Below are 62,376 nucleotides of genomic sequence, written 5' to 3'. Positions count from 1 at the left end.
GTGAGTGGACAATCATAAAATGCTAAATGGCAGTTAATCTTTTTACAAGCACTTACATAATTAAGTTTCCTTTAAATGAGAAATATACTCAAACCAGGCATGGAGGCACACACCTTTAATCTCAGCACTCAGGAGGCAGAGGCAGGCAGATCACTGAGTTCATGGCCAGCCTGGTCTACAAAGCAAGTTCTAAGACAACCAGGGCTACATAAAGAAACCCTGTCTCAAAAAAAGAGAGAGAAATTAATTAAAAATCAAACTGGTCCCTCCATCATTAATATACTTAGAGTCTAGTAGAGTAGGAAAAAAAGGACAATCAGAGGACAGTATGAGTCATAAGATTATTTGAAAATGTATAAAAGGAATGTGAATCATGTGGCTAGAAAAATTAAGAAACCCTTTCTAAAAGTCGAGGAGATATTAAGACAAAAGCAATAATGCAAGAAAGGTGTGTTAGCCCCATTTGCCATTTATCCCCCGCAGCAGTCAGTAGTCAGGAATGAGCAGGAGAGGCTCTCACCAAACCTGCCAGTCCCAGGGCTCCACCCACAGAAGCATCTTAAGATGTCATGGGAAAGAGCTACAGGAAAGTAGGAAAAGCTATGGGGTTTTGAGTACTTGTATGTCTCCCTGTGCATCCTCCCTTGTCATTTGAGTAGGGATACAGAGCAAGGGGATTACTTTATTCAACTCCTTTTGCATGGATGTTGAAGCAATGAATGATCCCCTCACCCTTCTACAGTATTATCTGCAATCCACCAGGCCAATGCCTTCAGCAGTGCATGGTTTGGCAGAAAGACACAGATAATGTACACATGGCAATGTAAGTTAAGTGTTATGATGGAAGCCCAGAGTACTGGGGAAGAAGAAGAAGGGCTCCCAGTGAGAGCAGAAGTTGGGAAGCATCTTTGCTTTTGTAAAGAGAATGATTCTGTTGTATTAGAGACCATTCCCAAGAGACATGAGTAATACAAAGCCAGGGCTGGAATATAGACAAGGGGCTGTTTTTGGAAGTGAGTGAGTAGTTCTATGTACTATAGAGGAGAATTCTGGGAAAGAGGAAACCTGGAACATAACTTAATGGCTTCTAAAGAGAAGGGTTTTGCACAGGGATATAGCTCAGAGTAGGACATTTGCCTAACATGTACGAGGCCCTGGTTTAGCCTTCTGCACTATTAAAAACAAACAAACAAACAAAAAACTAAGCTCGGTGGTGGTGGCACACACGTTTAATCCCAGCACTTGAGAGGCAGGCAGATCTCTGTGAGTTCAAGGCGAGCCTGGTCTACAGAACTAGTTCCAGGAAAACCAAGGTGGGACGAGTTCAGGGAGAAGCATGGCAGCACCACAGTTTCTTTACTCACAAGTTGATGTAATCCTGCACCTGCTCTTCATCCATTTACATTCATTAGTTTCTATGTGACAAATGGTAATCTGGATACAGAGGAGAATAATTATGACACACTTTTTCTCCAGGAAGTCACAGTCTGGTAGAAGGGACAAGCCACAATAAGGCATAGTACCAATAACAGTTCATATCCGCTCCAAGAACAAGCAAGTGATGATTATACTCAGAGGTATAGAAATGGCTTTAAGGAGTAAATCATCTGTGCCATTTTTGAGGAACCTTTACCTTGCTAGGATGAAGTTAGAAGCTTTCCAGTCTGGTATGGAGATATGTATAGAATCATGTAATCACATATGTAATCACAACATCCAGAAGACTGGAACAGGAAGATCATGTGTTAGAGGCTAGTACAGACTACATAGTAAGAACTTGTCTTATAAGAATAAAAGGTCAGCTGGGCATGGTGGAACTTGCCTATAATCCCAGCACTTGGGAGGCAGAGGCAGGTGGGGGTCTAGTATATATAGTAAATTTGATGAGTGCATTCCAGAGTATCAGAGAGAAAAGCTGAAATAAACCTAAAGTCCTAAGTCATTGAGACTATACTGATGACATTTGTATGGGAGTCTGGGAAAGTATCAGCAGGATGCAGATAACCAGAGGGTTCTGGGAGGTAAGGAAGGAGATCAGTTGTTAGCCCTCTCATTGACCAGGGAAGAAAAATCAGAAGGAACAGAGTTGGAGTGGATTCCATAAAACCTTAGAAATCAGTATGGGTGACTCCTCAGTTCTGGTTTCCCAAGACTGGGGAGTCAAGGCAGAAAGAGACTTGAAGAAGGAAGGTGAAACGCCCATTCTGGAATATGTTCACTGTTACTGTAGTGGTGTTCTGCCACTGCTTCAAGCATCCTCCTGGACTGCCAGATTTTTTATATCTATACCTAAACCAAACTTTTTAAATTGACAGATGCCATTGTGTCATTTTATTGTGTATAATGGTGGCCACCCTGCTTCTATGAGATAAGTGATTTATATTCCATTTGAGTGAGATCATGCAGTATCTTCTGTCTGCCTTACCTTCTGCATGCTTCCTCCAGCCTGAGCAGTATGTAGGTCCTTAAACTTGCCAAGTTGTGTCAGACATCTTTGGCCTCAAACTGGAATGCCTTTATTTTGTCTTGCTGCTTTTCTTTCCAGCCTCACTCAGATGTGCTGTCTGTGAAAAAGCCTTCCTGACACTCCACCCCACCACCGGGCAGACTCAAACTTGACTGTAATGATTTGCAGGGGTGGCACCTCCTGTGATTTCCAAGCACACAGCAAGTGGCATCCCTGTGTCCATTGTGTCAGGCCTAGACAGGAAGGAGGACATCAGCCAGTGCTTGTCAAATGAACAAATCAATGAGGACATCTGGCAAAGGGTTGGAAATTAAAAACAATAATAAAATAAAAAGCACCAAAGACAAATATGAACACACTGTACCTGCCATTGATTCTCTTGCCTCAGCTCTAATGTTCATCTATCCTGGGCCCTGCTATTGGCTGGGTTATATGTTTGGAATTGATTGGAACAGGAGAAAGAACACAGAAACCTAGGGAGAAAGGCTGGTAAATATTTTGGGACTGAAACAATACCTCTAGCCACCAATGGCTCAAGTTAAGGGGAACCTGGCCGTCACATCTGGTTCATATTTCTAAACTTCTGGGTGCTATTTTCTACCAACCATGCAATTTTTTTTGCCTGACTTCTATTTTTTTTAAATTAAGAAATTTTCCATGCATCCTACATGTCAGTCACCAATTCCCCTGTCCTCTCTCCTCCAACCCCCCAGCTCACCCCACCCCACCCCACCATTCCCATATCCTTCAAGGCAAGGTCTCACATGGGGAGTCAGCAGAGCCTGGTACTTTCAGTTGAGGCAGGTCAAAGCCCCTCCTCCCTGCACCAAGGCTGCACAAAGTGTCTCACCATAGGCACTAGGCTCCAAAAGCCAGCTCATGCACTAGGGACATGTCCCAGTCCCACTGCCTGCGGGCCCCCCAAATAGTTCAAGGTAATCAACTGTCTCACTTATTCAGAGGGCCTAGTCCAGTACCATGGGGGCTCCTCAGCTATTGGTCCGCAGTTTATGCATCACTGGCAATTTTCAGAAGTCACTTAGACCATCTTTCAGTACCAATCCCAAATGAGCCCCTTATACGAAGAAAGAAAACTGTGTCATGATCCTTGAAAAATGAGGTAGAGTACTTACCTCCCACGAATGCTTGTACTCTGCATTCAACAGATAGAGGCTGAAGGATCAGTAGTTCAAGCTAATCCCTGGCTACACAATAAATTCAAGGACAGCCCAGGATATGAGATCTTGCTGAGATGGGGGTGGAAAAAAAGTGGGAAGATCAATCAATCTATCTTTGTATCTGGAACCCTTCTGGCTACAATTTTGAGCACATATTTTCTCTAAAATGAGAATGCAATGCTGCACTTGTGAAGCTAAATGATGTATGTATGATTATGCATGATTATGTATGATGCTTTTGGTTAATCAAAGCAACTGGCAGAAGGAGTCAAGGATGTCTTGGCAAAGATCTTGGGAACTCACCAGCATGTCGACTTTACCTTTTACCCCCAATTTCTCTCTCACATACTGCTGCTGGCCAGTGATTGAAATCTTATCACTTGAAATTTACCCCTTCACTTTTTTTCCCCCCAAGACAGGCTTTCTCTGTATAGCTTTGTGCCCTTCCTGGAGCTCACTCTGTAGCCCTGGCCTCGAACTCACAGAGATCTACATGGCTTTGCCTCTTGAGTGCTTGGATTAAAGGTGTGCACCACCACTGCCCGGCGTCCCCTTCACTTTAAACAGAATGATGGCTTCTCATGGTTATGTGATCTGCCTCAATGTATCACCTCTTGCAGGCCTTAACAGCATCTTTGAAACAGAAGATAGACACCAGGTAAAATCTGTAGTGATGCCCCAAATACTAGTGGGCAAAATAGTGGGCAAAAATAAATTCAGGGAAACCAGTTTGTCTGCAAAGACAAAAGAGTTCTGTCTTAACACAGTCAGTTCAAAACTGTTTCCTTGGCAATAGATGCTGTTCTGGATGGTTACTTATTTTAGCTCAGAGAAAGGCCTAGATTTTGGAAACTAGCTATTTCAGCAGAAATATATCTTACCTAGTAGTTGACAGAAGTAAAGAAGGTATTACTACAGTAAAGAGTGATAAATAATGCATACTTTTATTTCCAGGAGATGCCGAACTTATCATAGCTTTATGACAGGGCACCTCACAATTTTTTTTAAAAAGTACATAGATACAAAGCTGGTGTAACTAACTTAGTGATTTATTTATTATTCTCTTTTCATAGTCCTGACTCAAAAGTAACTTTAAGGACTAAGAATTTTGGTGATTACATAAGCCAAGTAAAGTAAAAGCACTCTTTAAACAGCAAACATCATTCCTCCTTCTGGAGCAGTGAGTGTGTCATATCACACTAGTATGTGCCAGAACTATAGCAGGATGAAAGTCTGTTCACATCCTGACCAGCACTCTACAAAGTTAGACATCTGGAGATCAAGCAGACCTCAATATTTTTTTCTTGGAGACAGGGTTTCGTTATGTAGCTGAGGCTGGCCTGGAACTTTTAATCTCCATGCCTCACTCTCTAAATCCTGGAATCATAGGTATATACCACAGTGCCTGGTGTCACTGAGACATTAATTTGCATTCTTCCTTTTCTGTTTGTTTCCCTTTTACTTCTTTCTCTGGCCTTATTGATTCAGCTAAGCCTTCAAGAATGATATTGAGTAGCTGTAGGTTTGTCATACATAATCTTTATTATGTTGGCATGTTCATTTTATTTTTAATGTCTTCAGAGTGTTATGCTCAAGAGCTGATGAACTTTATCTAAGGCCTTTATTCTGTGTTACAGGTCTGGTGTGAATGGCTCTATAGGCTTTGGTGTTTAATATTTGGTCCCCAGATGGTTCTGTTTTGGCAAAGTGTGGGTCCTAACTGGAAGAAGTAAATTAGTGGTGTGGGGGCAGGCCTTGAGTGTGGTCAAATCTACTTCTGGCTCCGTCTGCTTGTTTCCTGACCCACTGAGATGTGAATAACAAGTTATGCCATATGCTTCAACAGCTAAGGACAGGGCTGTCCTACCATACCTTCCCTGCCATCATGGATCATATATCCTTAGAACTTCTCAGAGCTTTGGGGTTTTGTATTTTATATTTGAGACTTTGTCCATAATTGTGAGTTGTACTCATAGAGGCATAGTTTGACATGGTTTATGCTCTCAGTGGAACTGGAATTCCTAAAATGTCCTTCAAAGTTCCTACACTGCTTCTAAAACTCACCATTACTTCCTCTAGTATGCATTTTTAAAACCATGATCAAAACATTTAAAGCCCTTTAAGGATATCTCCCAAATCTACATTGATTTTGGTCTGTTCCTATATTCTGAATTTTCTTAACTATTGGTCAACATTTTACAGCTTTTTCCCAAGTCTAGGCATTTCTAATTACATGGTGAACATCTTGGGTCACATGTTATAGGCATTTCTTAGGTAAAGTCAGAGACATTGAATCTCTTATTTTACAGTTTAATATTCTTTTAGATTTCTTCTTTTTATTGCTATTATCATTAGATAATCTGCAACAGGGTTTGTTATGTTGAACAGACCGATCTAAAATTTGCCATGAAGCACAGGGTGGCCTTGATCATCCTGTCTCAGCCTCCTGAATATTGGCAGTACAGGCAGTGTTACCATGCCCAGCTTGTTCAAGTGTTTATTTTCCACCTATGATTTGGCCTATAACTTCAAAAAGCAGTAACACATTGATTTAAAAATGCATGGTCTTAGGCAAAAAGTTCCAAATGATATGAGAGTGATAGAGAAAATTAAAAATAAACTACAATAGTAATGGAAGAAATGAATTCTGGCCAGGAAGACTAATAGGCTTCCAGAGGAGGCAGTGGATGGGACAGGAACACTCTAGCAGCTAATTCCAGCAGACATATTTATGCATTTGTTCTTGGATGCTTTAGCAGTTCATGAGAGTAGAGGTTGGGGGAAATGTTAATATTTTATAAAGTCTTCTACTTAAAGTGTGACCTGCAGACAAGCTGCACTGGGATGTCTCTGGTGTTTATCACAAAGGCAGACTCTTAGGACCCAGACTAGGTATACTGATCCAGAAAGACAATCTCAATAAGACCTACAGGTATTTCAAAATTCAAATAGTAGGTACTTAAGTCTTTACTGGAATTAGCAATTTGTGATCTCTCATTCTGGGTTCCTAAGCAATCATACATGCTATAGACACATCCCACAGACAACTGAGTGTCTTAATACTAGATATTTTCTCCTTTATGATCATTAGTGACCTTCTGCATTAGTTATTCCCATTCTGCAGATAAGGGAATTGATGGTGAATATGGTTAAACAGGTGGCCTAAGATCACAAAGGAAGCAGTCGATCTCTAGAATTTGAGCTGGATGTGGCTGATTCTGAAGCCTGAAACATTCTTTTCATTATATCACCTGGCCTATCTCTCACCTGTGATTCAGGAGAAGCAAGTGGTAATTATAGGTCTATCCCTCATTAGTTCAGTGGTCTGAGCTACTTCACTCTATCTTTATAGAACTTAGCTTTCATCTTTAAGTTGGTAGAGGACAAACTAGTAAATGTTCACTTATGACTTGAGTGTTGGCAGCCTCTCTTGTGTGTGGTGGTGACTTAGGAAAACAGCAGCAGAGTGTCATGGTGTAGAAAAAATTACAGAACAGAGACAGTCAGAGTCTACCCTCCTCCTGCTATATATTAATTGCATGCCTCTGTTTTTTCACAATAAGACGGAGGTAAGTCACCTACATTGGCTGTCTCTCAGTTATTTTACTGGTTCAAGTGACATCATAAAATCATTTCCACATGTAAGAATTGTTATATTAATACTTTTGTTTGAATGTATGTGTCTTAATGACTTTTTTTCTGTGAAGAGACACCATGGCCAAGGCAACTCTTATAAAAGAAAGAATTTAATTGGGGACTTGCTTACAGTTTTAGAGGGTTAGTCCATGACCATCATGGTGGGAAGCAGATAGGCATGATGCTGGAACAGTAGCTGAGAGCTTTACATCCTGATTCACAGATAGCTGGCAGAGAAAGAGGCTGGACATTGCATTGGCTTTTGATGAGACACCTCCTTCAATGAAGCCAAACCTCCTAATCCTTCCTAAACAGTTCCACTAACTGGGGACCAGGCATTAAAATTTATGAACCTATGGGGACCATTTTCATTTAAACTACCACAGTATATATGTGTGTGCATGTGCAGGTAAGTGTATGCACATGTATGGAGGTCAGAGAATAACTCTTGGAAGTTGGTTCTGCTCTGCTACCTTGTGGGATTTAGGGATTGAAGTGACTCTACCTACCGAACCATCTTGCTGTCCTTTGCCTTAGTTTTAAAAACAGGGATTATACATTACTAAATTAATTTAGAAACATGATTTGTAATCTGGATATGGTTACAATTGAGAATTTATTTTGGCAAAGCTCTGTGCTTGATCCTTCTAACAATGAGAACAAAGCTAATAAAAATTAGTATAGGTCCTACACCTAGAATGGGTCCTAGAATGTTCTAAGATGATGGATACATCTTCCATCCCTGCTGTCTAGTCACGGCCACATGTCACACAAGAGTAATGGGCACTTGATGTATAGCTGGCTGTGACTACATCTAGAGTCACTGTGGCAATATACCTCTTACGTTGTTGTATATTAGGGTGTTTCTAGGAAGGTGAAACTGAAGAGGGAGACTCAACCTGTGTTTAAGGGGAACTTTTCTGTGGGCTGGAGTCCTGGAGTCAATCAAACAGAGAGAGTAGGCTAAGCATCAGTCTTTATCTCTACATCCTGATTTGGATGCAATAAAACCAGCTGCTACATGCTCTTGTCACTGTGAGCCAGAACAGGCCCTTCCTCCTGTAAGTTGCTTCTTATCAGGTAGGAGAAAAGTAATTAATACAGACATAACAGAGCAATTGAATTTTAAAATGTATCTCATTTGGATAATTTAAGGTTACATGGACATGTCTGAGTGGTAGTTGTTATAAGGAACAGCGCCACCTAGAGCTGAGAGTCACTCAGCAGGGTTAAGGTTTTCTAGCTGAACTCCTAAAGCCAGCAAGAAATTGATTGTTATGGTGTAGTTCTGAAACTTTATCCTCTAACGTATCTTCTTGGAGACAGGGTTTCTTTGTGTAACCTCTGGCTATTCTGGAACTTGCTCTCTAGACCAGGCTGGCTTTAAACGCTCAGAGGTCCTCCTGCCTCTGCCTCCTGAGTGCTGGGATTAAAGGTGTGCACCACCACCACCTGACTTCACTAATGCTTCTTTTCCCCAAAGCAAACATATTTTTTTTAAAAAAATAACATGATTGCTAATAATGAGATTAATAATTTAGCTGGAATTCAATGATGACTTTGTAGCAACATGGGTTAAAAATTATGAAGGTTACACAAACAATAAAATGTTCTGTTATTTATGTGTTTCTTTGCCTAAAAAAGTAAAAATTTTTACTCCCTTATCTTTAAAACTGAAATTCAGGAACTGAAAATAGAACCAGAGTGATCACATTCCCCCATGGAGGCCATGGCTGTCTCATACCTCGCATTTTCTGTCCTTTGGCTTATGCACTGGTGCAAGTAGAGATACTCCTGAGGTGCACTGGTGGACAAGGCAGACTGGATGTGACTTGACACAGGGGGCTCAAATGTGAACAAAGTGGGCTGGCTGGAGTGTGAAGGGACAGAGGACTTCCTTTCTCGGAGCAGCTGCTGACTAGAGCCGCTGAACTCAACTGGAGAAGACTGGGGACCATGACTGGCTGAAGAAAGGTTTCTCAGGGAGTCTGTGAAAAGAAGAAAGAGCTCTGTGAGTGAAATAAGGGAGCAAGGTGGTAGTGGTGCACGCCTTTAATTCCAGCACTTGGGAGGCAGAGGCAGGCAGACCTCTGTGAGTTCACGGACAGTCAGAGCTACACAAAGAAACACTTTCAAAAAAACTGAAAATAAAACAACAACAACAACAATAAAATTGAACAAACAATTGAAACAAGGAAAGGAAAGTGTCCTTATCCTAAAGACAATGGTCAGAGGAAGAGAAAAAGTATTCTGATAAGAGACAGCATGTGGCTGCTACATTTTCTCCTTCCTACACTCACTCCATCTTGCCAAAGAGACAGGTTGGGCTGCCTGAATATCTTGGCTGAATGGGAGATGAATTACACCTCTGAATTGTTTAGGAGTAGCCTGAAGGCCAGGCTGTTGTGACCCAGTCCTGGTCTACCCCAGAGCAGGTTTACCTATTCACCTCCAGGAGAGTGATGCTGCCATCAAAAAGATTAGACTCTGGATGGGCGAGTACTATGCTTCCTTCCTGTTGGTGGCTTCTGTGGGGAGCAGATGAAGTCTGGAGTGAATGTATATTGTTGACATGGACCCCAATGACTGACCCATAAGAATGGCAAAACCTTCTTCAGGTGAGGCTCAGAGGCATGGCAAAGCTTTCCTGTGGTCTAAGTAACAGTGTTTATGGATAAGTAACCAGTGTGTGCAAAACTGGCCAATGTGTGAAAAAACTCACAACCTCAGCTTCCTCCTCCTCAATGACTGTACCCTAAGACTGCTTCCCTACAGAGACCTCCTACCTATACAAGCTAACTTCACCTCCTGTGTTGTACATAGTAAATAGGGCTGTGTTTCTGGTTTGTAGGTGTCCATCAGAATGAGCACAACCCACCAGATTCCAGCTTTCTGTAGGTCTAGTTGGCCTGGAACTCGTTATGTGATAGGTTAGTTTCTAACTCACAGAGATCTGCCTGCCTCAGACTCCTGAGTTGTATGTCACCATGTCTGTCTGTCTGGCTAGCCTTTCTGCATTCTCGTGTCACCCCAGGCAAGGTTTCTAGGACCAAGCTGTGGAGGACGTAACAGTTCCTGCTGTTATTACCCCCTTGAAACTTCTGGCTTTGCTAAATGAGACATTGCTTACCTAAGACTTGCTGAGTAAGGTCCAGAACTGTGCCTTTCTGCAATAATGAGAAAAGCACAACTGAATGCCATGCTGTCCCTTTAGACTAGACCCCTGCTCATCCTGGTGCTCTTCCATGTCTTCCAAGGACAGCTTTGTTCTCTGTTCCCCAATTTTCTCTTTCCACTGGTCCATCTTTGTTTCTTCTTATCTCAAACTCTCCTCTGTTATGTTAGAAAGGAAGTGAGGTATATAGGACAGATAAAGGCCTAGAGTACTACACCCAAGCATTATTCATTGGGCTGGCTCTTTAAGCTTAGTTCAGTTTCCAAAGTCTGACCTACTTCCTGCTTTCTCTCCACACATAAGCAAAGCAGATGGAAGCATCTTCAGTCTGTGAGCACAGCACCTCTTTTGTGGTTCTTTGTTTCCCCTTATGCTGCTCCTTCATCCTGGGTTTCATCTCTACACTTCTAGCAAGCTTATATGAAGACTTCCTATGTAGATGCTATATTCCCACAAAACCCTCCTGAATGCTTATTTTCTTTCTGGGTGCTGCCAGGTTTCAGCTCATGCTTTCTTTAGATCTGTGGTCACTCTGCTTTCTTGTTCTTGGTTTCTGAGGTTTGTTGGTGTGTCAGTGAGGTTATTGCTTATACAGTCCCAGCACTTACCTAACAAAAGTCCTATATAGAAGGTTTTCATTCTATGATTATATAAGAAAAACATTTGGTATTTAAAAATTCCAACAAACTAATGTTCTTAAGAAATAAAGGTATAAAGATATAAATAAATTCAGGTGATATGTTAGGTAGGGAGGAATATTTTGGGGATGATGCCTTTCTAGAGTTATTCAAATTCTATCAGAAGAGACAGGTTTTTTAGCTACTCTTCATTTACTGACTGACCTATTTCAGGCTGTACCATCCAAATGGCCCAAGGCAGGATCACCAGCTCATTAATGCTCTACAGTGCTAATTACTCTCTAGTCACTCTGAATACTGGAAAGGGCATCTTCTGTCAGGGCAGAAAAAAGAAAGCCAAGGAGCCTCTGGGGAAAACTGCTCCACAACAGCTGTATTGATCTCCAAAATGAATTCCTATAACAGGTCTCATAGTGACCAGGATGTTTGTTAACAGAATCAATGCACTTATTATTCCATTAGATTTGCAAAATGAACTCTCTAATGGTGGATGGGAGGAGGTTTATACAGTGTACATATTTACATGCAGCCACTCACATAATCACATAAGATGTAAAACTTAAGAAGAAACAGCCCAAATTGCCCACTAACTAATGAGTGGCTAAATAAAATGCGACAGTCCACACAGTTGACAATTAGACACACAAATGAATGGAATACACACTATTTTGATGAACCTTCAAAACAATATTCTTTGTAGAGGACTCTAGTTGTAAAAGATTAAAACAAGACAGTATAATTTATGTGCAATGTTTGGAACAGACAAATCCACAGACAGAGAAAGCAGGTACAATAAACGCTTAAGACTGAGCATGGGGTAGGGGTGGGGGGCAGTCAAAAGGGAGAGTGCCTGCTAATGACCATGAGGTTGCTTTTGGAACAATGAAATATTCCTAAAATTAAGGCTGGGGAGATAGCTGCACATCCATATAAATACACTAAAACCCACTGAACTGTATATTTAGTAGGTGAATTTAATAGTATGTGAAAGAAATCTCATTAAAGATTTAAACATACAGTTTGATAATTTTTCAACAAGCTAAATACACCTATCCCCTCTAAAAAGTTAAATCTATATGACTCAGCAGTCCCACATGTAGGTATATGTCCTAGAGAAGTATAAAATTGTGTCTATAAAATGAACTTGTACAGAAATATGTTCAGGTCAGTGAGTAAAGATGCTCATTGCCAGTCCCGGAAACCTGGATTTCAATGCCAGGATCAAGCTTTACCCACTAAGCTATCATACTAACCCAAAATCAGAAACTAGATTGGTCAATCATAACTAGGTTGGTCAAGGATATATAATGAGACCCTGTCTCAAAAAAACAAACAAAAAAAATAATGCCAGTCATGGTGGCATACTCCTTTAATCCCGGCACTAAGGAGCAGAACGCAGAAAAATCATGGTATGTTTGATGCCATCCTGGTCTACACAGCAAGTTCAAGCCCAGTCAGGATTGCACAGTGAGAATCTGCCTCAAAATAAAACATAAAGCTCATCTGACCTTTATTTTTCCTTATTTCCTTTCTGAAGTGAAAACTGAACACTTTGTAAACAGTCTTCACTAGAGTGTTATATACTTGAGTAAGAGACATTCCCCTCTTTTATATTTTCATCATCCCATATCCGCTCCTTTACCCGCTTCACCCCATAATTAGAGCAGGGCAATATGACTTGGGGACCCCAGTGAGTTGGAAAATCCTTTCTACACAGTGCCCCTCATGTCTGGACAGGAGCCCGTTCACCCAGACCCCAAGTCTGGCTCTGCCATCATCTGACTGAGATCATGCCCGGTTTGGAGATTTAGTTCCTGGCTTCAGAATTGGGAGGATAGTACTTGGATTGTAATCCCTACGTTATGGGGCTGTTTTCAGAGTCAAGGTCAGAGTGTAAAAGCAGATCATGCACATACATAAAGTGTTATTAAGATTTGTTTTTATTGCCTGGAAAATTTGAAAGAGAAGAAAATACGGTACAAATAAAGGAAAACATTAGACAATGTATATGGCTGGGATGTTTTAGGTATGAGATGGACATGCTGTTGCAGTGTTGTGTCCTGGGTGGTTAGGAAGGTCAGTAACACAGCAAGAAGAAAAGGGAGGTTTCCAGACTCCTGGCCTGGCTTCTATCTCTAAGTCTAGATGAAAGATAATGGCTGCAAATGTCTGAGTCAATTTGTTTTCTTCTAAGCAGGGTTTTATTTTTTCCTTTTCTTCCTGACTTCCTTTTAGGGATCTACAAAATCACTCCTCTTCTTTTCCACAACCACCCCTGGGAGGGCTGCCCAACAGGCAAGTACTCCTCCTACCTCCTTACAAAACTGCAGTGTAGGAAAGCTCAGAGGGATAGTGTAAGAGCTCTGCCCAGGCCATGCCAGCCATCAACAGGCTAGTGATAACAGAAGCAGGAAAGGAGAGTTGTCAGGGTTTTCTGGAAAAGATGATTTGCCATATAATGACCAGTTCTCTTATCTGAGTGCCCTTTTATCTATATCCCTTCTTTCCAAATAATCTGCATCCCTAAAAGTCTCAGTGGGTCTCAGAATCTAGACGCAGGGAGACCAAAATACTGGAGCCTAGGCTTGACCCAAAGCTTAGGCTCTCTAACTCTGAGCTCTGTGGCTTGGACATAGAAGGGTTACAGATCACTCTATAGAAAGCATTTAGCACAGTACTCATCCCTTCTTACTGTGAGACCTTGAGAGCACCAAGAAGGACAAGTTGGATCCACAGGTAGCAAGATGACAACTGCCATTATTCTAGTCAGCTACCCTAGATGCTACACGGGGAACTAACAAGAACAGAGAGAGTAACAGTGCCCAAAAGTTACAGCTACTATTTACTAAGCACTTACCAAGCATTTCTGGTTACCCAGTGAGGAAGTGCTCTTTCTGCTTTTTGTAGAGTACATGAGTTTGGTTCTCAGCACCACATTGGGCAGCTTACAACTACACATAATTCCAATTCCAGGGTGATTTGACATCTCTGGCTTCTTTAAGCACCTGTAGTCATATACCTACACACACGTCCAAGCTACAGAGCTCAGAAAGTTAAACGAAGGAACAAATACTTTCAAGCCTTCTCTTTGTAACACCAGAATTGTAAACTGAAAGCCATCCGTGTTCTGACTGGCTCCTCACAACAAGCACTCACAACTAATTCCCAAGCAACATGTAACAGAAAGAACACTGGAAGAGACTCTAAAGACGTGGATCCAAGTTCTAAAATCACTTCCCTTTTGTTCAGGGCAAAACTTTGAATATCTTTATATGCCTGATTTCCCTCACTGTCATGTCAAATGCCAAGGAGGCTCTGCAGAATTCTTTGAAGGATTCAGTGAGAGGAAATGCAGGCATCAGCATATTTGTTTTATATTGTTTTGTGCTCTGCTGAGGATCAAACCCAGAGCCTAATACATGCTAGTTGAGTGCTCTACCACTCAACTATAGCACCCATTCAATAAAAAGCAATTATTTAATTCTCAATAAATTGTTGTTGGTTTTTATTCCAAGAAGTGGGATGGTAGAGGTGAACTTCTAAAGGTCTAACAAGAGAAAATGGTTGATGAAAGAGTTTTGAAAACAGAACTGTAGAGAATCCTAAGTGGTGAGTATTCCTATTTAAAGCTAACTAGAAAACCAGATGGGTAGAGAACGAAAAAGATTCAGAACCACTGACAAGTATGAAGGACAAGGCTGGATGGGCAGTTCCCAGTCATTTGAACTCAGAACCACAGGCTTGAAATTATTTACAAAGGCATAATTCTCAGAGCCTTTAGATACATACTATAATTAAGAAAGCAATTCCTAACTATAAGAGCAAATAAGTATAAGGGCTCCACTGAATAACCTTATTAAGTGGCAAACAGAAGGTTCTCTGGAGTCCAATTCTTCATTTACCACTGCTATTCTTCCCCAAATCTTTCATTTACAGTTCAAGGAATGGTGGCCCACAGAAGGGAAATTACATGTCCAAGGCTCTACATTGAGATCAGAAATGAACCGTGGAATTAGAATTCAAATCTCTTGGTTTCAAAGAAAGTTGTATCACTATGAATGAGGTGGTATTCTCCATAGTGTGTGTATCTATAAGAAATCATAAGATCTGACCACCAGAACACTGGCTTGCTGGAGGGTTGTTTTGGTCAAAGTTGTGCAGTAAATAAACATCTGTTAGATCAAACTTAAAGACTACTATAAATAATTCTCCAAGTTCAAAAATACGTTTTCTAGTGTTTATAATCACCACAAAGCAGAAGAAGTTGAAAGAGGTGGCAGAGATTGACAGAAACATGAGATCCCAGGAGACCTTTCTGTGACTACAATTCTCTAAGTGCCTCTATGGAAAAATATTAGAAAGAACATCTCAGTGCTTAGGACAGCCAAGTTAGAACATCCTGACCTTGGTGCATATGATTCCGAGGTATATATTAGCAGGAATTGATTCTGTAAAATGCACAGGGGAAAGGCAGAGAGTGGCTGTAGCTTAGTGCTGTGGCACTTGTTTACATATCCTTAGAGAACTCTTTGCCCCACATTACTCTCCCCTCTTAGAGACATAAATGCCTTGCATCAGATCTCTGTTTGGAATTATTCAGGCCTTTCTTCTCATCTTTCACAGTACTTAGTTTCGGTGTATACGTAAGTTGGAAATTCACAAATCTGCCATAAAACAAGACTACAAGCATTAAAAATCAGGCTCTAGGTCATTGTTTCTCGGACAATGCTTAGCACAGTGTTCCAGGCATAGCAAAACCTTGGAGTTGGGTAAGAAATCAGTTGTCAGAATTTTTTCCTCCCTTGATCAGCAGAATGAAAGAGCAGCCCTAGGTCCCAAATTCACACTGTTTTCCCTGTGTGAAGTGTTCTGGGCTGTGTATGTTTCTGGTTTTGGACAGTAAGTTTTATTTAACTAGGCACTGTCCTGCTTATTTGAGAGTGGTTGTGTTAACAAGCTTTGCTCTCACCTGACCAAGCACACTTACCTACCTTTCTCCTGTTCCTTTCTTGGGGGATTGGATTGGTTAGGGGTCCCTGTTGGAAGGTAGTTCCCTCAAAGTGTTCCCTTATACTTGAAATAAAACTGTTTTGGGGGGTTGGGTGGGGGGAGGAGTACTGGGCATGGAACCCAAGGCCATGTGTGTTTGCAACCACTAGAATGAAACACTTATCATTTTTGGGAGTCATGAGCATTTACTGTAGGCACTATACTAGAAATCGCAGGCCAGTCTCACAGGGTGGATCTTATCCATGATTTATAAGCTCACACCACAGAAGCAAAGAGCTCACTTATATTCACAGGAGTCCTATCAGCCTCCCCCTAAGGAAGTCTGGGAACCCATTAGTATTCCTGGGGGGAATCAATCTATCCATTGGGTACCATAAATTTTAGGGATGCATTTTGAACCTTGAAAACTTCCCACAAAAATATAAAAAACCATTAGCAATACTTAAAGCTAATCAACTTTGTAAGGGAGAGTTTTTGCTCCTTTCACAGGGACTGTCACTAAGACAGTGTGGCAACTGGTGTTAACTCCAGTGTCAGACAGAACTGTGGGAGCTCACTGAGAATCCTTAGCAGTGGGATAACTGAACAATAGCTTAAGCTGATCAGTTTGGATGTGGGATTGGGAGTCTAAGAGCTCTACTTTCCCTAGGGAACTAGGAAGCATGCAAAAGCATCTAAATGGAAACTCTGGCTTCAGGAGAGGCTGTGTGATGTTGGAGAACGTACTTGAGATTTGGAGACTGAATCTTGGTGTGCTTTCTATGAAACTGAGTGAGCCTAAACTTAATTTGTAAAGTTTGTAAAGACTACTAAAGTTTTCTAGAAAGAAACACCCATAGTCCCTGCACATAGGTGCTCTAAAATCTCTCTCAGTATCTCATTTGTAGGAGGAATCTGGTATGGAAGGAGATCTTGAACTTCTTGTTCCCAAACTTTCAATGCCTGACTAGACAGGACCTGTCCCAGGGTGTAAATGTAGTCCACTGGCCTTTGTGCGACAAGTCAAGGACTTCAGGCACGCGAGCTTGGTAGGATTGAGTTTGCAGCTGGCAGCTCCTCCTTAGCCACTGCCTCTATTTTGCAGCCACAGTCGTTGTCTGCTGCTACTGCTCTAGCCTCCCACTCACCCCACAATCCTTCTCTTCATGTTCTATCATCTCTACTTTTTTCCCACTAGTATCCAAAAAAGGAGAGCTATAATTTTAATATGACCAGGAGGGCAAACACATTAATATCATAGGTACTACAAAGGCCTGTCATAGCTTGTGCAATGCTAGTTCCATTACCCTGTTAGATATGAGGCAGCGAGAAGAGATGAGAGGCACATGCTATATGAATCACAAAGAACTGCAGAGATATCCAGCAGAATTAAAAGCACAACTATTTTCATACTACTAATCAAACCACAGCAAAGAGGCCTTTCCTCCCACCAGACTTAGCCAGGTTTCCAGTCAGTCCTTATTATCAGGTCTTATTCACCAAAGCACATTTACTCATTTTGTTTTTCATTGTCTCTTTCTCTCTCTCTCTCTCTCTCTCTCTCTCTCTCTCTCTCTCTCTCTCTCTCTCTGTTTTTTGAGACAGGGTTTCTCTGTGTACCTTTGCACCTTTCCTGGAACTCGCTTTGTAGACCACGATGGCCTCGAACTCACAGACATCCTCCTGACTCTGCCTCCCGAGTGCTGGGATTAAAGGCGTGCACCACCACCCCCCAGCTCATTTACAGGTTTGGACTCTACATGTCCTGATCACTTCTGATGCCACAATGTGGTGCCATAAAAACATGCTTTTGAGCTGGCATAGTGGCACATGCCTTTAATCCCAGAACACAAGCAAATCTCTTGAGCCTGGTCTATATACTGTGTCCCCACCTAGCCAGAGATGTACAGCGAGACCCTAGCTCCTAATGTGGGCAGCACAGCTGATGGACAATCTGGCTAGCCAGTCTTCTGTATCTTTTCCTCCCATGTTCACATGGAAGCTACCCTTGTGAACTGTTCTCATCATACCAACATAGGCCTATTTCTATGAGACATGGGAATTGTTTAACAGAAACCTTTGGCTGGAGAACCTGCACTGACTGGCTGAGGTTATCTTAGCCCTACATTGAAGCCTAGTCCTTTTTCTTGCCTTCTCTTCCTTACAGGTGTGAGGCCAGCAATCTATTCTTCAGTGTTACCAGCTTCCTCTTGCTCTCTTCCTCACAGTAATTCATCTAGTAATCTTTCAGGATATCTAAACTTTTATAAACACTGAGTGGACAAAATAGTGTTTGATGACCAAATGATTGCTTCTTATCTACCCATGGCCAAGTTTCCCAGCTAGACACCCAACTGTGTTGATACTAACACAGACTCTAGAAGGTATGAAGACATCTGTCCTGAGGCTGAAGAAACTGAAGCTACTGCTTAGGTCAAAGACAAAAGCTGGATCAAGTTGAAATTACAGGTCTCTAGAATTCTCTGGGATGTCTTGAAGGAATAAAGGGAGATTAGTCCTCAATAAAGAACGGAGATAATAGCCAGGCAGGGGTGGGGCATGCCTTTAATCTCAGCACTCAGGAGGCAGAGACAGGAGGATCTCTGAGAGTTTGAGGCCAACCTGGTCTACAGAGCTAGTTCCAAGACAGCCAAGGCTACACAAAGAAACCCTGTCTCAAAAAAACAAAACAAAAGGAATGGAGATAGTGATAACTTTCTTCCAAGTCTCCGTCTGTCTGCTGAAGCTTCCAGATGGGCACTGTGACATTTGAGTCAAGGAACTGTGTCCAGAATTTAATGGGATCTGATTTCCTCTTCTGGTACCCAGGCATACATGCAAACAGAGCACTCACACCTAAAAAAAAGACATAAATAAATAAAATAAAAAATAATATTAATAGCACAGGTTCTAGGGCCAAATAATTGGGATGTGAATTTCAGCTCCTTTGTTTTCAGTTGTGTGAACTAGAGAAAATTATTTTACTTCTCTGTGCCTCTCTCTGTTTCCTTATTTGTAATATGGGAGTGACAGTAATAAAAATTATCTAATTTAAGAATTGTAAGAATTATAATCTGGAAGATGCTTAGAACACTGCCTGTTATACAGTAAACCCTAGCAATTTGTTGTTTTCACTGTTAGTAGTAATGCATTTAAAGAGACACTTGCCTAGAATGGGGAAAGCTCTGGGTTTGATCCCAAGGACTGCTAAAACATAAAAATCTTGGTCTCTGAACAAGTATAATGCACTTCAAATCAAGAATGTTAGTAGTCTTTATTTGTTAAACAAACTAATCATATACAACAAAAATTGTCTTAAGTTTGAACAAAAGAGAGACAAGAGTTATTTAGGCTACTATAGATTTCAAAAGTAGCATGATATTCAAAGGGCTGTCGTGAGCTAGGCTGATGGTAAGCACTTGTAGCCCTAGATTCTTGGAATATGCTGAGGTAGGATTACTTGAGCCCAGGAGTTTGGAGACCAGCCTGGGCAACATAGTAAGACCCTCTCTCAAAAACAAAGACAAAATAACTTCAAAACAACAAAGAAACCAGAATAAAATCACATGAACAGCAGCAACAACAAAAACCCACTAAAGGTATATGAAGACCATAGAGAAAGACAGCAGAAATGTACTAGCCATACATACAACAGATATTTAATATGTGATTATTGTGTATTAATATTATCTATACTCCATTTTAAGGAGGTTCTTAGTCTTCATAATAATCTTGCAAAGAGTTTTTTTTTTTATTTTACTGATGAAGCTCAAAATTGAGGCACAGAAGTAAACCAACTTAAATGACATGTTAAGACTGAACCTACCAATATGATTCTATGATACTGTGTATGAAGTAGGCTTTCTAAGGGCTGGGGATATAGTTCAGAGGTAGAGTACTTGCCTAGCATACAACAGTATCTTGGGTTTGATACTCAGAACCATAAAAAATCTATATTATTGCATATATGCATATACAATATCTCCTGTTTCTTAGATGGGGTCCTCCTGTATAGCACAGGCTGGCCTAAAACTAGGATCTTCCTGTGCCACCATGTGTAGCTTACACACAGGTATTTGAAAATGTAGCATGCTGTCACAATCAACATTATTTGTAACACTGACTGAAAGGAAGACCCCTGCTTTTTCATACTAGTCTTGCTAGTCAGCAGCATGATCTTGAACAAACCTGCCCCCCATCTTGTGATCTCTGGATGTGCTCTCATTTGAAGAGTCAGAACTAAGCACTCTCTTAGGACCTTTCAGGATCTCCTACTCCAGAAATCTCACATCCTATCCTATTTATTCCTTTTTGTCTTGGCTAGTTGTTCTGGATAATGGGTTTAACCAATTACGCATGAAGAATTATGTTCATTGTACTCATCCAGAAAAGGGGTGAGGAGGTGGCAAATAAGAAAACAGTAAAGACTTGGTACATATATCAAATAAATTAAGGTTTTCTCTTCTTTTTTTAAAAAAATTCTACTTACATACCATTGTTTCAATATTTAGAATTTCAGTTATTTTGGTCTCACTCCTATGAATAACGTTAGAATTTCTTTTTTAAAAATGTGTATATGGGTGTTGCCTGCATATTTGTATGTGTACCACACACATGCCTGGTGCCTATGGAGATCAGAAGATTACATCAGATGCCCTGGAACTGGAGTCACAGACAGTTGTGTGCTACCATGTGGGTTTTGGGAATTGAACCCAGGTCCTCTGGAAGAATAGCAAGTGCTCTTGATTGTTGAGCCACCTCTCCAGTCCTGAAGTTAGAAATTTTAATGCTCCTTTCCTATTCCAATAGTACATTTCTCAAAACAATGTTCAGAAATGAGTTAGAAGTGTTAAAACAAAGTAGGGTATACAACAATTTTCAAAGTTATAGCCAAACACTGAAGCTAAATAATTTAAGTGAACTGTATCACAATATCTATTTCTACTAGTGGCCACATGGGGCTTGATATTGAATCTTAATTCAGAAACACAATTTGAAAAATGGAATTTTCACATTTTATATTAACCTAATTAAAAAAGATATAATTTGGCACAGAGTTAGCCATTGTTCAATTAATAGTATGTAATCTTGCTAAAAATGAGGCAGAGCCATGAAGTAGAGTCCAAGCCAAGTGTGGACTATAATCCCAGCACTTGAAAAGCTGAGGCAGTCAATCTGAGTTCAAGAGCAGCCTCAGGTACGTGCTTCTCAAACCCAAACAAAGAAATGGTTTACAAAGGAAGTTTGGCTGAGAGAATAAAGAAGCAGGTACTCCATGGTACAGGCTGAATGGGTAAACAGAACAGAGACTGAGGTATCACTTAAAGCTGTGGGCTGCAGAGTCCGAAATGAAGAGGAAACATGTGTGGAGAAGCAGAAGCAGATTTTCTTCAGAAATTCAGGTGCTCAGACCACTAGAAACTCAGACATACTCCAGTGGGCAGTGAGTCTGTGGGCAATTACTGAATGTCTGTGAAGACTGACCTGTGAGTAGAACTAAATTAAAAACAGGACAGGTCCATCTTAGGTGAGACTGAAGACTGCAAAAAGGTTAAAGGGCAAAGAAAAATAAGACAAATATCTCAGAGCTGATCTTAACTAGAACAGAGGACTAGGGTCAGAACTCAGCCAAGGGGACAAGGGATCCCCAAGAGTATGGATATCATGCTGGAGTGGTGTGTGTGTGTGCACTGAACTCGATAGTGATGTTCAGCAGCCTGGGCATGAGTGTAAAAGCAGAGGTGGGGACTGGGTCGTCTTGACACTTAGCAGCATCTTTAAAGCACTGCTTCTGAATGCTTCCATTCTACTGATGAGTTTAGGCACAGCCTCTGTTTTTTCATCTGTGTGCTTTTAGAAATGGCCATTTAAAAATGGATAATGGAAATACCCATCTTCCAGAAATCATAAGGCCTTGGATATCCGGAAGTTTACAGAAGAAAGAAAGAATCTATTGGTACCAATCTACACAGGGTAAAATCTCACTGCCTAACATCTATATCTCTGTCAACCTAGAAAAGTTGTGGTTCCAATTCAAATATAAACCAAGCTGGCTTTGTAGATGGAGTTGGCTCACTTCTTCTCTAAACCCAAGCATATTGATTTAAAAAAAAAAAGTTTGAGAGATTCTTCAGTCTCATATCAGAAGAGCCCTACGGTGTGAGACAGAAGGAAACCAATAAAAAGGGACCATTGTCTTCAAGATTCAAGTTCTCTCCATGCTTACTCTTGATTTCTCAGAATCCCTTCTTACATGTCATGTTATCTTTAAATCCAAACTTTCCATTTTGATAAAAAAAAAAATAAGTTTTTCCAATAGCAATCTCTGAAGTCTCCAAAAGCAAAATGGGGCCCCAACAACAACTCTACCCAATCCAGAATGATGCCATGGTAATCATCATCATACTACACTTCTTGCCAGAATTTCAGACAATCTTACTCATTACTCTGAGGCTTGTTGTGGAAACTACAGTTAGTCTAACTGAGATTTAACTATCTGAGCTTTCTCATAGTGCCCAACAGAGATTCCATCACCCCTTAAGCAGCAGGAAGAAATTCTAAAAAAATGACGCCACTTCTCCCTAAGGTTTCATATTTCTCAGGGTTATGGATGATGGTTATAAGGTTGGGGGTGGAAAAAATATTAAACTCAGTATTCTCCTTAAGAAAAGAAAATGAGTCTCAAAAAAGAAGGGAAAAGAAGAAATGGAATGGATAGGTATAAGATATTATGGTAGATTATTGTATATACTAGTAAAAAATTTAGTAAAATAGCAGCTTTAGATAATTTGCATTGTAATTTGCACTGTTATGGATTCTTATACATTGGTACAAATGTAAACTATTTTTATATTCCTGTTTAAGATAATTTGTATACTAACATAAATACAGAACTGTATTTGTTATAGTGTACATATATTTCTACTCTTATTTATAATATTTGTATATTGATACAAATGTAAATTTATATCTGTCATACTGTATGTATGTTCTACTTCTGTTTATGATGTTCTATATATTGATATAAATATTTAAGATTATTGTCATATTGCATATCGCACTATAAATTACTACCTCTGTTATAAATATCTGGTGTATTGTCACAATTTTGAAGTCATCGTCCTTTACTGTACATTTGCTTATAGACTGTTTACAGGAAGCCTTAGTCCTTAGGTTATTTTTGTAAATAAGACTTATAGATTTATAGTCACCTATGCTTGTCAATTCTTTAGTTAGGTTATCCAGATTTACAGATACATAGATCAAATGGACAGGTAATCTTCAAACACTTCATAGACTTAGAGAATATGGCATTTTAAATAACTTAGAATTCTGTTGACATGAGACACAATTAGTCATGGCAGCACCAATTTGATCCCGAGAGAACAATGGGCTTCTAAGACATTTCCATTTGGAAGTTTGTCTTCTTGGCACACAATGGCCTATTGGGCAAAGAACTGCCCTTGCCTCAACTGCTGACAATACAAGTGCTGTCCTTCTGGACAAGCAGGACACAAGAAAAAGTGACTTCTGAACTCTGCCAAGACAGGGTAAGATGTTCTTTCAGAATTCCTGCTTCTGAAAATAGCTGTCAGATACTCTAGGCCTGTAGCCAATTTGAATGCACCAACAATACTGAGAAACATTAGGTGACTGTCCAGGCTGCCAGCTGTCTCTGTCTACTCTTACAAGATTCCTAAAAGTTGCTTGCATCCATCTTCCACTTCTCAGGTACCATTATATTCCTTCTCAGGTCTTTGATGGGATTGAAGACTAACAGTTATAGTTACAACTTAGTGTATGTATGTGTATATATATATATATATATATATATATATATCTTAGAAAGATAGAATATATCAAGTATTTGATTCAAGTTCTTAAGGAAAGGACACCTCTTATAATGATCTTTGTAACATGCCATTTACCTACACTCTAGACCTCTGGATTTTAGTATGTGTCTCTTGCTTCGCATTGGTTGTAGTTCCATCTTATCTAGGTCATTATCCCTCATTATTCCTGGACAATATTTGATAACCATCCTTTGTATATAGTCTTGCATTAGGTTAGAACCTTCTTATTTAGACAAAAGGGGGATGTAGTGGGTAGCCATTCCAGCTTTGATCTGGAAGTTCCAACCGCCATTGAGGCTTTGGTAACTGTCACGTGAACAATGCAGGTCCAAGAGAGGACCCTGAAGACCTGAAATCTGGATGTGTGGGCTCTCTTGGTTCCTGGACCCTGGACGCTGGAGGTACACCAAGCAGAGTTCTCCAGAGAACACCACTGGACTGTGCTACACCTTTTCTAGACCCTGCAACCTAACTATCCCTTCACTAGTAAGTTAACCCACAAAATAAACCTCCCTTTTTAACTACGTGTAGTTGCCTTAATAATTTCACCAATACCAAATCCTAAGAATAACTATCTATAACTAGATGTTTAATCAGACTCAAGATTTTCAAAGATCCAAGATGGCAGCTTAATACAGACACCACTTACCACCAAATACAAAAATCTAGTTCTATGTCTCATCCAAAATTAAAGTTAGATAGAACTTTGGAATCTACTATGGCAATTTAACAATCATTATTGCCTTCCCTCATTATGGAGAATCAGAAGTCCTCCCTGAATAACAACAAAAAGGAGGTGTGGGAGCAGGGAATTTTAAGTTATAGTTGGGAGCTATCCCAAGCTGCTGGGGCTGAGAATTTGGGACCAGACTGGTCCTACCTCTCAGTCTGTGGGTTTTGGCAGGTAACACTAGACTTATTCTATGCTGCCTGGCTAGAGGGTGAGGGGAAGTGTCTCATATAAATAGACAGAGCAGGAAGAAGGATCAAGGCATAGAATGGAGAAAGTGGTCATGTTTTTCCCAGTCACCTTTTCCTCCTCCAGAGTCTGGACATCTCTGAAGGTCAGGGCTGGGGCCTGTTCCAGGACAATGCAGTAAGTTCTATGAAGATTTATGGAGTTTATTTTCAATGAAAGACTTGTTCTTCGAGTAACTAGACCCAGTTGTAAACAAAAAAAAATAAGTGAAAGACTTACAAAGGAGATGTGATACTTCAGAACTACTTAGAACAACACTTAAAAAAAAAGAAGACAGGGATTTCAACCTGGCTGGAAACTGGTCCAGATGTTTATTTTCCTCATTATCTGAGTGGAAAAAAGGGTGGGTGATTGAGACAGCAGCCTACACATCTGGGCTGGGGCCTGGGTCAGTCTCCACCCTGCTCTTTGCTTTGCTCAACAGCTGGTTGCAGTCTGGGGAGATGCTGCTTCTCACCTCCCACACTGGCTCTCAGCTTCCAAGAAGTGTCCCAAGAGAAGCTAGGAGTCTGAGCTCAGAGAAACACCCCCCAAAAGGTGGTGGTGGTGGTGGTGGGGAACAGGGCAGAAAAGACCTCCCAGGGATAAGGGAAGGAAAGACGTCTTCCTTCCCCACCCTATTCCACTCCCAACTCTCTGCTCTCCCACCCACTTTCAGCATGGGGTGGTGGGGGAGGACAAGGTTGTGAGAAGGCATCTGTGTGGACAGCAGCTCTCCCACAGCTCTTGCTGCTGTCCAGCAGGAACAGGGGTTCTAGAGAAGAACGAGCTGTTTGAAGACCCCTTAGTTTGAAGACATTCTTCTACAGGATGCTAAATATTTTTCCCAAAGCATTCCTGTGAGTGTTGTCTGACCCCAGATGGAATCCTAGACTTGAAATATTCTGCTGGGTAGTTGGGAAACTCAAGGAATACTAGAGGTTTAAATATTTACACAACATTTTGGGGACAACCTCATCTATTTTGTAGTAGAAGAAAGGTGGGGAAGAGATAAAAAGTAGCTAGAATGCTGGGGATTTCATTCCATGGAACTAGGCTAACTACTGCCACAAAACTCTTGCCAAGAAGTAAAGAAGGGAAAAGCTAATTCTGTGGAGAGGATATGGGAGAGGCTTTGGCTTCATTTCAAAATCTTTACCAGTTACAGAATGGGGCTTTGGTTAGCTAAACTCCATGAGCTCAAATTCATTTATAGTGGCTTTCTGGCTACTCTGAGGCAGCACGTTAGTCTGCTAATTTAGCTGTCAGAGGCCACTGTCAATGTATAATAGCACTTTACCAGCAAAGTAATCAGCTCCCAGTGACTTATAAATGTCCTGCTGCTCCTCTTTCTGGATGCCTGTTTTGTGACTTAAAAGAAGCTATGCCAGACCTGTCTGTGAAGAGTTTAGAAATGAGAAGGAGTTAGCAAACATGGCCTGAGGATGCATAAAATCACTGGAGCTCAGCCCCAGCACCTCCGCTTTCAGGCCAGGCCATTTAGTGTTCTGAAAGCGCCTCGTCCCCACTCCTGCAATAGGAATAATGCCAACTGCCCCTGTCTATCTGGCTTTGTCTCAAATGAGACTATAGAAGAGTTTGCTGACAGGAATGCTCTCTAAAAATGGTAGATATTTAAGTAACTCTGTTTATCTTGTTCTACAGATATAAAAAACATCTTTAATGTATTATCATTGTCCTCACTATATGGGAAGCAGTGCTTGGCAGCTACTGTTGCTACACGTTTTCCTGATGTTTCTTATATCTGGCGTAACCTTCCCAACAATCCGGTGATGCATCATTTCCATTTTCCAGATGATAAAACCTTAAGAGGTAAAGTTATGTATTTGATGTCAAATAGCAAATAAACAGAAGCCCTGGGTTCCAGCACAGCTGACCTGCCAGATTCCATAGTGGTTCTGTGGGCAACAACTGAGATGTACGTGAAGGAGGAAGGGGACACAGGAAGGCAGTCCTCAGCTTTCAGGATTCAAAGGGGAGAGCAGTGAAAGCTTTCTTTCCTAACATTGGCTGACTCCTCAGCACAAGAATAATTCATCAAAGCTTTCTGCTGAAAGCTGGTTCTTTTTGTATGTGGTACATCTGGTCGGGGACAGCTGCCCACGACTGGCAACCAATGTGAGGATCCAGACTAGTCTACTAGTAAACAAAGCTCAGAGTAGTTATCTGCTTCCTTATGTTAGTTTTGAAGGTAATATTGATTCCTAGAGGGAGGGAGGGTTTTAATTTTGTATATATACACAAAATAAAAGTGGATCCTACATACACAGTCTGAAATCTTTGGGGCATTGTTCTTTTCTTTCTGGACTATTAGCTCAGAAATACTTTTAAAAGGAGGTCTTTGGCAGGCTGATGCCTTCTCCAGCTTATGTGAATATTCAGTTTCCCTCCTGGTCTGGCTTGATCCCTCAGGTTTTATACTAGACATTTTTGGCTGGAGAATGTGAGGAATTGCAGGGTAGCAGTAGAAAGAAGAATCTGGGGGTGGCAAGAAAGTTGTAGAGGGAAAAAAAGGCATACTCCATCTGTTACAGAAGCTCTTCCTAGCTGAAAGTAAATAACAGAAGTGTTCAGTGGATCCCATCACTCCTTTATGGGAGGGGGGCAGATAAAGGAAAAGGAGTGTCTGCTTGAAGGAGGCTCCCATGTGGAGTACTCTCTACAGGGTCAGGCAACAAGCAGGTGACCCAGACATGGAGAACAGTGTGCACAGTCCTGGGGATCATGCAGATGGAGTGCTGCCAAAGACCTGTGGTTTGCCTCAGGAACCAACAGAGAAGCAGAAGCACTTGCAAGAACAGGAGACTAAGACTTGGCATCAAGGAACACTTGCTCACAAAGCTCCAGAGTAGAGATCTGAACCAGGGAGTCTCATTGCAGCCTACAGACATACCAATGGAATCTGGTCACTGGACTGCTGTGGATATGGCTCTGTATGCTGTGAATCTGTTGCTCTGATTGGTTGATAAATAAAATGCTGATTGGCTAGTGGCCAGTATAAGTGGGGTAAAGAGAAGAGGAGAATTCTGGGAGGTAGAAGACTGAGTCAGGAGATGCTGCCAGCCACCACTGCCATGAGAAGCAAGATGCAAGATATTGGTAAGCCACAAGCCACATGGCAAGGTATAGATTTATAGTAATTAGTTAATTTAAGATATAAGAACTAGATAACAAGAAGCCTGCCATGGCCATACAGTTTATGGGTCATATAAATCTCTATGTAATATAAATATCTCTGTGTTTATTTGGATCTGAGCAGATGCGGCCTGGGCGGAACTGGAGATAACTCCAACTACACTGGACTGAAGTCCTAGAAGTCATATATTCTAGCCCATGGACAGACAATTTGAGGTGGTAAGGAGCGAAAGCTGAGCCAGCTGTGGGACCCCACATGGAGGGGTCAGCAGTGCCTACAGTCTCTTACATAATGCCAACTGGGGAAAAACTGTTCAGTTCTGCCAGATATCCCTACTCCAGGAGTTCAGGGACAAAGAGACAGAATATCATTTATAATTTGGTGTCAAACCTAGCTGAAACTTGAATCCTGGATGTGTCATTTTCTAGCTGTGTGACCATGGGTTGAAATTATTACTACCTACAATGTATTCATTTTTAGTAGGGATTTATTTAAAGTCTCTATATTCAGAGCATATTTGGCAGCTATTATTTCTTTTTATGGCTGCTTAAGGTTAGGTTGAGGCAGTTCAGGGTGCTCTATACTTTGGTGTTGATGCCAGGACACAGATCCCAGCAGGACAGCTGAGCCATATGAAGGAAGTCTCATGGACTGATGCTAGTTGGGTGGCTCACTGTACTCAGTCAGGAGTGGGTGAACAGAAAGAATGTTTAAGTGATGTTGATCTGAAAGTACTACACAGGGAGGACAGATCACTTCCTGTCCTTATTTGAAAACAGAGTTAGGGACTACAGAGATGGCTCAGAGGTTAAGAGTACTACTAGCATTTCCAAAGGTCCTGAGTTCAATTCCCAGCAACCACATGGTGGCTCACAACCATCTATAATGAGATATGGTGCCCTCTTCTGGCCTGCAGGGATACGTGCAGTCAGAACACTGTACACATAATAAATAAATAAATCTTTAAAAAAAAAAAGAAAGAAAGAAAACAGAGCTAGGTGTGGTGATACACAACTGTAATCCTACCACTTGGGAGGCTGAGGCAGACAGGACTGTAAGTTCAAGGACAGCTTGGTCTATAAAGCAAGATCACAAGAGAGAAAGACAGGAAAATAGGGAAGGAAGGAAACAGGAAGGTAGGGATAGAGGGAGGAAAAATGAAAGAAAGTGAGGGAGAAGACAGAGAGGAAGGCAGGGAGGGAAAAGATGAAAGAAAGAAGACAATATGAATAAAGTGATTAAATGATACAAGCTCAATCAAAAATGGATGACAACTTCCTGCTTCCCCTCCACCCCCAGCTCTCATCTATGGGCACTTCCTGGGTTTTATAGATAGAATCCACTTAACTACTGAAGGATTGGTAAAGTGGCTTAGCAGCTGAAAGTGCTTGTCATGCAGGCCCAATGACATGAGTCCTAGAATCCACAGAGAGGTGAAAGAAGAGAATCAACTTCACAAAGTTGGCATGTGTCGAGTCCTATAATAATACTAAATTAAGAAGAAAAACTACTTAATTAAAATATAACTTACTATGTAACTTGACCTTGGAGCATACTAGAGTCTCCTGTGAGAAGTAAGAGAAGTCTATTGTTTTTCTTAGAAAGATCACAAAAAGAACCTCAATTCTATCAGAGACAACTATGATTCTGCTCTGATAATAAAACAACTAGACATCTAATAAAAATAATCTACTTTCAAAAAGAAGCCAAATGAAGGTGGGGCAGCACATGTCTGCCATGCCAGCACTTGGAAGGCTGAGGCAAGCTATCATGACAGAGTAAGTACCTGTATTAAAATAATAATAATAATGATGATGATGATGATGATGATTAGAAGCTAAAGATGAACATGGTGACACCTGCCTAATCCTAACACTTGAGAGCTGAGGCAGTAAGGTCTGAGAGTTGGAGGTTGGCCAGCCTGGGCTGAATAGTGGATTCAAGGCTAACTTAAGCCAATCTGGAGATCCTGCTTCAAAAAAACAAAACAAAACAAAACTCAAGCCTTAAGGGAATATATCTTTTACTTTGCTTTTCATTTTTATTCTCTTTTTGAGACAGTATTGCTTTATATAGCCTATGAGAACATGAATTCCCTATACAGCCCAAGCTGGCCTTTAAATCAGTCTTCCTACCTCTGCCTCCCAGGGGCTAGGATTACAGTCTTGGATCATTAAGCCTGCTGTTGAGGGAATTAATTATTATTATTAATAATAAAGAAACACTTAACTCTGACAAAATAATCACTTATCTGTCACCCTCTAAACATTGCTCATTCTCATTCCTTACTTACTGATAAAATTGGGATAATTAATAGTTCCATCTATTTATCATTCCTTTATGTTAGGAAACTTTAATTATCCCTCTTTCTAGTTATTTGTAAAATATCTAACATGTTATTATGAATTAAGGTCACCCCAAAAGTATAAAAGCAATCTCATTCATCATCACTATTAATCCTACAAAACAGCTCCAAAGACTCTAAAAATTTAAAAAAAGCATAGGACATCTTAAATGAAAATTTAAAGAACACCAAAGAAGAAATTAATGAGGACACACAAAAATACAAATACATGATCACATATTCAAAGCTTAGATAAATTAAAAGTTAAAATATTCATACTACCTAAAAAAATTTGTAGATCCAGTGAAATTCCCATAAAAATACCAAAGGCATTCTTTACAGAACTAGAAAGAACCTAAAATACTCAAAGCCATCTTGGTAAAAGAACAAATGGAGACATCACAATACTAGTCATACTACAGAGCCATAATAACCAAAACAACATGATACTGGCATAAAAACAGATGCACAGACCTAAGGAATAGACTAGAGATCCCAGAACCCAAACCCATATCTTTATCCACCTAATTGGCAGCAATGGCACCAACAACATATACTAGAGAAAGGACAGCTTCCTCAGTAACTGATACTGTGGACTAGCTGTTCACAGACAGAAGACTGTGACTTTACTTTTACTTCAAATGTAATAACTAAAATGCTTCTGTACAGTAAGAGTGAAAGAAAACAGGACTAGTGAGATGGCCCATTCAGTAAAGTGTTTGTTTTGCAAGTATGAGTATGAGGACCTGAGTTTGGGTTGACTGCACCCATTTAAAAAGCTGGGTTCAGTGATCCATGTCTATCATCTCAGTACTGTATGGGTGTTTTGTCTAAATGTATGCCTCTGCAACATGCAATGTCTATGGAGATCAGAAGAGGGTCTTGAGTTAGACTGCTGGTTAATGGCCATGTGGGTGCTTGAAATGAAATCCAAGTTCTCTGGAAGAGCAATCAGTGCTCTTAACTACTGAGTTATCTCTCAAGTCCTGAAAATCATATTATTTTATGTTTACCTAAAATTACATATAATATATATGTTCATATGTGTATGCATTAAATAAAGTTATAACACTTAGGGTGATACTGCATTCCCTCAAGAACCATAGCCTATTTAATAAAGACCTCAGTACTGAGCATAAGAAACCTTGTTTTGAGTTGCTGTACAGGGGAGTCCAAGAAACTCATCAAACAACATAGGCTACTGCCATTGCCCTTGGTTACCTCCCAGAATTTAAATTTCTGAAGACTCTACATACTTTAGACACAGGACTTAGCATTGAGCCAGAGAAGACCTGGCAGCCTCCTGCCCAAGGACTAGCTTTTATAGTGCCAGAAGGTGCTATGCAAGCTGCCAAGGGGGAAACAATTAACAGTTGTAGCAGTTTGAATGCAACTGACCTCCATAAGCTCACAGGGTGGCACTATTGGGAGGTGTGGTTGGAGTAGGTGTGGTCTTGTTGGAGGAAGTGTGCCACAGTGGTGGCAGGCTATGAGGTTTCTTATGCTCAAATAATGACCATTTTCTGAGACCATTTCCTGTTGCCTTCTGATCAAGATGTAGCCAGCACTATGTCTGCCTGTACGCTGCCATGCTCCCTGCCATGATAATGGACTAAACCTCTGAAACTTAAGCTGCCACCTCAATTAAATGTTTTTCCTTTATAAGATTTGTCATGGTTTGTATATAGGAGAGCTTTCTCGAGTTAATCATATACAAATGATAAATGGGCTGAGAAAGAAATCAGGGAATCGACATCATTTACAATAGCTTCAAATAATATAAATATCTTGGGGTAACTCTAACCAGGGAAGTAAAAGACTTGTATGACAAGAACTTCAAGTCTTTGAAGAAAGAAATTGAAGAAGACGTCAGAAGATGGAAAGATCTCCCATGCTCATGGACAGGCAGGATTAACATAGTAAAAATGGCCATTTTACCAAAAGCAATCTCCAGATTCAATACATCCCTCATTAAAATCCTAATACAATTCTTTATAGACCTTGAAAGAATAATACTCAACTTCATATGGAAAAACAAACAAAAAAGTATGCAAGATATCTAAAATAAACCTGTAAAATGAAAGAACTTCTGGATATATCACTATCCCTGATTTAAAGCTGTACTACAGAGCTATAGAAATAAAAACAGTTTGGTATTGGCATAAAAACAGACAAGTGAATCAATGGAACTGAATCAAAGACCCAGACATAAATCCACACACCTATGGACACCTGATTTTCAACAAAAAATAAAATTATACAATAGAAAGAAGAAAGCATGTTCAACAAATGGTGCTGGTATAACTGGATGTCTACATGTAGAAGAATGCAAGTAGATCCATATCTATCTCCCTGTACAAAGCTCATGGCCAAGTGGATCGAAGACCTCAATATAAATCCAGATACACTGAGCCTGATAGAAGAGAAAGTGGGAAATAATCTTGAACACATTGGCACAGAAGACAACTTCCTGAACAGAACACCAATAGCACAGGAACTAAGACTGATAATAAATGCGACCACATGAAATTGAAAAGTTTCTGTGAGGCAAAGGACACTGTCAATAGGACTAAACACCAGTCTAAAGAATGGGAATAGATCTTCAACAACCCCACATATGACAGAGGGCTGATTCCCAAAATATATAAAGAACTCAAGAAACTAGATATCAACAAACGAAATAATCTAATTTAAAAATAGGTTACAGATCCTAAACAGAGAATTCTCAACAGAAGAATCTCAAATGGCTGAGAAACACTTAAGGAAATGTTTAATGCCCTTAGCCATCAGGGAAATGCAAATCAAAACGACTCTGAGATTCCATTTTACATATGTCAGAATGGCTAAGATCAGTAACACAAACATCAGCTCATGTTGGAGAGGATGTGGACCAAGGGAAGCACTCCTCCATTGCTGGTGGGAGTGCAAACTTGTACAGCCACTTTGGAAGTCAGTGTGTCGGTTTCTCAGAAAACTGGGAATCAACCTACGAGAAGACCCAGTTATAATGCTCTTGGGCATATACCCAAAATACCACAATGACACTTGCTCAACTATGTTCATAGCAGCAATATTCATAATAGCCAGAACCTGGAAACAATCTAGATGTCCCTTAACCAAGGAATGGATAAAGAAAATGTGGTACATTTACACAGTGGAGTATTACTCAGCTGTTTACAATGAGGACACCAGGAAATCTGAAGGTAAATGGATAGAATTAGAAAAAAAGTCCTGAGTGAGATAACCAAGAATGAGAAAGACAAACATGGTATGTACTCACTCATAAGTGGATATTAGCTATAAAATAAAGGATAACCATGCTACAATCCACAGAACCATAGAGGCTAGGTAATAAAGAAGGTTCATGGTGAGGGGGACACACCTAGATCTCCCTGGGAAGGGGAAAGAGAAGAGATTTCCTGAGTGGCCTGAGGGCAGATGGGGAACATGAGCAATCAGATTGTGGGGGGATGGAGGGGAAGAGTACTGAAAGAGACTACTGGAAAGGGGGAATATTTAGTGGTCAGGTAAAAAATCTGGCTCAAGGGACTTTCCCAGGAATCTATAAGGATGACCCCAGCTGGACTCCTAGCAACAGTGGATATGTAGCCTGAACTGGCCATCTCTTGTGACTAGATTGGTGCCTAACCTAATTGTCATCAGAGAGGCTTCGTACACCAACTGATGAATGATGCAGACACACAGCCAAACAGCAGGCAGAATTTGGGAAATACTGCAGAAGATGGGGAGGAAGGAGTGTAGGAACCAGAGGGGTCAAGGACATCACAAGAAAACTCACAGAATCAATTAACCTGGGCTCTTAGGGGCTCACAGAGACAGAACAGATGACCAGAGAGCCTGCATGGGACTGACCCAGGCATTCTGCATATGTATGATAGTTGTGTAGGTTGGTCTTCTTGTGGGACTCCTAACAGCAGGACAGGGGCTGTCTTCCACTCTTTTACAGGCTTTTGGGACCCAAGTCTTCATGCTGGGTCTCCTTGCCCAGCCTTAATACAAAGGGAGGTGCTTAGTCTTCCTGCCACTTGCTATGCCATGTTTTGTTGATACTCATGGGAGACCTGCCCTCTCCTAAGCAGAAATGGAGGAGTACTTTGGGGGTTTGGAACAGAGGGAGGGGAGGGACAAGAAGGAGAGGAGGGAGGGGAAACTGCAGCCGGGATGTAAAATAAATAAATAAATAAATTTATTTATTTAAAGGAGAAAAAAAAGAGTTGCCATGGTCATGGTGTCTCTTCACAGGAACAGAAACCCTAGCTAAGACCACAGTCCTACCCAGATATGACAGGTATGGTATTCTCAAAGGTTCAATAGTGGCATTTATATCTTGAGGGCAATTAATAGCTGTCTAACTGGACATGAAGCCCACGCACTAAGAAGGAATTCATGCTTGGTACTGTGAACCTAGCCAACTACAAATGCTGGTGAGGCCACAGAACCCATAGAATTTAATGCTGCCACTTTTCCAAACTAGTGTGTGTGTGTGTGTGTGTGTGTGTGTGTGTGTGTGTGTGTGTGCATGCTTGTTTGAGACAGGGTTTCTCTGTGTAGCCCTGGCTGTCCTGGAACTCACTTTCTAGACCAGGCTGGCCTTGAACTCACATAGATCTGCCTGCCTCTGCCTCCCGAGTGCTGGGATTAAAGGTGTGCACTGCCATTGCCAGCCAAACTAGCATAATTTTAACTGCATTCTAAGTACTTATCCTTTTACCCACAGATAAGTATAGTGCTCACTTAAAGAACTTTTTTGTAGTAAACAGAGACCACTGTAGAAAGCTACAACTTTTCAAAGTGAAGAGAACAAATGACTGGGGGTGCCCAGCCCCAGTAGATATATAATTTTCCCCCTTTCTTCCTCCAACTCTTCCCATGTCACTCTCTACCCCTTCTCTCAAATTTATAACCCCCTTTTTCTTTAATTATTGTTACAGGTGTGTGTATAAATAAAAATACAAGTTGCTGAGTCTATTTAGTGTTACTCATATGTGTATATTTTTAGAGCTGACCACTTTATATTAGATATCCAACTAGGGAGCTCATCCCTGGGGAAGACTGGTTCTTCTGTTTGCTGTGGTCATTATTTACCTATAGTTCTCATTTAGGGTTGGGGCCTTGTGAGGTTTCCACCATCCAGGCTGGCATGTCAACCATGTGCTATCACTATGTAGGTCTTATTTAGGTGACCATATTGTTGAAATTTCATGGCTGCAGCTTTCCTGACATATAGAGAAGACACTATCTTGAAGTAGATGTTCTGGTTTCTGGCTCTTTCAATCTTTCTATCCCACCTCTTCTGTGATGTTCCCTGAGCCTTAGGTATAGGGATTGTTTCTTGAGGCAAAACTTGTTTTGAGAGTGCATGTGTATGTGTGTGAATTCCCCTCCCCTCACTCTGCTATTTCATAGATTCATATGCTAGCCTAGCTAGCTGTTAGCTTCCAAATGACTCTCTTATCTCTGGGTCCCATTTCCTATAGATGCTCACTGTCATATCCAGCTTGGGTTCTGGGGATTGAACTCAGATCATCAGGATTGACTCACTGAGCTTTGTCCCTGGCCTTTTTGATTTTTGAGACAGGTCTAACTCTTGTTACTCAGGCTGGCCTCAAACTCATGCAATCCTCCTGCCTTAATTTCTTGAGTGCTCAGATTAAACTCATGACCCACCATGCCCAAATGTGTGTGTGTGTGTGTGTGTGTGTGTGTGTGTGTGTGTGTGTGTGTGCACATGCCAAATGGGTGTGCATATTATACATGTGGAGACCAGAGGTTGCCGTTAGGTGTCTTCTTTAGTCATCCTCTACCTGATTTTTTTTTTTGAGACAAGGCCTCTCACTGATTTGGATAGGCTGGTTAGCTAGCAAGCTTCAGGATCTCCCTTTCCCTCTTTGCAACACTGCTGCTACATCAGGTTCTTACGTGGGTGCATTGAACTCAGGTCCTCATGCTTATGAAGCAAATACTTTACTGACTGAACCATCTTCTCATCGTCCCAGAGCCTTGGCTGTGAGCTGTTTTCCAGTTTTCTGAGCAAGGACCTCACTAATTGAACTGTACTGTAACTATCTAGTCATACATTTCTGACTTCTGGCTTTTATTTCATTCTTCCAAATTATAAATTAACACCAACAACAGCGAGACCTTCAGCATTATTTCTATGTTTCTCTGAGAGGACCTGGTATGATATTTTACATTTAATTATTTGGTTTGAACAGTCACTGTTTTTGATAACCACGCATGTTTTAGCATACACTGCTAACAGGTGTTTGCTATTTAGAATATTTAGACATTTTAATTGTTAACATTTCAAGTTACATGGTAATGGTTTGGAACTATAAAATAAACTAGTAAAATGCTCATTACTAGACAGCTCAGTGATGTAAACATAACCTCATATCTTCTTGAATCAGTTATAGTACATGAAGGAATAAAATTGTCTTTCGGTGATTTATGAGTTATAAACTTGAATTATTACCTGTGTATCATTTACTTAAAGAATTAAGTTATCATTTTGCATGACAGAATTTAACATGAAGAATAAGAATTATTTCTAGATCTGTGTAAATTACACTTACGTTGTAGAAAAAAATGATAAGGGCTGGGGCTACAGCTGAGTAGTAGTTCTGCCCTAGACACAAAAGCCTTGTGTGTAGTTTCCAACACCACAAAATGATAACCAACTAATAATTACTGTTGTTATAAATGTCACAGTGAGTTTGAGGTCAGAGGACATTCCTGTGAGCTAGTTCTTTCTTCCTGTGAGTCTACGAGACAGAGCCCAGGCTGTCAGGCTTGTGCAGCAGATCCTTACCTGAGGCTCTTTCTTGTGAGCCCAACACACTGCTTCTGACAAGAAATGCATTCTGTCCTACTTTCCTAAGTAAGTCATTTGTAAGTCATTCAAGGTGATTTGGGTCAATCTCCTTTTCTATTTTGCTACTGAGGCAACCACACCTTTTAATGCTAAAAATATTACATGCATGAAGATACTTGCTACGTTTTATTAAGAGACTGTGCTTAAGGATGTTGTTGTAGTGGTCATAAAACTTTTGTAATAAAAAAATCACAGTTATGACTTGCAAATATGAGATACTAGCAAGTTCTGAAATTAGTGGGAAGGTTAGTGGCCTACTCTGGTGATCAGATGGCTGAATACCCTAACTGTCATCATAGAGCCCTCATCCAGCGACTGATGGAAGCAAATGCAGAGATCCACAGCCAGGCCCCAGGCAGAACTCCAGGAGTTCAACTAATGAGAGAGAGGAGGGATTCTATGAGCAAGGAACATCAAGATCATGATGGGCAAATATACAGAGACAATCAGCCAAACTAGTGGAAGTGCATGAACTGTGGACCAATAACTGAGGAGCCCCCACCCGGTACTGGACTAGGCTCTCTGGATAGGCAAGACAGTTGTTTAGCTTGAACTGTTTAGGGGGCCCCCAGGCAGTGGGATCAGGACTGTCCCTGATGCATGAGCCAGCTTTTTGGAGCCTAGTGCCTATGGTGGGATGCTTTGTGCAGCCTTGGTGCATCGTGGAGGGGCTTGGACCTGCCTCAACTGAATGTGCCAGGCTCTGCTGACTCCCCATGGGAGACTTTGCCTTGGAGGAAGTGGAAATGGGGGATGGGTTGAGGGGAATGCTAGGAAGTGGGAGAAGGGAGGAGAGGGGACTCTGTGGTTGGTGTGTAAGATGAATAGAAAATCTCTTAATAATAATTTTTTAAAACTACAAAAACAGAGACTGTGCTTAGGGATGTTGTTATAGTGGTCATAAAACTTCTGTAATTACAAAGTCGCAGTTATGACTTACAAATATAAGATACTAGCAAGTTCTGAAACTAGTGGGAAGATTTTTTAAGAAGAAAAGATATTTACGTATCAATGAATAAAGCAGAGGATGACAGAAGAAGATACCCAAAGCTCCTTTGGCTGCTAAATGTGCATGGATGTGTATTCACACTCCTCCCATACATAAAACATAGATACACAAGTTGAGGTACTTTTTAACAAAGGGCTATCAAATAAATTCAGCATTTCATTCTTTTATCTGTCCTCATGCTGATATAAAGGAACACAAGACTATGTATCAATAACCACAAGGATGCCTAAGAAACAAGCAAATAAACTGTAAGATGGTCTGAAATAGATGGAGCAGAACAGATAGAAATGGATCAGAGGTGTGATCCAAAGGAGATCTTTCCTATGGCTTGGCTGATAGGTGGCAAGGTACAGTGTGTTAAACAGGGAGCGGGAGAAATGGTTGTGAGTGGGAAGCATCAAGGTACCTGAAACATCATTAGCATCATCGTGACCCTAACCTTTCTTGATTCTCCATTTGAGCAGCATTAGAACCAGGAGGTCCCTCTATACCAGGCCAACTCTGTTATACTCTCTCCATCTGCCAATCACTTGTGCCAAAAAAGAAATCTTAACTAAGGCCAGCTTTCCTAGCTAAAAGAACCTGTGGTCTCGGTAGAGTCCTCTGGGAAAGAGCTGTACTTGTTCTCAATACCTGTGCTCTCCTCAGCCTGATTGAAGCCGCAGATCTGGCAGATGCTCTGGACCCACTTATTCATGTCGGCCTCTGTCTCAGCCACCAGGTAAAAAGTGCGCTCACTGGTCTTGATATCAAACACAAAACTGTCCTGCAGCTCTTTCTTGTTGAAGGTCAGGCCTGCATCCACCTGCTCACACAAGTTCAGGTTGATGATCCGCAGGGGTTTCTTGGAGTGCTCGTTCTTGTAGTATTCCAGAACATCTGGGTCGCCACTCATCCGGCCACTCCGCAATATAAACCATCGTTTCTTCCAGGCCTAAATCACCAGAGACACAGAAAGAAGGAGAAAATGCTATTAGCTACCTTAAAGCTTTTAGCAGGTCCTCATATATCATCGATTGAGGATGGGTATGACAGGAGGGTAGGACCTGGAGAGAAAGGCTCCAAGATCATCATGTGAGGGACCCACCAGATTGCTCAGTAGATAAAGGTACCTGCCACCATGCCTAATGATCTGAGTTCAATCCCTAAAACCCACAAGTTATCATTTGATCTCCACATATGCATCATGGTATTTGTGCTCCAGCAAATAAATATGTAATTAAATAATTAAGATTACTATATTAAAGAAGGCAGTTGGCAAAAGAAGACTAGGAACCTCTGGCCATTGGCTACATGTAACAAAACAAGAGCATTTCCAAACAAGAAAAACAAAAAACCAAAAACCAAATGCCCAAACCTCAAGCTCTCTGAATGAGGAAGAAGGAGAGTGTTATGTTACCTATAAAGAATCTAGACTGTCAAGGCCAGAGGGCCTGGGACCTGTGCCAGCTCTCAAGCCCACTTCATTCTCAGTGTGCCTTTCTTTTCTTAATACACGGTCTCTATTTCTATCACTATCTTTGTGTCCCTTGTCCAGTTCTATATTCTGGGACACAAGAGCTGGGAAATCTCAGTTGGTGCCCCCTGGACTCACTATTAACCTAGGGATTGCTGGACCCTTCAGGTACTCATGGCCTACATTTCCCTTTCAGCTCAGTAATGGAAGATGGGTTTAGAACATGTTAGTACAGGAGCAGTGCGACTACTCCTTTAGACTAGATACATACTCATACGTCAGGCTAGGGAGTACTTGCAAAGCCATAAAAACCCTAGCTTACAGATTAAGGCACTGTGAGTTGAAGCAACAATGTTATACCAAATGTAGCAGAAAAATAAATTTCCTTAAATTCCTACAATATGCCTCTTTCATTGAAAAATCACTGCTGGAGAAATCTTTGTAGGAATTCTCTGAGTATGTACCTTTAGGGCCTCCCCCTCCCCCCTCTTCAGTCCTATTTACTGACATATTTTTCCTAAGACTGGTGGTAGTTAATTGCTCATGTCAAGCATTCCATCTATATTACTGAATGAAAAAGTGTCTTATATTATCCCATAGTATAGAATTTAAAACTTGACTATATATGCTCTTATGCTGTATTCTACACTATCTCTTCAACATGACTGAATAAACTCTGAGCAGACTTGATACACAGTGATAAAAAAATAAACCCCTAAACAACCAAAAACTAAATACAGTTACAGAGCTTTGGGTTGAGTCTGAGCTCTATACTACAGACTCACTGCATGATTTTTCAACTAAGTTACTTATTTCTTTGGCTCTTCCCTTATTCGCGGAACAAGAATCATAACCATCACTATCACCATCTACCCTATTTATGAGAGGAGTTTTCAATGCAAATGAACCAGAGTACTATAAATGTCAATAACTTATTGTTATTATCATCATCACAATTCCTTCAACCTTCAGGGAGCTATATTAATTCTACCAATACTTTGCACTCACCTTTTATCCTTGTCCTCAATCTCTTCAGTAATCAACACTCTTCATCCCTCCTTATAATTTCTTTGCTTCTTTTTTCCATTTCTCTTGTTTAAAGTCTAGAGTTCTGCCTACTCTACCTGTCCTCATGTGATAATAGCTAGGCAAGGTAGAGGGAAAGTAGAATAGCTAGCTGCAGATTGCCTTTCCTGGGCCTTCTTCACACAGGCCACTCACAACGCCCAACCATCTTATTGACCTAGTCCAGGACTTTCTTGTGCTCTTTGTCAACAATCTCTGATCTTCTCTCTTTAAATCCCCAAAACTTCATGAGGAAATACTCAAAAAAATCCGGTGCCACATTTACCAATGCACCTGCTTCCACAGCCACATTCTCTGGTACTGGAGAGTACAAGCAGCTCTCCTAATAATTTATAGCAGACTTCTTCCCTAGGCACCTACCCTTTCACCCACCTGGAACATTGCTTCAACAACTGTGCCCTCTCCAGAGTAGTGGTTTCATCCTTCCCCGTGAGAATCATTTCCACCATCTCAGGAAAAAGTTAAAAGGTGTCATGATTCCACCTTCATCTTTGACTAGGTCTCAGCTTTTCAATTCCTCTTCAGTTAGGCTTCAAGCAGTTTCTATAGCACTGTGCTTATTGGTTTTGATTCCTCCCATATAAGGGTACTTTCATCAGGCTGCTCCCCACTACTTCTGGGATACTGTATCAAAGGCTGTGAAGACTCCAGTGCTATTAACTAGTTTTTGGGCCTTACTGTGATCTCTCAGGAACATTTTACAGTGGTCTATTATTGACACACCTTCATTGTGTCACCTTCACTGACATACTTTCTTGATAGGCTTTGGCATCCACTCTCAATTTCCCACTTGGTATTGCTTTTCCAGATGCCATTGCTGTTTGTTTTTCTCCTATTCTCTAAGCTCTAGAATGTTCCAATGCTCAGTTCTCAGATGGACTGTTTCTATACCCACCTTTGGATCAAAGCCATCTACTTGCTGCAATTTCCAAATGTCAGCCCCCAGCCTAACCCTACCTGAGGAACCTGAGTCCTCTACCCAACTCTCCATTATTAAGCATATCAAAACGAGTATGCTAAAAATGGAACTTCTAGCCAGGCATAGTGGCTCACATCTGTCATCTCAGCCTTTGGCTAAGACAGGATTGTTGCTACTTTGGCACAGTGGCTACCAGGCCAGCCTAGTATACAAGATGAGACTCTGTCTCAACTCTTACCTACCTCTAAAATTTGGCCTTCTAATATCCCCCAGACTCATTTTTTTTCCTACAATCTTTCCTGTCTTAATTATAGCTACAACATCTTTCCTATGTCAAAGGCAACTACTCTCATATTCAGTATCGGCAAATTCTGTCAGCGAAAGAGTTAAAATATCTGTTCCTTATCTTCCCTGGTGTTCTCTAATTTCATTGAGTGTTTATGTGTCTGTATGTATGAACTGTGTGCATGTTTACAGTGTGTGTGTGTGTGTGTGTGTGTGTGTGTGTGTGTGTGTGTGTGTGTGTCTGAGAACAACTTGCTGGGGTCAATTTTCCCCTTCTACTATGTGCCTATTAAGAATTGGCCTCAGGTCACTGGGCTTGGCAGCAAATACACCATCTCACTATCCCATAATTGCATTGATTTTTATACCCTTCATGATTCCATTCAACAATCTATTCACTAAAGTGAGGTCAGAAAGCAGGACAGGATGTAAATCAAGGTAGGCTGTACTTCTCTGCATGAAATCATTGTCTACTCAGAGTAAAAACCAATTTCCTTTTTTATGGCCCCTTAGCCTAAGTTACAATTTGGGTGTTGGATAATTCCAAAGCTTTGGTCTTAGGTTGTGATGCTATTTGGGAGGTTGTAGAATTCTTAAGAAATAAAGCCAAGAGAGAGACCTTAGGTCATTGGTGACGTGGCTTTGAAGGGATTATAGGACTCTCTTCTTTTCTCTGTTTGCTCCCTGGCCAAAGATAAGCAGCTTGCTTTAACATGTGTCTCTTCTGTCATAAGGTACTTCTTTACTATAGCTTAAAACAACAGGACCAACTGAAACCTCTAAACGGTGATCCAAATTAAGCTGCTTTTCCCTCTTGTTTTTCCCTCTTCATGGTACTGAGGATTGGACTGAGGGCTGGTGTTCTCTTTTCCTTATTCACAAACGTAGCCTGGTATGCCTGAACCTCCTGTCTTGTTTCATTATCTCACATCAATCTTGTCCATTTTGTTGCCACACTGAACTTAAACTTCCAGGCACATACCTGCCTCAGGCTCTTAATTTTAGTTGTTCTTTCTGGACACATGTGCCTTCTCCCAGTGTTCCCATTCCTTATTCTTTATTCAAGTGTGTATTCACATGTCACATTGTTGAGAAGCTGCTCCCGACCACCACCCCCTCTCGTAGCAAGCACTCACATTCTTCTTTCTCCTGGACTGGTTTCACTGGTGTCATTGGTCTTATCAGCACCTCACACCATTTCTATTGACTGTCTGCACTCACTTCCTGGAATGGAAACACCGCCAGCACAGGGACCCGTTTATTCTCCTTTGTTTTCCCTTCTGTGAGGTTTTGAATGAGAAGTGTCCCCCATAGGCTCAGAAATTTTAACACTTGGTCCCTAGTTAGTGGTGCTGTCTGGGGGGTTTAGGAGGTGTACCTTTGCTGGGGGAAGTGTGTCACTGGGGGTGGGCTCTGAGAGATTACAGCTTTGCCCCAACCCCAGTTTGTTCTCTCTGCTTTGTGTTTAAAGAGGTAAGCATTCAGTTGTCTGCTCCTGCTACCACGCCTGTCACTTGCTGCATGTTTCCCCCCCAGGATGGACTTTTACCCCTCTTGAATCATTAAGCCCAAACAAACTCTTCTATAACTGCCTTGGACAAGGTGTTTGTTTGTTTGTTTTTAATCGGCAACAGAAAAGTAACCAATGCACCTCCTTACTCCCATGCTATAGTCACAGTATTTAGAATACTGCTTGGCACATAAATAGCAATCAATAAATATGTTCATTACTTGACTGCTTTCTAGCATAAAGTCCTTATGGCACTTAATTGGTCAAGGGGACTATACATGAGGTCTGATAAGCCTTAGATTAAATTAAAATTGAGGTATTACTATATATAATAAAATTGAGGAAAAATAAAAATAAAAGGCATTTAATTATAGTCACATAAAATCTTGTCCTGGCCATTGTTTGTGAAACTCTGTATACTTGTATATATGTACCCAGTAGGTGCTGTGTACAGCTATATATACACAGTGTGTGTGTGTGTGTGTGCGTGTGTGTGTGTGTGTGTGTGCATGAATACACCAGCATTCTGTAAGCAGCCGTTTATTGGCCTACACTACTTCCTTGGGAGAACCTGGGAAGCTCTTAAAGTACCTATATCAAACATAATTTTCCTCTTCTTGAGATGTTTCTGTGTATTTGTTTGTACTTGCACCTGAACATCAATGATTTAGGGACAGCCCTTTCCAGAGAGACAAGCACTGAAGGGAATACTTAACTCAAGGAGCAGCTGACCTATTAAACCTACTTTTCAATGTACCATAGTATCTGTACACTTTATATTATACACCGCCAGGTTCTCCTTCCAAGGAAGTAGTACAAGCCAAAAAATGGCTGCTTACAAAATGCAGGTGTATTCATGACACAGCAGGCAATGCTGTCTCTAGCTCATATCCCTCTTCTATCATAATTGCTGTCTTCTGTTTCTTGGTATTCTTACATCTATCCACACAACAAATACTTATTTAGTATTTATTATGTTCCAGGCAATATTCTAGAACAGTAGTTCTCAACATTCCAAAAGCTGCAGCCCTTTAATACAGTTCCTCATGTTGTAGTGACCTCCAACCATAAAATTATTCTTAAATGTAATTTTGCTACTGTTATGAATCATAATATAAATCTCTGATATGCAGGATATTTGATATGTGACCCCTGTGAAAGGGTAATTCAAGCCCAGGTTGAGAACCACTGTTCTTGATGCTAAAGATATAGCTTTTTTTCAGTGAAAAAGCTATTACTCTATTATTTCTTTTTGTGTTCCTTTTTAAAAAATATTTTAATTCATTTTACATACCAACCACAGATCCCCCTCTCATTCCTTTCCCGCTAACCCCTACCCCTCCTCCCCTCCTCCAACAAGGTAAGTTCTCCCATGGGGAGACAGCTAAGCCTGGTACATTCAGTTGAGGCAGGACCAAGCCTCTCCCCACTTTATCAGGGGTGAGCAAGGTATCTGACCATAGGTAACAGGATCCAGAAATCTAGCTCATGCACCAGGGATAGATCCTGATCACACTGCCAGGAGCCCCTCAAACTGACCCAGCTACACAACTGTCTCCTGTATGCAGAGGGTTCAGTCCCATGCAGGTTCCACAGCTGGTGGTCTAAAGTTCCTTTGAGCTTGGTTCAGTTGTCTCTGTAGATTTCCCTATCATGATTGTGACACCCTCACCCCCACCCCCGCTCATGTAATCCCTCTTTCCTCCCTTTGACTGGATTCCTGGAGCTTGTCTTAGCGCATGGTATGGATCTCTACATCTGCTTCCATCAGTTACTGGATGAAGGCTCTATGATGACAGTTAGGGTATTCACCAATCTGATTACCAGGGTAGGCCAGTTCAAGTACCCTCACCACTATTGCTAGTAGTCTAATCTGGGGTCATCCTTGTGGATTCCTGGGAATCTCCCTAACACCAGGATTCTCCTTTATCCCATAGTGTCTCCCTCTATCAAGATATCTCGTTCACTGCTCTCCCACTTCATCCCTCCCCCAGCTCAACCATCCAGTCCCTTATGTTCTCATCCCCCATCCCCTACCCTCTATTGTTTTCCCCCATCCCCAATTTACTCATTGGGATCTCCTCTGTTTCCCTTTCCCAAGGGATCAGTATATCCATCTTAGGGTCCTCCTTGTTTCCTAGCCTGAAAACTTTCATACAAGAACTTTAAGTCCTTGAAGAAAGAAATTGAAGAAGATCAGAAAATGGAAAGATCTCCCATGCTCATGGATAGGTAGAACCAACATAATAAAAATGGCAATCTTACCAAAAGCAATCTACAGATTCAATGCAATCCCCATCGAAATCCTAATGCAATTCTTCACAAACCTTGAAAGAATAATACTCAACTTCATATGGAAAAACAGAAAACCTAGGATATCTAAACTTTTAATACCTTGGACTTGGGAATTTCTTTCTCCAAATCTACATTTCAATTGTTTGTATGTTCTTATTTACTTTAAGCTTTGAGTCTCTTGAGGCTACTAGGTTCAGAGTGGCCACCAGTACCTGGCACAGTGTAAACATATGGGAACTCAGCAAAAATGTATTGGCATTTTTTCATTCAATGAGTACATTTCATTTTACTAGGTATAATGTAAAAATAACTTTGTATAACAGAAAAGAAGAAAGGTATGCGAGAGGATTACAGAAAAGAGAACACAATACAAGTATGTGTTGGAATCTCTATGATTTGAGTTCTTTAGCTCTGCCCTTTCATGCTGAGTAGTGCACATAATAAATATTTATGAAGAGGTTTGGGAGCTTTAGCTGAAAATGCCCATGACACAGATATGAAAAATTACTCTTAGATTACTAACACATAATGAAAAGACAGTATGGAAACACAAGTCCTGAATATGCTGTAAAAGGAAAGTTTTCCAGGACTGTTCTCATATACACAAAACCTTAAAAAATATTAAAGTGGATTACGGACTTAAATGCAATTCAGTAACCCAAAGAGCCAGGTAACTAAGTGGGGCTTAGTGTGAGGAGGTAGAACTGATTTGTACATGCAAGACATACTTGAAATTAACAAATATAACCCACCATATAGAAAGGCTAAAGCTGAAAACAATGCTGCATCAATGCAGGAAAGAATACACATTCATTTTAACAACTCAGAAGACAAGAATATAGTTGAACTTGTTGAATCTGAAAAAACTGCATAAATAGGTTACAGTGACTTCTGAAAGACTCATAAAATTGGAAGTAAAACAAAGACAATCACTTCCGACACTGTCTTGGAAGTCCTAGTCATGTGACAAAGGAGGAAACAGATATAAGAAACATACAGTTCAGAAGAAGAGGATAAAGACAAAAGAAAAGAAAAACACTGTCTTATTTTCAGATGACATGATTATTTATGCTGAAAATCCACAAATAATTGCAAAATAATTCCGAGAACATGGTGGTCACAAGATACAAGATAAATTGAAAAAAATCTACTTACTTTCAGACTATTTATTCTCTAGTCTAGCAATAAATGTTAGCATAGACAATAAAAAAAATATACATTGCGGCTGGGTGGATACCTCAATGGTAGAGTGCTTGTTTACCATGAATAAGACCCTGGGTCCAACCTTCAGCACCAAAAACAAGGAAAAAAGAGGAAAAAAAAGCAACAACACAGGATCATTTATAATCACTTCTTTTTTAAAAAATGAAAAGTATAAATCTAACAAAACATTGTGTATGTAGAACATATATGTTATAAACTATATAATGTTGATAAAATTAGTCAAAGTAGTCCTAAATGTTTAAACAGACATACCACAGATTAGAAGAATCAATACACTACATCTTCCAAAACTTACACACACACACACTCACACACTCTCCCTCTCTCTCTCTCTCTCTCTCTCTCTCTCTCACACACACACACACACACACACACACACACACACACACACATGTTTACCACAATAATTATAAAAATCCCAATGGAAAGTTTTGTTGATATAGACAAGTTTATTCTATAATATACATGGAAAGAAAACAGGATAAAAATAGGACAATTTTGGAAAAGATTAAAATGGATAGAATCAGGGCACTATATTTTAAAAAATTTATTTTATAAGTGTTTGTAGTCTGTGTACCATGTGTGTTTATGTGTGTGGTGCCCTTGGCTGGAGTTGTGGATAGTTTTGAACTACCAGGTTGATGCAGGGAATTGAAACTGGGTCCTCTGAAAGAGCAGCTGGTGCTCTGAACCACTAAGTCATCTCTCCAGCCCCAGTGCACATATTTTAAATGTTCTATAGCTCTAGCAATCAAGACTATATATACTGGAGGAGAGCTACAAACATACAGAACAAGGTAACAGAACAGTGAACCAAGAACTAGAACCACATGACATACCCACTGATTTTTATTTACTTCTATATTACATTTATTGGGGGGGGGGAATGTGTGCCACAGAGCAAGTGTAGAGGTCAGAGGACAACTTGTAGGAGTTGGTTCTCTCCTTCCATCATGTAGGGCCTGGAAATAAAATTTGGGTTGCCAGGTTTGTTAGTAAAAACATCTTTATCCACTGAAATATCTTGCTGGCCCCACTGATTTTGATAAAGGTGTAAAAGAAATTCAATGGAATTTCAGCCTTTTCAACAAATGGTGCTGAAGAAACTGAGAATCCATGGGCCTGGGGAAGGAGTGGTAGCTTATGCCCATAATACCAAATACTCAGGAGGCTGAACTAGTAGGGTTATGAGTTCTGGGCCAACTTGGCCCACACAGGGAGACCTCCCAGGAAAAACAAATAGGCTAACAAAACAGTAACAAAAGATGAATCATGGATTTGAAAGTAAAATGTCAAAGCTATAAAATATTTAAAAAGTAAATAAAGAACGGGATGGCTCAGCAGTTAAGGGTGTTTATCACTTTCCCAGAGGACAGGAGTTAGGTTCTCAGCACACACAAGGTGACACATAGTCCTCTGTAACTCCAGCTCCAGGGGATCTGAGTGTGGGTACTTTTGTGCACATGTGCATGAACACATACACAGATCCCCCTCCAAATAAAAAAATAAATCTTTGAAAAAAATGTAAATATGTGGAAATTTTTGTCTTATGATGAATCAACAAGGATTTTTTTGTTTTTGCTTTTGTTTTTTTTTTAAGTAGTCAGTGAAAACAAAGATGAACTGGGGTCTATGCTATGTGGATAAAGAAGAGAGGCAAGACACAAACATTCCTTTTAAGTGACTTAAAATATTTATAAAGTTTTAGAAAGATAAGGCATTAATGTACAGCCCTACAAGAAGAAGCAGCGTTTTAAAAGTATCATAAAAAGAGACACAATATCCTAGCAGATCACTGAGACAGAAACTCAAACTTCTGGAGACAGAGGCAGAGAGGGAGAAAGGAAGAGAAAGGGGGGGGAGGGGGAGTACAGAGGAGAGAGAAATGAATGACTATAAACAACCAGGAAGGCTGTAAAGAAAGGAGAAAGTCTTTCCTGTAAAAGATCGCACAGTACGAACAACGCCTGGGCATGGGGAAAAAGGTAAGACAGGTTTGGAAAATTCGGTGAGTCTCTTAACTGTAGAAAGGAGGAAAGGAAGAGCTTGGAGGCCTGTGAGGCCTTCAAAGCCACCTAAGAAGCCCCATCTTTATTGGTACTGGGGGCCACTGCAAATGCACAGCAGCAAGAAATGTTAAATAGTGCTCTGTGCCTACTTGTTCAAATGTTAAATAGTGCTCTGTGCCTACTTGTTCAAATATCAAATAGTGCTCATCTAGCAACGAGGAAGGTGAACTAGAGAAATATAAATAAATAAGAGGAAAAAAAAGAACAAAACCCAAAAAAATCCAACAAAAAAACCCAATCTATTTTGGAAGTTGTTGCTATTGCTTTCCCTGGTCAGAGAAAATGGCAATCTAAATGAGAATAATGTGACAGTAGGGACATTAGCTTGGGCAACACAGTTGAGATTTCCTCAAAACAAACAAACAAACAGACAAACAAAAAAAACAAAAACAGAAAAACCAAACTCAAAAACCACCAAAATGAATACATGAAATAAATAAATAGAATAGTAATAATCAAGACAGAGAGGAAGAGATAATGCTTAAATAAGCACGTAAGATAGATATACTGTCAAAAAAATAAAGTCAGAATTTGTGTCTAGAATCAAGTAGATATCACCACTTGCTCTGATGAAACAGAAGTTACTGTTTTCCTTTTGTACCCAAATCTAGTCAGAAAACAAAGCATTTCACAATTCCCCAGACCACAGAGACACAAATGTGGGTACACATGACCTGGAAGTTGCATCACTGTGGCCATTGAGCAGAGTGCATGTCATGTGATCCTGTCTGTCCTTTGGGTTATGTCTGTAAATGTGCAGAACAAGGTCATGACTTCCTCCTATTGCTCTTTGGCAACCAGAAAATTAAAATAGGCCACAGTTGAGACTTAGGATGGCTATCACATTGTAAGTATTCTGTTGATGGTAAAGGATCTAAAAAAAAAAAAAAAAAAAAAATCCTAGTATATCAGCCTCCAATGAGATTCTCTGGAATTACCCATTAGTGTTCTCCTTTACACATGGAACAAGAACTTGATTGGTTTTTTAGTTATTCCACACATTAAAGTTGAACTAGACTAGTTCCTGCAGGGGAGTTGTCTTTTGTTTTAAGGAAGAACTTCCTAAAGGCCCTTTTAACTTCAGCCCTGAAAAAAATGTTTTTTGTTTTGCTTTTTAAGATAAATTTATTTATTTATTCATTTTACATCCCAGCCGCAGTTTCCCCTCCCTCCTTTTCTCCCAGGCCTTTCCCTTCACCTCCCCTCTGCACCCCTCCCCATCCATTCCTCCTCCATTTCTATTCAGAAAAGGGCAAGCTTCCCATGGATATCAATAAAACATGGCATATCAAGTTGCAGTGAGACTAAGTACCTCCCCTTGTATTAAGGCTTAACAAGGTGACCCAACATGAAGAACAGGATTCCAAAAGCCAGTAAAAGAGCGGGAGACAGACCCTGCTCCATCTGTTCAGAGTCCCACAAGAAGACCAAGCTACACACTGTCACATGTATGCAGAGTGCCTGGGTCAGTCCCATGCAGGCTCCCTGGTTTATCGGTTCAGTGTCTGTGAGCCCCTATAAGTCCAGGTTAGTTGATTCTGTGAGTTTTCTCGTGGTGCCCTTGAACCCTCTGGTTACTATATCCTTCCCATCTTCTGCAGGATTCCCCTAACTCTGCTTAATGTTTGGCTGTGGGTCTGCATCTGTTTCCATCAGTTGGTGTATGAAGCCTCTCTGATGACAATTAGGTTAGGCACCAATCTGGTCACAGGAGCTGGCCAGTTCAGGCTACTTCTAAAACTCCAGACTCTTCTATTCTTCCTTAAGTATTATACCAAAGAAAACAGAAGTCTTCTTGAAGTACTAAGGATTTTCTTAGACTCTCTCTGGAAATTAGAGATAATTAATACTGGAAATTCTGAAAAAGAGACAGCCGAGGGTAGTGATCAACAAAGTTTCCCATAAAGGGAAGACAGTAAACATTTTAGGGCATATAGTCTTTGGTATAGCTACTCAAATCTATAGTAGCATGAACACAGCAATTTAAAAGGAAACAGATCTAGCTTATATTCACAAAACTATTCCCAAAGAGTGGTACAGGGCTGTTTGCTAAGCCCTGGATTAGGGTAAAGTAGAAGGGATAGGAAGAGAGGTAGAAGGTGTTCTAGGAGGATGTGCTTAACAAATAAGTGAGAGGCCGAAGTCCGTTCCATCCTGGACAGCCTCTTACAGTGTTCACTAAGGCAATCTGATATCACAATACCTTATTTAACCAGATTACTCAGATTCTTGGAAGCAAGAGCTGTGTTCTTCTGACTAGCCAAGCTAGGCAGAACTTTCTATTACTTTCTTCCCTGGCAGTTGAAAATACTTCTTAAACTCCACAATCCTCTGCCTTGCCTTAGGGTCTCTACCCCAGATAACAGAATTCTCTGATGACTACAATCTTCTCAGTGCCTCCAATCATCTTTCTCCAGATCCTGTGGCCAAACCTGTAGAAGGGCAAGGCATTTCTTGGAAGAGAGTTTTGCATAACTTCTAGAAATGGGTGTGTCCTTTTAACTTCCCTCTTTCTGATGAAGGTAAAACCAAAAACTGCCAATAAGCCAAGAGATGCCTGTCAAGTTAGGATTACAGTCCATCAAAACCTAACAGAGGCTACCACACCTTAGTACATCAACTCTAATACATATAACACAAAATACTTTATCTTTAAAAATCTCCTTGCTTTCCTTAAAAGAAAATCACCATAACTAACTCTAAATCTATCCCCACTCTCCAGACTTCCAAGTAACGACAGGGTTAGAATTCTACTTTAAGCAATCATAGACACAGCTGATTTGAACAGACTTACGAATACAATTATATCCTAATTTATTTTAGTGTAAAGTACATCAGGCTAGTCTTCTGTCCCATTATACCCAGTATAAGCATGGAGAGAATACATTCCTGGAGGAATTCTTCCCAAGAGCGGAATGGCTTTGGAGCTATGTTCTTCTAGGAATCTTTCAAGTGCTCTGGACTCCAGGGACTTCATACTTTGAGGGAATCAAAGAAAGCATTTCCTGAGCTCCTGCAATGTACCATGTGCTTTCTGTCCCTTATCTTATTTAATTCTTAAACCAGTGAGGGATGGTAAATATACTTCCCTTTTCATAATAAATTGGAAACAAAAGCTCAGAGACTACACAACTAACAAACATCACAGCTTCAGATCTTCTTATCCCAGAGGTCTAGGGAGAGTCCAGAAAAGAGCTTGAGGAGGTAGAGACAAACTGCTGACAAACTTTGAGAAACACTGGCCAGAGAGTTTTGGAAACTATTCAAGTTTATAGTTAACTGATGATTACAGAAGACAATAGCAGCACTAGAATTCAGGTGTTAGCTCTCAGTACAAAGTTAACTGGCACATGAGAAGTGAGCCCCAGGAGAAGGCAGTATAGTTACTTGATCCTGACTTATTTGTTATAAAGGTTCTCTCAGGCTCCAGATGAAGACAGAATTAGCTTTATCTAATCACAAGACTGTTACATTGAGGTCAGGGCTCTTTTTATCTCAGCATTTAGCACAGTACTTAGAACTCATAGTGTACTAGATAACAGTGATAGTCATACTTAAGCAAAAGGAAAGAATATCTGTTTGCTTTTCTGTTGGTAAAAACAGGAAAAGTGAATAAAGCCAAAGCTCTCAGACAGTTAACCTGTCAATGTAATGTCATACCTACCCTAGATGAGGCAGTACTTCACAGTCACCAGAAACACAATGGACATCCAGGAAAAGCTCATGTTCTATATTTGAAACTACACTAACTACAGGTTATAGTGGGTAGACCATAAAGTAAGGGAAGAACTTCCAATGAGCCACAGTGGTTAGCTTGGCAATCAGCACACAACCAAGTTAGTTCAGTGGTATTCAGATCCAACTCCAGCACCATTTTATATGTTAACACAAGCTCTATCAATGCACAGGGGGCTGTAGTGATTTGGGCCTGAAATTCAGGGATTGTTATTTGCAACCTAGGAATAATTAATGCAGAGAGAGCAGAGTTCTATGGTGAATTCTGTGCCAGGAATGGTAAAGAAGCAGAAAAGAGGATAATCAAAAGTTCAGTTAGTCTAAGCTACATAGGGATGGAGGTGGAGATAGATAGGAGGGGACCAGTAGGACAGAAATGACTCCTGATGAAATTTGAGTCTTAAATCAAATTCACTCTTGAGCCAGGTCTCTCCTTGGGTCTGTTGGCTTAGGTAGCTAGGTTCCCATTTAAACTTCTCTCACCTACAAAAATCTTCCTCTCCCTTTCTTCTAACAGTTCACCACATCTATCAAATCTACTAGTGTCAGGCTTTTTAAGATCTTATGGTCTTCAGAAAGGATAGGCAGGTGCAATCTGTAGTGTAACTCATTATATACAGGTTGGTGCCGGATCAGTGACATGAACAAAATTTGTGGGTTTTCAGAGCCTATTCTGCCTGGGAAGAGTCAGGGAAACTTATATTAGAGATGATATTTGGGTTGGACCTTAAAGGATGGAATGTTCAACCAGTTAAAGAAAGAAAAAATGTTACAGGGAGAAATTTTCAAGCAAAGAGAATGAGTCAAATTGACTCTTGATACTCTAGGAAGTTATGGTTAATAAAGTCAGTGCAATGAACTAGTGACTACTGAATCATTACTCTAGGGGAAATATAGGATTATGCTTCTGTGAACCTGTACTTAACACTTCTTGTTTGTTTTTGATACAGGATTTCACTATGAAGCCTTGGTTGTCCTGGGGATTCCTATGTAGACTAGGCTGGCCTGGCACTCAGAGATTGACCTGCCTCTGCCTCCCAAGTCCTAGGATTAAAGGCATGTACCAGCTCTTTACCTTTAAAAAAAAAATGAGCCTTGCTGGGCGGTAGTGGTGCATGCCTTTAAGCCCAGCACTCGGGAGGCAGAGGCAGGTGGATCTTTGTGAGTTTGAGGCCAGCCTGGTCTACAGAGCAAGATCCAGGAAAGGTGCAAAGCTACATAGAGAAACCCTGTCTCGAAAAAACAAAAAACAAAAAAATAACCTTGTTTTCAGTGTTTCTGTTCATAGACACCTTATTTAATATATAGTTGATTTATTAGCACAAAACTCAGGGTCAACAGTGTGAACAAAGTGTATTAAACATAATTCTTTTCTCAGTAAAACACACCCCAGTCTTCTGCTTAGACACACATGACATAACACCTCAGCATTGGAAGTATTTAGTAGAATCACTAACAACACACACACACACACACACACACACACACACACACACACAAACACACAAAACCATTGTACTAAATGGACCATGAAGAAACATTTATTTGCAGGGTGAGAGTTAAATAACAAAGCAGGGTATTGTCTTGTTCCACATCAACAGGGAAAATGCATACCAGTTAGCTCTAATTTTCCACTACTCTATACATGTGCTTGTAGTCTAGGATTGACTATGAAAGCAGCGTCTTACTCCACTTGCACTGATGTAACATAATACCTGTGACTATAGCACAAATTTATTGCTCACAGTTTTGTAGGCTTGGCAGTCCAAGATCAAGACATCAATAGTTTGGGTGTCGTGGGCCTATCATAATAGATAGTACTTTCAATGTAGAAGGGGCTCAGTAAGTTCCCTCAAGCCTCTTTATAATGGCATGGCTACCATTTGTGACTGCTTTGTCTTCTGACCTACTCAATCACTGTCCAAGGGCCCATCTCGTAACACTAACATACTGAGGATTAGATTTCCATATATGAATTTTCAAGGGGCACAAATAATCAGGCACATGGTACAGATTGATTTGAGGGATTCAAAAATTTAGTGAGTAGTATAATTAGTGAATACAGAATCTAAAATATATGAATATGAGAATGAATGCATATATAAAAGTCTGGTCTGCTCAAAGTATAAAGCCAGGTTTGGTGAAATTGATGGGGAAAGGACATCATTGAAAGTAAGGCTAGAAAGGTAGTTCAGGGAAATTTTAAAAAAGAGTCTTATATGCTGGCTCAATTGTTCTCAGTGCCAGATATTACTATGCAGTAAAATATGAGATTTCTTCTACAGAAAAAAATATACTTTTTAGTGTTTGCTAATATCTAAGCACCCTTTCTTCCCTTTCCTCTTCTCCTGGCTCCTTCTCCCCACTACCCTGTCTCTTAGACAGGATCTCATTCTATAGTCAAGGCTGGCTTAAAACTCACTGTAATTCTCTTTGCCTCAGTCTCCTGAATGCTGGGTGAAGACTAATTTAACATTAAAAAAAAGACTTCAAGGTTTTATCTGTCTTATTTGCCTTATCTAAAAACCTTTGCCAAACTCAAAGTCAAAGCCTTCCTGCCTTATTTTCTTATATATCTTATAATTTTACCTTTTATATTTATCTGATGCACATTTGTAGATAATGTAAAGGATCATGTTCTTTGCCCCCCCATATCCAGCTGTTCCAGAACCATGTTGGAAAGAAATTATCTTCTTTATCAAATTATCTTTGCATTTTGTTGAAAATTCATTGATGAAATGTATGTACATCTATTTCTAGACTCTACTGTTCAATATATCTTCCTCTGATTTATACCTGTACCACAAGTATATACTTATATCAGTACCACAATATCTTGCTGAAATTTTATAGCAAGTCTTAAAATGGGTAGTGTTGTGTCTTCCATCTTTCTTCTCTTTAAAAAGTTGCTTGGTTATTCTAGATCCTTTGCATTTATTTCCATTATTTTGGGAATGATTTCTTTCTCAGGTGCTGGCTAGAATTCAGAGAGGCTATACAACTTCTTAATGGAAGTTTTAAAATTGGCATTAAATGATTTTAAATAGTGCTATTTAGATTTTTAAATAAGGCTATCCAGAGTTTTATTCTCTTTTGGTATTTTTTTTATTATTTTTTAACATTTAAAAAATATATGTATTATGTGTTTGTGTGCCCATGATTGCATGGGAGCAGGGGTGGGTAGATGAGGATGCATGTGTGTCACAGTGCATATGCAGAAGTCTCAGGCCAACATACAAGAGTCAATTCTCTCCTTCTACCATGAGGGTCACAGGGATAGAACTCAGTTCATCAGTCTTGGTGGCAGGTGCTTTTATCCAGTGAGTCACCATTTGTTTTTTGAGATAGTTTCTCCTTATATATTCCAAATTGGCCTTAAACTTCAGTCCTCCTAATTAGAGACACATCCCCATACCTGATGGTATCAGTTTATTTAATACGTCCTCTACAGAATTTATTAATCTCATACATTACCAAACTTACTTAGGTAAAGTTATACATAACATTTTCCTATTATTTACAAAATGACATACAATTCATATACCATAAAATTTACTTCATATACTATAAAATTAAAGTGTATAATTCACAATTTTGTTGAATATTCACAATGTTACATAAATATCTCTATTATTTAATCCCAGAACATTTTATCACACACCCCCTAAGAAAAAAAGCTGTGAATGACTAATCACTCCCCAACCCCCTTCTCCTAGTCACTAGAAACTACTCATCCATTGCCCTTTTAGTGTCCACATGATATGCAATGATGAGCTGACCCATTCTGCAACTCCCAGTGCAAAATCCAAAGAGCTCGAGCCTATCACACATGCTTCGAGGCTATGGATAGAGGAAGGGAGAAAAATTTCCATAAAGTCTGTTAACCTTGTTGCTGCACAGAACTGTTCACTGACACTGTGCCAAGCTATTAAATGCTTTTTATTCCTTTAGTGCTGTAGAGTCAGTCCCCTCTGGCACCTGGTACCTGCAGCTGACAATAAAAAGTTACTTTCCTGGTGCAGTATGATGCAAAGTCTGGGAGGCACTGACCACAGCACCCAGCCTCAGCTGCTCAGAACAGCACTCCAGGGCCTCCTTTCACTTGGCTGCAAAATGCTTCCTGGGGTGGTTTTCTGTCTTTTTTCACTATGTTTTTAAACATTCTAGACTACAGGCAAACCAAATGGTTTTGTGAAAATAAGCCCTGCAATTTTGTGTCTTTGGGATGGTCTCTGTCAGAATAATATTAATCCTCCAAGAGTCTACTCGAGTGTCTAGTAGTTTTCCATATTCTCAGAGGAAAGGTGGGGATTGAGCCTTTCCTTCCCCATACACAAAAAAGCACTAAGCTAATACAAATGGAATGCTCAGCTCTGATGACCTCTCAGAATATCAGTTCTTACTGTTATTTTTTAAATTTCTTTATGTCAGAGACAGTAAGAGGAATATCTTCATCATCTTGCAGATCATAGACCAGAAAAGAGTATCAACCTGGATGGACATGCATGGTAGAGCTGAGACAAGAACTCAAGTCTTGTGTTTTTATTGAGAGAGAGAGAGAGTGAGAGAGTGAGAGAGAGAGAGAGAAGCACTGTCCTACATTCCCCAGCCCTCCATACCACTTTTGAGACAAGGTCTCCTTTTGTATCCCAGGTTGGCTTTCAACTCAAAACAATCCTCTTGTCTCAACCTCCTACATGATAAGATTACAGGTGTCAGTCATCACACCCAGCCAGAGCTGCCACTTAAATTGCAAAAATAAAAAAATATTCCTAACAGTGTTTTATATAATATATATTGACTTTAAGTTATAATATTGGTAGCAGATTGAAGAACAGGAATTTAGACAGAAGTGAATTCTGAGTTTTCTCCCCCCTGCCCCCCCTCCCAGGCTGAGGACCGAACCCAGGGCCTTGCACTTGCTAGGCAAGCACTCTACCACTGAACTAAATCCCCCACCCAAATTCTGAGTTTTTAGGCAGGGAAAGAGAGTATTCCACTGATGAAGGGAAAATTCTGGTTGCCCCGAAGCCTTTGTTGTCTTCTTTTTAAAATCTGATGTATATGGATGTTTTGCCTGCCTGTATGTCTATGTACCATGTGCATGCAGAGTTCAGAGGAGGGCATGGATATCCTTGGGACTGATCTTACAGATGGTTGCTAGCTGCCATGTGGGTGCTGGGAATCCAATCTAGGACCCCTAGAAGGGCAGTCACTGCTCTTAACTGCTGAGCCATCTGTCTAGCCCAATTGAAGCATTCCCTCTAATTTCGCAATCTACTATTGGCTACCTCACTGGTTCACAGTTGTCTGTACACAAAGGAAGATGCTGATAACTTCAAGAAATATAGCATTGGGGAATTTTCATCTCAAGAAATCTTTATTTCAAGCTATCTTTCTCTGGTTATATATGACTGAACACTGTGGCTGAATAAGTATCAGAGTCTAAATTCGGTTTTTCGACAATATTTCATTTCTTGGCATTCTGATTCTGAGATATAGGATTCCCTCTGTGTCCTTGGGCATTGTAACTATGACTGAACTATGCCATCAGTTTCCATGGTTCTCCAGATTATAGATGACATGTCATGGGACTTCTTGACCTCCATGAATCAATTCCTATAGTTAGTCCTGTCTTACCTATCCACCTTATCTAGTCTTCTATCCTTTCAATTCATTTCTCTGAAGAATCCATACTAATGCAAATAGTTATTTGATGTTTTCAAGAGATTTTTATGAGAAAAACGAATCAATACACTGGATACTCTCTCCTAGTAAGCAACAAGGCTGATAAACAATATAGATACGTACCTATTTCTATCTATATGTTCAGAGACAGAATCAATAAAGGGGGCTAAATACTTGCCAGTACTAAGATCATATATAATAGCTTTCTTAGTTCAGGTTTCTATTGATGTGAAGAGACACCATGACCATGGCAACTCTTATAAAGGAAAACATTCATTTAATTAGGGTGGCTTGTTTACAGTTCAGAGGTTTAGTCCATTATTGTCATGGCAGAAAGCAAGGCAGCATGTAGGCAGACATGGTGCTGGAGAGACCTCAGAGTTCTGTATCTTCCACAGGCAACAGGAAGTGGTCTGTCTCATTGGGAGTGTCTTGAGCTTATATGAGACCTCAAAGCCTGCCTCCACAGTGACACACTTCCCCAACAAGATCACACCTACTCCATCAAGGTCACACCTCCTAATAGTGCCATTCCCTTTGAGGGCCATTTTCTTTCAAACCACCACAACAGCCAATAAAAGTGTAATTGAACAGTTAAAAGCACTGGTATTCATGTACATTGATCAAGAAGGCTGAGTTCAACACTATGTTTCAGGGTAACATTTTAGCCTGCAAGGTAGGCTAAATTAATGAACCATTCTCTTATTTTACAGATGTATTTATCAAATTTTAGCATGCATCAGAATTACCTACAGTCCTTTTTACAACACAGATTTCTGGGCCCCATTCCAAGCATTTCTGATTTAGAAGGTCTGGTATTTATAAGAACCTGAGAATTTATACATTCTCTTTTTAAATTAATTTTTAACATTTTATTTATTTTGTGTGAACATATGAATATGTACATGTTTATATACTGTGTACCACATCATGTGTGTGGAAGCCAGAGGATAATTTGCAGGAGTTGATTCTAGTCTTCCACTGGGGGATCAGTTCATCAGGCTCGGTTGCAAGTGCCTTTCCCATTGAGCCATCTCAGCAGCCTAGACTTTTCATTTTCTAATAAGTTTTTAGATGTTGCTGCTACCAGTTCTAGATCATGTTTTTTTGTTGTTTGTTTGTTTGGTTGGTTTGGTTTTTCGAGACAGGGTTTCTCTGTGTAGCCATGGCTGTCCTGGAACTACCTCTGCCTCCTGAATGCTGGGATTAAAGGTATGCACCACCACACCCAGCCTAGATCATGTTTTGAAGTCTTTGTCATTAAAGTGTTGAGGCATTAACATTAACATTCGGGTCACAATACCACTGTGACTGGACAGTGTTTTATTATTCTGGCCACCTAAGAGACCAAAGGAATTCTTCATCTGAAGGTAAGAAACTAGAGTAGAAAAGAAGAACACAAGTCACATTAATATAGCAAGAGAAGTTTACTGGAGAAGAAGCTCAGTGTCATAAGCGATGACACAGGCTCCAATCATTATAAGAAAGCATCCAAGACCCATGCCTCTCCCAAACATTGGTCAGCTTACTACCTGACCCCATGACCTTGCCAATTGAGAAGAATTTCCTTTCACTTTTTATTCAGGTAAGGCTATTTTATTCTCTGGTCATTTCTTTGGGAAACTCAAATCCACATAATTTAAGTATTGGTACAATGTTACAGTAAATGTAACAGTACCCTAAGAGAGCATACAAAGAAGTACAGAAATAATGTAGGTATTGCTGTTTTAGGATTAGATTAAGCATAAAATACAATAGATTTTCAATAGTTGTATTTGTATATTTACTATTTAAGATTTGTGAATTATGCTGGGCAGTGGTGGTGCACGCCTTTAATCCCAGCACTTGGGAGGTGGAGCCAGGTGGATCTCTGTGAGTTCAAGGCCAGCCTGGTCTACAGAGTGAGTTCCAGGAAAAGTGCAAAGCTGCACAGAGAAACCCTGTCTTGAAAAACAAAAACAAAAACAAACAAAAAAAAAAGATTTGTGAATTATTCAAGGGAATTAGGCGCAAACCTCAATTATGCTGTTTAACAGAATTTAAACAAATTTATAGTAACATTTGATTGTGCAATAAAAAATAGATTTTCCAAGTTTTGAAATGAAACATGAAATAAAGTATAAGTAGACAATATTCTTTACAAGTATAATAGCCCCCTGGAAACACCAAACACCTAATAAACTGTGATCACCAAGACAGGCTTCAGAGACCATTGAGGCTAACAAAATAGTCTGCATCCTTTACGCTGATGCTTTCAAAGTAATATGCTACCATTAAAGACTTCACCAACAGGATTGAGTATCTGTTATGCTAAGTGGGTAAAAGAGAAACATGTATTAAACTTCTACTTAATATTTATCTAAGTCTCAAATCTGGTTTGCCAGCCTCAATAAACAATTTGTTATTCTATATTTTTGGTTGTGAGCCTCGCCTTTAACGGCTGAGTCATCTCTCCAGCCCCAATTTGTTATTTTAATATAAAACATCTTGTGAAAGTTAAGAAGGAGGGAACAGAAAAAAAAATCTTAAAATATGGGAGTAATTTTTAAAAATCAAAAACTAAGAACAACCAAACAAACAAAAAACAAAGGGGCTGATGAGGTGGCTCAGTGGATAAAGGAGCTTGCTATCAAGAATGACGACTTGAGTTTGATACTGGGACTCACACAGCAGGAGAGAATTGATTTCATGTAAGTTGTTCTATGATCTTTGCATGCATGTGTGTGTCAAATAAATGAAATGTAATATAAAATAATCAAGGAGAGAATGGTTTCAAACAATTATGGAAGATATAACAGAGACTCAACTATTCTATCATGAAAGAGGAGTGAAGGATATGCTAAAATGAAAGAATGGAAGAAAGTCTAAAATTTAAGCACCTGTAGCAATAGAAACACATGGTTTCTTTTGGAAGTGGCAAGTTCTTTGATGCATTACAGGAAAGAATGTGACAGAGACACCAAAGAAATGAAGTAACCATAAAAGAAGGTCACTGAGTGCCTTGAATAGTGACACACCAAGGAATTTTAACTTAGTGATTTCATGACGAGAAGAACACTAAGATTCTTCGTTTTTACCATAGTGAACAAAGTCACTCAGAAAAGACACATGTAATATCAAAAACAATGAAGGTAGAGAAAGAATCACGGAGTGAAAAAATCCCAAATTACCACAGTAATTGCTTCAGAAATTTAGACTTATGGTAAAACCATAAAACCATAAATAAATAAGTAAATAAATAAATAAATAAAGCCAAGCAAGTGACCATAAAAATCATGATAAATGAATGGAAAAAGAATGGGTGTACAGTAAGAATTAACTGAGAAGAGACATGAAGAGTTTCCTGGCTGCTGGTGACAGTTATGGGTCTTTCCTTTATGGCATAGTATATTTTATACAATCATTGTATGCACATATTTCACAGTAAAAAATTGAGGACATAATTGAAAATATCATGGGGGCTGGAAGAAACTGGGAATAGTGAGAAAATAGAGGTCATAACAGTGTTTGGCAAGGGAATGGCACTTCAGTAAAGTTAGTGGTAGGGCAGAGAGGGGAAAGGGAAGATTTGAGAATTATTAGGAATTAGGTCTTAGTAATATATTAGAAATGGAATCTGAAAGAAAGAGGAACTGTAAGTGACTGAGAACTCTTTTAAGTTCTAAGCCTGGAAAATTGAAATAAGTGGAAAAATATTGAAAGTAGCAGACTTTTACAATTTAGAAGAAATTAATATCTGATCCACATGCCATAAAATGTATAAATGTGATGTAGGAGCGCATGTATGTGTGAGATGTGTCTAGCAGAAGT

The 62,376-nt window shown here is 40.1% G+C and overlaps 1 protein-coding gene across 1 annotated transcript; it reads right to left on the bottom strand.

Moving 5' to 3' along the window:
* Nucleotides 1-8,947: 8,947 nt before the first annotated feature.
* Gab2 (GRB2 associated binding protein 2) lies at nt 8,948-39,230 on the bottom strand. Its single transcript, XM_036168062.1, has 2 exons — nt 38,933-39,230; nt 8,948-9,269 (listed from the first exon to the last, which is right to left on the bottom strand). Exons 1-2 carry the CDS (start codon nt 39,192-39,194, stop codon nt 8,962-8,964), a joined length of 570 nt encoding a protein of 189 aa, XP_036023955.1. The 5' UTR covers nt 39,195-39,230; the 3' UTR covers nt 8,948-8,961.
* Between the last annotated feature and the right edge of the window lie 23,146 nt (nt 39,231-62,376).

The sequence above is a fragment of the Onychomys torridus genome, chromosome 1 (genome assembly GCF_903995425.1).
Source record: "Onychomys torridus chromosome 1, mOncTor1.1, whole genome shotgun sequence".
Lineage (NCBI taxonomy): Eukaryota > Metazoa > Chordata > Mammalia > Rodentia > Cricetidae > Onychomys > Onychomys torridus.
The sequence above is the reverse complement of the archived record's forward strand: the minus strand, read 5'-3'. Positions and strand labels throughout refer to the sequence as shown.

Excerpts from the sequence above, each read along its gene's own strand:
- Gab2 (XM_036168062.1), bottom strand. The coding sequence starts at position 39,194 with ATGAGTGGCGACCCAGATGTTCTGGAATACTACAAGAACGAGCACTCC. Across the intron at positions 9,270-38,932 it reads TCAGGCTGAGGAGAGCACAG|ACTCCCTGAGAAACCTTTCT; the intron begins GTATTGAGAACA and ends TTCTTTTCACAG.